This window comes from Lolium rigidum, chromosome 4 (assembly GCF_022539505.1).
Source record: "Lolium rigidum isolate FL_2022 chromosome 4, APGP_CSIRO_Lrig_0.1, whole genome shotgun sequence".
Lineage (NCBI taxonomy): Eukaryota > Viridiplantae > Streptophyta > Magnoliopsida > Poales > Poaceae > Lolium > Lolium rigidum.
In genome coordinates this window covers 44,636,647-44,708,735 of record NC_061511.1, presented here as the reverse complement: position 1 = coordinate 44,708,735, position 72,089 = coordinate 44,636,647, and the positions used below count along the sequence as shown (strand labels likewise).

The 72,089-nt window shown below is 45.0% G+C and overlaps 2 protein-coding genes across 4 annotated transcripts; both read left to right on the top strand.

Annotated features, from left to right (window-relative positions):
• The first annotated feature begins 14,549 nt into the window (after positions 1-14,549).
• LOC124708013 (zinc finger CCCH domain-containing protein 43-like) lies at positions 14,550-28,133 on the top strand. Of its 2 annotated transcripts, none has more exons than XM_047239704.1 (10): positions 14,550-14,860; positions 15,916-16,011; positions 16,196-16,471; positions 24,294-24,368; positions 24,719-24,910; positions 25,672-25,742; positions 25,858-25,945; positions 26,125-26,388; positions 27,002-27,322; positions 27,401-28,133. In XM_047239704.1, the coding sequence occupies exons 1-10, from the start codon at positions 14,552-14,554 to the stop codon at positions 27,935-27,937; spliced, it is 2,229 nt and encodes a 742-aa protein (XP_047095660.1). In that variant the 5' UTR covers positions 14,550-14,551; the 3' UTR covers positions 27,938-28,133. The 2 variants fall into 2 exon arrangements, with proteins under 2 accessions (XP_047095660.1, XP_047095659.1); XM_047239703.1 differs by having other exon boundaries at positions 26,035-26,388.
• Positions 28,134-35,188: 7,055 nt separating this feature from the next.
• Positions 35,189-61,470, top strand: LOC124708369 (zinc finger CCCH domain-containing protein 43-like). Of its 2 annotated transcripts, none has more exons than XM_047240043.1 (11): positions 35,189-35,580; positions 35,725-35,793; positions 44,834-44,929; positions 45,112-45,387; positions 46,013-46,084; positions 57,902-58,105; positions 58,875-58,945; positions 59,046-59,133; positions 59,219-59,572; positions 60,441-60,761; positions 60,827-61,470. In XM_047240043.1, the coding sequence occupies exons 1-11, from the start codon at positions 35,227-35,229 to the stop codon at positions 61,352-61,354; spliced, it is 2,433 nt and encodes an 810-aa protein (XP_047095999.1). In that variant the 5' UTR covers positions 35,189-35,226; the 3' UTR covers positions 61,355-61,470. The 2 variants fall into 2 exon arrangements, with proteins under 2 accessions (XP_047095999.1, XP_047096000.1); XM_047240044.1 differs by having other exon boundaries at positions 35,473-35,580; positions 44,824-44,929.
• Positions 61,471-72,089: the final 10,619 nt, after the last annotated feature.

The following is a 72,089-nucleotide window of genomic DNA, read 5'->3' as shown; positions in this document are numbered from 1 at the left end:
CTAATCCTCCCATGCTTCTGGTGTATCTTTTGTCTTCCCATACATGCCCCGGAAGCTTAGCAGGTTCACGCAAAGATTTTTCGTCAAGTGCATCACGTCGATTGAAGAGCGGACCTCTAGGTCTTTCCAATAGGGTAGCTCCCAAAATATAGATTTCTTCTTCCACATGGGTGCGTGTCCGGTAGCGACGTCATTCAGAACAGATTGACCGCCAGGACCCTTTCCAATGATTACTTTTATGTCCTTGACCATATCAAGTAAAGCATCACCAGTACGGAGGTCAAGCATCTCCCGGTGATTTGTCTCGCCTCTGAAATGCTTGCCTTTCTTTCTCACGACGTGCCTCTTTGGAAGAAATCGACGATGCCCCAGGTACACCTTCTTATATTTATCCAAATATGCACCTTCGGTCTCATCTAAACAGTGCGTGCATGCATTGTATCCCTTGTTTGTCTGTCCTAAAAGGTTACTAAGAGCAGGCCAATCAATGATGGTCATGAAAAGCAACGCTCGTAGGTCAAATGGCTCCTGTTTGTGCTCATCCCATGCATGTACACCTGGTTTAGCCCACAACTGTAAGAGTTCTTCAAATAATGTCCTTAGGTACACATCAATGTCATTGCTGGGTTGCTTTGGGCCTTGGATGAGCACTGGCATCATAATGAACTTCCGCTTCATGCAAAAACAAGGCGAAACGTTATAGATACAAAGAGTTACATGCTAGGTGTTATGACTGCAGCTCTGCTCCCCAAAAGGATTAATGTCATTTGTACTTAGACCAAACCTTAAGTTCCTTGCGTTATCTGCAAAATCTGGGAACTCTCTCTCGATTTTTCTCCACTGCGACCCATCAGCGGGGTGACTCAACATCATGTCTTTCTTACGGTCTTCTTTGTGCCATCGCAACAACCTGGCATGCTCTTTGTTTCTGAACAGACGTTTCAACTATGGTATTATAGGAGCATACCACATAACCTTGGAAGGAACACCTCTTCCTAGGGGGCTCGCCCTCAACATCACCAGGGTCATCTCGTCTGATCTTATACCGCAGTGCAGTGCATACCAGGTATTTTTCCAAATTTTCGTACTCCTCACGGCGGTAGAGGATGCAGTCATTAATGCATGTATGTATCTTCTGCACCTCTAATCCTGGAGGGCAGAGAACCTTCTTTGCTTCGTACGTACTGTCAGGCAATTCGTTATCCTTTGGAAGCTTCTTCTTCATTATTTTCAGTAACTTCTCTAATGCCTTGTCACATATACCAGCCTCTGCCTTCCATTTCAGCAACTCCACTGTGGTACCAAGCTTTGTGTTGCCATCTGCGCAATTTGGGTACAACTTTTTTTGTGATCCTCTAACATGCACTTTAACTTCCGCTTCTCGTTTGCACTTTCTGCTTCTCTGTGTGCATCAGCGATGGCCCGACGAAGATCATCATCAGCGGGCTCATCTGATGCCTCTTCATCTTCAGCTTCCCGTGCCTCTTCATCTTCATCATGCCCCGTTGCAATATCATCGTATTTAGGGTACATATCATCATTCTCTTCTTCTTCTTCATTCTCTTCCATCATAACCCCTCATTCTCCATGCTTGGTCCAACAATTATAGATGGCAATGAAACCTTTCCAAAGCAGGTGGGAGTGAAGGAATTGCCATTTACAGTATTTCTTTAAGTTTCGACAATCAACACATGGACAACACATAAAACCATCCGCCTGTGGGTTTTCCTCAGCCACACGGAGAAAATCTTTCAAGCCCGGAGTGAACTCGGGTAGGCGTCGGTCAACGTACATCCATTGCCACCGGTTCATCTACAACATATAATTAAGTTTATCAAAAAAACCATTATAAAACATCATAAATAGTGAAATGACCACTGTACAAATGAAAGGGTGAAGTTGCTTACATTGATCGAGGGGAAAAGAAAGAGGAGAAAGCTTAAGTGTCGCTCTGGCACCTCATATTATTTTTGTTTTGTGTAAAACCAAGCGGCATCATTCTCTCAGACATTTCATCGAGCATCTCATGTGCATGGGAAAGAAAAACAAACAAGCACACAACCCTCACACCTTCCACCAAGAAAAAATAGAGAGAGAGCTGGCTGGGGTGAGCTGAATTTATACGCAAATGGGGGCTTTAGCACCGGTTCGTGTCACCGACCGGTGCTAAAGGTTTCGCGCCTAACACGTGACTGGCGACAAACCTTTAGCACCGGTTCGTGATACGAACCGGTGCTAAAGGTCCCGCACGAACCGGTGCTGAAGCTCGGCTGGTCCCCTGCGACGTCCTGGCCGCACGAACCGGTGCTAATGCAACCTTTAGTCTGGGTTCGTAGCTCGACCGGTGCTAATGCTCTTTGGAGCCAAAAACCAAAACCCTGTTTTCTACTAGTGCATAGCCAAGTTCTAGTCTCGCTGAGTACATGTGCCTCGGTACTCACGCTCCGCTTTCTTCCTCTTTTTTCGGCAACCGTTGGCCCGATGTTACACGTACGCCAGGATACGAGCAGTCGTCAGGAGGCTACTTCATTGAGTTCACAGACGCCGACTTCGTCGAGTAGCGAGTGTGTTCCTAGCAAGCAGCCTGTGGCTTGTTGGTCTTCGTACTGGTACAATCAGGGTTTTTTTTACCGGAAATCTCGACAATTTCTCTATTTCGATTTTGGTAGTCCTTGGCTTGTTCCACTTTAAATAGTACTGCATATTCTCTTTGTTCGGTGAACTAGTTCTAGATGTCTGCATATTCTCTTTGGTCGGGTACCGGAAAATTCGTCCGAGAAAAAAATAACGGGTACAATAAAATGAATAAAATGCACGCGTACGGTATCTTTGTGAAAAAAAAACAGAGACATTGTTCGTACGTTTTCCTTTTCTTTCCATTGTCTCGGTGGGCGGCCGGATGGATGGATCCGTCCACTTTTCAGTGTGGTAGCTTTTCTTCCTTTCCTTTCCGCCTACGCTGGGGCCGGATGGATGGGTTCTTCTGCGTTAAAGAAGTGGTAGCACAAAGTGAGAGCAACTATCATCAATAATAATGATGCAAAGTAGGAAGCAGACAAGTCCCTCTGCGTTAAGGAAGTGAGTCAAAAGGCATTCACTGGTAGAAAAACAGGCTTCCGGTGAGCCCCATAAGTCGCGAAGCTGTAGGAACCGCGACTAATGGGACCTTTAGTCGCGGTTCGGGAGGCGAACCGCGACCAAAGGCCTGGGCCCAGGGCGCTCGGTGGCCAGCCGGTGCACGTGGGGGGCTTTAGTCGCGGTTGGCCAGGCCAACCGCGACTAAAGGTGCCCGAAGGCCTTTAGTCGCGGTTGGCCAGGCCAACCGGGACTAAAGTCCCTCCCCTATATATACCCATCCAGCAGCCAACACTTAGCCATTTGGTGCCATTCTTTTCACAAACTTCACAAGTGGGTGTTAGGTTTGCTTTTGGTTCCTCTTATGCACATAAGGTGTTTGATGAAATGCCCCAAGAGCATGAAACAAACATGATATGAAGTGTTGGAGCCACACTTGAGCTTTCTCATTTATTTTTTCCTCCTCGATCGCGGTTAGCAACTTGAACCTTTGATGTGTCGTTGATAAAATGTGCATGTGTGTGTAGTTCATTGTTTAATTTATATTGTTTGTAGCTAGTTAGTTTAACAAATGCATGATGGTTAATTATATATTTTATATTATAATAATGCAGATGAATCGACAATGGATGTACGGTAACCGACTCTCCGGCGAGTTTAGTACGGGTTTGAAAGATTTCCTCGTAGTGGCTAATGCGAACAAGCAGGGGTTTTGTTATCTGTCCATGTGTTAAATGTAAGAATCAGAATGGTTACTCTTCCTCAAGAGATGTTCACATGCACCTGCTTCGGCACGGTTTCATGCCAAGCTATAATTGTTGGACCAAGCATGGAGAAAGAGGGGTTATAATGGAAGAAGATGAAGAAGGGGATGATTTCATCGATGAAAGCTATCTTGCTCATTTCGGTGATACTTTCATGGAGGATGCTGAAGGTGAAGGGGAAGGTGAAGGGGAAGGTGAAGAAGAGGCACGTGATGATCCCGTTGATGATCTTGGTCGGACCATTGCTGATGCACGGAGACGCTGCGAAACTGAAAAGAGAGGGAGAATTTGGATCGCATGTTAGAGGATCACAGGAAGGCGCTGTACCCCGGATGCGATGATGGTCTGAAAAAGCTGGGCTGCACACTGGATTTGCTGAAATGGAAGGCACAGGCAGGTGTAGCTGACTCGGCATTTGAAAACTTGCTGAAAATATTGAAGAATATGTTTCCAAAGAATAACGAGTTGCCCGCCACTACGTACGAAGCAAAGAAGGTTGTCTGCCCTCCAGGTTTAGAGGTTCTGAAGATACATGCATGCATCAACGACTGCATCCTCTACCGCGGTGAATACGAGAATTTGAATGAATGCCCGGTATGCACTGCATTGCGTTATAAGATCAGAGGCGATGACCCTGGTGACGACGATGTTGAGGGCCAGAAACCCAGGAAGAGGGTTCCCGCCAAGGTGATGTGGTATGCTCCTATAATACCACGGTTGAAACGTCTGTTCAGGAACAAAGAGCATGCCAAGTTGTTGCGATGGCACAAAGAGGACCGTAAGTCGGACGGGGAGTTGAGACACCCCGCGGATGGAACGCAATGGAGAAAGATCGACGAGAGAGTTCAAAGATTTTGCAGCTGACGCAAGGAACATAAGATTTGGTCTAAGTACGGATGGCATGAATCCTTTTGGCGAGCGAGCTCCAGCCATAGTACACGGCCCGTGACTCTATGCATCTACAACCTTCCTCCTTGGTTGTGCATGAAGCGAAGTTCATTATGATGCCTGTGCTCATCCAAGGTCCGAAGCAACCCGGCAACGACATCGATGTGTACCTAAGGCCATTAGTTGATGAACTTTTACAGCTGTGGGGCAGACCTGGTGTCCGTGTGTGGGATGAGCACAAAGAAGAGGAATTTGACCTACGAGCGTTGCTTTTCGTAACCATCAACGATTGGCCTGCTCTTAGTAACCTTTCGGGACTGTCAAATAAGGGATACAATGCATGCACGCACTGCTTACATGAGACTGAAAGTGTACATTTGCCAAATTGTAAGAAGAACGTGTACCTTGGGCATCGTCGATTTCTTCCGAAAGGTCATCCGAGTAAGAAAGAAAGGCAAGCATTACAACGGCAAGGCAGATCACCGGCCGAAGCACTGCGGAACACTACTGGTGCTGAGGTATTTGATATGGTCAAGGATTTGAAAGTCATCTTTGGAAAGGGTCCTGGCGGACAATCAGTTCCGAAGGGAGCTGACGGGCACGTAGCCATGTGAAAGAAGAAATCTATATTCTGGGAGCTAGAATATTGGAAAGTCCTAGAAGTTCGCTCTGCAATCGACGTGATGCACGTTACGAAGAATATTTGCGTGAACATCCTAAGCTTCTTGGGCGTGTATGGGAAGTCAAATGATACAAAGGAAGCACGGCAGGACCAGCAAAGTTTGAAAGACCACGACGACCGGCATCCGGAACGGTTTCAAGGTCGTGCCGGCTACGCTACGACCAAAGAAGAGAAGGTCATCTTTTTTGAATGCCTGAGCGGTATGAAGGTCCCGTCGGGATTCTCGTCCAATATAAAGGGAATAATAAACATGGCGGAGAAAAAGTTCCAAAACCTGAAGTCTCACGATCGCCACGTGATTATGACGCAATTGCTTCCGATTGCTTTGAGGGGCTCCTGCCGGAAAATGTTCGAGTAGCCATTGTGAAGCTATGTGCATTCATCAATGCAATCTCTCGAAGGTAATCAATCCAGAAGTTCTACCACGGTTACGGAACGATGTGATCCAATGTCTTGTCGGTTTCGAGTTGGTGTTCCCGCCATCCTTCTTCAATATTATGACGCACCTCCTGGTTCACCTAGTCGATGAGATTTCCATTCTCGGTCCTGTATTTCTACACAATATGTTCCCCTTCGAGAGGTTCATGGGAGTATTAAAGAAATATGTTCGTAACCGTGCTAGGCCAGAAGGAAGCATCGCCAAGGGCTATGGAAATGAGGAGGTAATTGAGTTTTGTGTTGACTTTGTTCCTGACCTTAAGCCGATTGGTCTTCCTCAATCGCGGCACGAGGGGAGACTAAGTGGAAAAGGCACGATCGGAAGGAAATCAATGATATGTATGGACGGCCATTCTCTGACTGAAGCACACCACACAGTTCTGACCAATTCCAGCTTGGTGGCTCCGTACTTTGAGAAACACAAGAATATTTTACGCTCGGACAACCCTGGGAAGCCTGAATCCTGGATTAGGAAGGCCCACATGGAGACTTTCGGCGAGTTGGTTGAGAAAACATTTAATGAGTGACAATAAGGTTGTAGATCAGCTGTACATGTTGGCCAAGACACCATCTTCGACTATAACGACTTTCCAAGGGTACGAGATAAATGGGAATACATTTTACACGATCGCCCAAGATAAAAAGAGCACCAACCAAAACAGGGGTGTCCGCTTTGATGCAGCAACCGAGAATGGGCAAAAGGTCACATATTATGGTTACATAGAGGAGATATGGGAACTTGACTATGGACCCTCCTTTAGGGTCCCTTTGTTCCGGTGCAAATGGTTCAAGCTAACGGGAGGTGGGGTAAAGGTGGACCAGCAATACGGAATGACAATGGTGGATTTCAACAATCTTGGTTACCTTGACGAACCATTCGTCCTAGCGAAAGATGTCGCTCAGGTTTTCTATGTGAAGGATATGAGTAGCAAACCGAGGAAACGGAAAGATAAGAAAACGATCGGTACATCATGCGATGATCCAAAGCGCCACATTGTTCTTTCGGGGAAAAGAAACATCGTGGGAGTGGAGGACAAGACGGACATGTCGAGAAGATTATAATATGTTTGGTGAAATTCCGCCCTTCAAAGTGAACACCGACCCAAGCATTAAGTTAAATGATGAGGATGCTCCATGGATACGGCACAATCGTAAGCAAGCATGGACACAAGGGAAGAAATGATGTGTAATAATTTATTGTACCAAACTTTGTTGAATGAATCATGTGAATTATATTACCCGTGATGTTTTTGGTGTCCATTTTCGAATGATTCAATTGACTCGAGATAGCACTGATGATACATGAAATTTGGAGTGACTCAGTCATACTCCTGCATACATGAAATTTGGAGTGACTAAGTCATACTCCTGCATACATGAAATTTGGAGTGACTAAGTCATACTCCTGCATACAGGAAATTTGGAGTGACTAAGTCATACTCCTGCATATATGAAATTTGGAGTGATTTAGTCATACTCCTGCCTAGGCGTATAATATGCATACTCGTAGTCTTCATAGCCGCCGCCGTTGTGCCGGTAGTCGTCGCCTTCTAAGTTGCCGGCGTCGTCGTCGCTCGCTGTCGTCGCCGTCGTCGGGCGGCGCTCGTGGCTCGAACCGAGGGTAGCGCAGGCGGGGGATATCGCCGGCCGTGATGTAGTCCATGACGCTCTGCAGAGTCCGGCCGTACCACCATAGCCGACGGCCGGCCTCGTGGAAGTTTCCGGGAGGCGGACCGTCCTCCTCATACTCGGCGAGCGCCCTCTCACGCCGATTGATGAAGAAGGCGTCCCAAGTATGCTGGTTATCGGGATGCCGGCGGGGATTCATCCGTTGCTCCGGCGTGAGGTCGAGGTAGTAGTGGTTCGTGATGGCCGCCCGCCGCGCGGTACCACGAGGGACGGGAGGGACCGGCACGCCGCCGGCGCTTAGGCTCCAGCCGGCGGGGACGCGGTAGCCCGGAGGGCAAGGGTAGTTCGAGGCGCAAAGCTCCTCCACCCTGCTGGTAGGTTAGAGTGGGTGCGGTGGAAGCCATGAGTGATGAGAGATTGTAGAGATGTGATAATGCTGGCCAAGCCGGGCTACCTATATGTAGTGACAAATAGCGGGAAAAATGGGAGCGGGAAGACAGGAGGCGGGAAGAAAGTGGCGGGAAGAAATTGGCGGGAAAAAATTGGCGGGAAGAAAGAGGCCGGAAGAAATTGGCGGCAAACAATTGGCGGGAAGAAAGAGGCGGGAAGACAGGGAAGAAATGGCGGGAAGACGAGGAGGGAAGAGGGGGCGGCGGAAAGAGGCGCGAAGAGGGGGCCAACGAACTTTTGAATTGAATTAGTTTTATTTTTATGAATTTTTGATAATTTGTATTTTTAAAATTTTGAATTGAATTAGTTTTATTTTTCTGAATTTTTTGATATATTATTTGTATTTTTAAGATTTTGAATTGAATTAGTTTTATTTTTATGAATTTTTTGATATATTATATGTATTTTAAACATTTTGAATTGAATTAGTTTTATTTTTCTTAATTTTTTGATATATTATTTGTATTTTTAACATATTGAAATGAATTAGTTTTATTTTTCTGATTTTTTTGATATATAATTTGTATTTTAAACATTTTGAATTGAATTAGTTTTATTTTTCTTAATTTTTTGATATATTATTTGTATTTTTAACATTTTGAATTGAATTAGTTTTATTTTTCTTAATTTTTTAATATATTATTTGTATTTTTAACATATTGAAATGAATTAGTTTTATTTTTCTGAATTTTTTTGATATATTATTTGTATTTTATGATTTTGAAAAAGAAAAGTAATTCGAAAAATACCCTTTAGTCGCGGTTGGCCTCGCCAACCGCGACTAAAGGGTATTTTTCCGCGGGAAACGAAAACCCGGCGAAAATACCCTTTAGTCGCGGTTGGTGTGGCCAACCGCGACTAAAGGTACCCCTTTAGTCGCGGTTGGGGTCACCAACCGCGACTAAAGGGGGGGTCCCTATTTAAACGCGCGCGCGAGGGGGCGGTTCACACTTCTTCGTTCTCGAATTCGTCTCCGCGCGCCAGTTCGTCTCCTGCCCCTCGCCGTCGACGTCGCCGCCTGCCCCCGCCTCGTCGTCGTCGCCCCGTCGTCGCCCAGTCGTCGCCGCCGCCCACCACCGTACGTCGCCGGCCCCGCGCGCGCCTCGTAAACGCGTCGCCGGCCCCGGCCCTCTCGCCCATATGGCGCCGCCGCCGCCCTCACCCATGGCGCCGCCGCCGCCCTCGCCAACCGCGCGCGCGCGCCGCCTCGTCGCCCGCCCAGCGCCGCCCCGGCCGGCGCCGGCCGGCCTCGGTTTTCCACGCGCGCGCGCCGGCCGCGGCTCGAACCGCCGCCGCCCACGGCCGCGGGAGAGAGAGGCGCGGGCGCGCCAGTACACACGCGTGGCGCCCCTGCATATCTCTCTTTTTTTTGTTTTTGTTAATTAAAATTGTAAACTAAAATTTGACTTAAACGAATTAACTTGTTGTTAATTAAAATTGTAAACTAAAATTTGGACTTAACAAAATTTAACAAATATGTAATATATAGTTAACAAAAATTTTGTACTCCCCTCGAAATTTTGACATAACAAAAATAATTTTGTACTCCCCTCGAAATTTAACAAATAATTTTGTACTCCCCTCGAAATTTTGACATAACAAAAATTTACTTAACAAAAATGTGTTAGGTTAACAAAAATTCACACATGTAATAGTAACTAAAATTTTACTTAACAAAATTTAGACTTAATGTAACTAAAATTTGACTTAACAAAATTTAGACCTAATGATCAAAATTTTACTTAACAAAATTTAGACTTAATGATCAAAATTTTAACTTAAGAAAAATTTTACACCGGTCTCTCGGTCACCGCCACCGGTCTCTCGGTCACCGCCACACCGGTCTCTCGGTCACCGCCACACCGGTCTCTCGGTCACCGCCGCCGCCGCCCTCGCCCATGGCACCGCCACCGCCCTCTCGGTCACCGCCACACCGGTCTCTCGGTCACCGCCACCGGTCTCTCGGTCACCGCCACACCGGTCTCTCGGTCACGCGGTCACTGCGTCCCCCTTTCGCCACCGCCACCGGTCTCTCGGTCACGCGGTCACTGCGTCCCCCCTTTCGCCACCACCACCGTTCTCTCGGTCACGCGATCACTGCGTCCCCCCTCTCTCCTCCCTCGTCGCCCTCTCTCTTTATATGTAGAAGAGATATGATAATGCTGGCATATACACAATTAATTTGTTTTTACTACATGTTTTCAGGACTGACATATGGCGGACGATAGAGCTGACCCGATTCTGGACAACTATGATCCGGACGCTGAAGACCATATGTTCGGCATCATAAAAGGCGATATTCTATATGTGCCGACCGGAGAAGAAGAAGATGATATCTCTTCTTATCCGAACCTTGAGGGTGAAGATGAAGGGCGCCGTCAGCAAGATGATGCCGAAGAAACGTCGATAAACGACGATCTTCAATTGGAAGTAGCAACCACCTCCGGCGCCGAGGTATATATATACATATTGAGCGTCTGGTGATACAAACTAACTGATTTGAATAAATGTGTGTGTACTAACGCGCGCGACTCTCTTTCTTATTTTAGCCCTCGGCCGGATCGTCGAAAAAATCGAGTACGTCGTCAAAGCGTGGCGCAACCAAGACGATGAAACCAAACGAAACATGCACCATCGAGGTTGTCGATGAAGAAACCGGCAGGCCGCTGGAGCCCAGCAAGAACGCCACCAAGTTTGTCAGCCAATGCGGAGCCGTTGTTAGAGACAACGTCTCGATCACCGTCCAGGAGTGGAATGAGCCAAAGAAGGCACGTCTTGGTTTCACTTTTGTCGATAAGAGAACAAAAAAAGATTGCTTCAAGAAGCTTATGGAACATTTCGTTCTACCTCCGGAATACCGCAGATACGATGAGGCGGGTAACAAGATTCAGGAAAACAAGGAGAGGTGCAAGCTAGTCAAACAGTTCGCTCTTTCTAAGATGGCCAACGCATTCCGGAAATACAAGCAAAATCTAGCCCATGACTTTGTCAAGCAGGGCAAGACTCCGGATTTCACAGGACAATATGAGAAACTGCAACATGATTGGCCAGAATTTGTGAAGCAAAAGAAATCGGAGCAGTTCCTTGAAATATCGAAAAAAAATAAGGAGAATGCGGCCAAGAAGGAGTACAATCATATTATGGGGCCAGGAGGGTATCGCTTTTGGCAGCCTAAGTGGGAGAAGATGGAGAACGAGCTGAGGGCACGAGGAATCCGTCCAGGTACGGAGGGATGGGACCCAAGGGCCAAAAGCTGGTGGTACGGGCATGGGGGATCGCTGAACCCGGAGACGGGGGAGTGTGTTTATCAGGGCAAAATAATTACACCCACCCAAAAGCTTATTGAGGCAATGAGGGATGCTCAAGAGGGGAGGATCAAGTTCAACAGAGAGAACGACGCCACGACAAAAGCCCTCGGGAATCCTGAACACGGAGGACGTGTACGAGGCATGGGGCCCATTCCGTGGAAAGTAGGGTTCCCCCGAACGATGACCCGTACGGTTACGAAGCCGTAAGAGAAAGATGGATCGGGATGCAGATGTTGTGGCGAAGTTGGTAACGGAAATGGATGTGATGAAAAAAACTGTGAGTGTACTAGTAGCCGAAAGAGATGCAGCTCGGGCGCAGCATGAAGATCATCCAATGGATCTCGGAAGCCAGCAGCGGAGAAGAAGCAGCGTGGCTTCCACGGAGGCCTCACCGGCTGGTGAACCGACGATAGAAATTACTGCACCGGAGCCTCTGGTGGTCGAAATTACTGCACCGGAGCCTCCTCGCTACCCCGTGGACGATATAAAGGAGATGAAAGAATGTCATCTGTATTATCCTATCGGGAACATGTCCATGAAGGTAGCCATCGGCAGTGCTTTGCCACCTGGAGGACTCCACCACAACAACCCCATTCAAGATGGCTATGCTCGTGTCACGGTGGAGGAGATAGTCCAAGGGTTTGAGGACCTGGACATTGACATTGCTACACCTGAAGGGGTGAAAAGACTTGGAGATGTCAAGCGCCAGTTCATTCTATGGCAGAAGAAGTTTATCAAGTTTCCAGGCGAGGCGCCAACAAGTCCACCCCCCTACGGTGGTGGTGGTGGCGGTGGCGGTGGCGGTGGCGGTGACGGTGGCGGTGACGGTGGCGGTGGCGGTGGTGGTGGTGGTGCTTCACCTAATACACCTCATTCACGTCAGCCGACGCCGCCCCCCAGTCCTCGTCCGGCGGGTGATCAGACACCGGTACCGCCCCCCAATCCACCTCCGGCGAAGAAGCAAAAGCAGTCCTGGGTTATTAACCCGGACCCTTACGTACCTAAGAAAACAAAGGTACCAGAGCCATCACTGAAGCCTCTCCCCACGAGGCCTTGGGAACGTAGTGCCGAGGAAGTCGACGCACACGCGGCTGCTGATTTAGAGAAATGGAAGGCGGCCTGCAAGAAGAAAAGAGAGCCCGAGCCCAAGCCAGTATTTTCTGATGAGCAAAAGAAGTGGGCTAAGTCATTTTTGAACGCACCGTCCCAAGCCGCGAAGAATCTGCCTGACGACTATGCACGTGAACTAAAGAATCAGGCACGCATATTCAAGGAGAAGAATGAGGAGGCCGATAAAGCGGAATTACAAAGTGCACAAAGCGGGAAACGAGTTGTTACCCAGCTCGGGGAACAAAGTAAACAATCGATTGCCCCGCTTATAGTGACAGCCGCCGGTCCGGATGCCCCCGAAATCATAGAAGTTGCGGCAGCACAGGGATTGACTGTAACGAGTGCCAGAGAACAAGCGGCCAACTTAGGTATTACTCTTCGTGAACTGTTAGGCCTTGATGAGGCGCCAGTGAAGGAGGTAGTACTTACATATGTGAAGAATGGGCCTCTCGTCTAGCCTGCGCAGGAAGAGGATCTACCTTCACAAATGAAAGGTCTGCTGAACTGGTACAAGGGTTACATAAAACATAAAAACGCCAAAGATTATATTTATGCGGAAGTTGGATATGAGCATCACTTCAAACAATACTGTGTACAAATTCATCTGAGTGAATTGTTCCAGCTTTTCAATCTGCGCGAGCTCGACAAATCTATCATCAGTTGCTACGTTCTGTAAGTGATTTATTTCTACCCCATCTCGTTCATATTGCCTGCACTATATATATATGTCCTAACTATATTGTTGTGTCCGCTATTATACATGCAGATTGAAGATTAAGGAATGCAGAGTAAGGAGCATCCATGATGTTGGGTTCATTGACCCACACATCGTTAATGGATATACGTTAAAGCATCACCCCGCCGACGTGGAGAAAGACTCGTGGCGGTTTCTTGATAAGCAGGAACTCAAAAGTGATATTCTATTTCCTTACCATTTTGGGTGAGTGTTTATGTCTTGAGCACATTCTCTTTTGTTTACTCCATGCATGGTATGTGGCCGGCTAATCGATGAGTTATGCATGACGTACTGTGCATGTATCGTGTCCGCAGGTTCCACTGGATTCTGCTAGTGATTAAAATTGACAAATCAGAATGTCTCATCCACGACTCTCTGGATATGGATAAGGCGGAGTGGGCCGACATGAGACAAATGCTTCAAAAGTAATTGTTTTCATTCATTTGCGCTCTATATCGATCGGCCTATTTCGTTCATTTCTTAATTAAGCTTCAAGTAATGAACTAATAACTCTCTTGTTCATTTAATTTTCTTTGCCTCGTAGGGTTTGGAGACGGTTCTCAGATACAAAGGTCGGTGAATTCAAGAAAGAGCTAAATTTCATGCGGTCAACGGCTAAGAATGGTAGCGATATGCAGCCACCGGGAACCAATCTGTGTGGATACTATGTCTGTGAGATGATCCGGAGATGCACCTCTGAGCGCGTTCCGAGTGATCTCAATGCTCAGAGGAATCACCTCCGGTCGATGCTTAGTCCAGAAGCTCGCTTCCGACCACTTCAAGAGGAACTAGCTGGATGGTTCAGGAGGGAAGTCCTCCATCCTAAAGGAGAACACCATTGCGACGACGTAGAACTATACATGCATTAAATTATGTATGGAAACTTGTTCAAACTTGTATATGGTCATCCGATGATATTGAATATATATTGTATATTTCTCTTGAATTCTTTTTGGTTATAATTTCAAATTTGTTTGAAATTGTACATTCATATGCATGTATATATGTAGTACCGTAGAATATGTGAAACTCCTTCAAAATTACAATAAAGCACAAAAGAAATAAAACAATATACAAATTAAACACAAAATATGTTTAGGGGGGGGGGGCAGGTTTAGGGGGGGCCGGAAACCCTAAACCTGCGGCGGCCTTTAGTCGCGGTTGGCCAGAAGAACCACGACTAAAGGTCCTCCGCCCGGACGGCCGCCTGGCGCCCACGTGGACGGGCCTTTAGTCGCGGTTCGTAAGGAACCGCGACTAAAGGGGGGGCCTTTAGTCGCGATACTTTGGTCGCGGTTGCGCAACCGCGACTAATGGCAGTTGCGAACCGCGACCAAAGGCCCTTTTTCCACCAGTGATTGTTGGTACCTCCCGTCGTCTCGGTGGGTCTTCTTTCATTTTCAGTGCATGCGCGGCACATAGCTTACATAGAGAGGATTCTCGACCGTGTGTCCTTCCCCCATCATCACCGATGGGCAACTCCGGAGCCAAGCCCCGTGCCTCCGACGACGGCGGTTATGCTCGCGCCGCACCGCCCTGCTTGATGCATCCGATCGGCAACTCTGATGGTTCTGCCAATGCCGCACCGCCCTGCTCGGCGAATCTCACCAGTTCGGAGACCGGCGAGATGAAGTCGGAGTACCCGCGGCGGCCCGGCGTGGCCGACTGCTCCTACTACGTCAAGTTCGGGACCTGCAGGTACGGGATGAAGTGCTGGTTCAACCACCCTCCCTACAGCAGCCAACAAGCATCGAATTCATCCCACCACAACAAACAGCAGGTGCGTACGTGATTTCTCAGTGGATCTCTCCAGTCCAGTCCAGTCCAGTCCTGTCCAGTCCAGCCTCACTTTATCCGAGTCCGCATCATCACCGACGACGGTGAATCTCATCGCTAATTTACTTGTTTATTATTATTACTGGTATCAACCCAATAAATAAATTAAGGTTGATCCGACCTATTATATATATATACTAGCAAAAGTCCGGGCGCCCGGAATCGATCCCAACGACGCCGTCTTCCCCGCAGCCGTCCTAGCTAGCTCCGCCGCGACCGTGACGTCGCAGTCGACCTCCCCCGAGCGCCTCTGGTTCTCCAACATCTCCCCCCCTCTGGTTGCCGCCACGCCATGCGCCTCTCTCCCCGCCCCGCCGATCGCCTCTGGCCGCACGCGCGCACGCCAACCACCTCGCCCCGCGCCTCAGCCGCAGTCCACCCGACGGTCAACGCCGCTGCCAGCCTAGGCTCCGACGAGGTGACAGCGGCGACGGGACTCGATTGTTTTTTTTCTTTTTCGGGTGTTTTGTTTTCCAAAAAACTTAGTTGTGGGGCACCCTAAACCATAGATGTGGCGCACCTCATAGTGTGCGCCACGGGTAGTAAAATTTGGTGCGCCACGGGTAGCTATTTTTCTAGTAGTGATTTAATCCCACACATCAACGTTTTAGCATCGAAATTCTTGAAGTTATACTCCCTATGTTTTCTTTTACATAGCGTATTTTTATAAAGCATTGGTAGCAAAGTGATTGCAAGACAAAGGGAAATAAGTTTGTCTGAATTTATGGAGAATTCTTAATATTTGCTACACACCATTCATTGTTCAAAGTTTCCAAAATGTTCTTTGAGGATGAAGATTTAATACAAATTATGTTGATTCGGCTGTCATTTTTTCAAGATATCAACAGTGATGGATGATACCCGCAATCTTTAAAAAATTGGTACTCTTTTCTAGAAGCATTATCTATTTTAAGACAAAGTATGCCCATTTCTTACCCGTGTAAAATGGTGTGTTATGTTGTTTAGAATTATCTTGTTTTTAATAGAAGTATTTTTCAGTATTTTTCAGAGAAAGCATGCAACTACAACCGCCACGAAGAAAAATTCAAAGTCGAGCAAGTGAAGACGAACTTCCTTGGGCTTCCACTTCGTCCGGTAAGTCTTTCTGGAATTCTAGTTCATGTTGTTTAGTTCCTTGTCCACCAAAGTTTTGTTAGGCTAATCATTTGATGGTTTTCTTTTATATTTTCCTTGCGCTGTAAACATATTAATGCTTTTAACACTATTATTTGATGAATTACATTTTTTAGTGAAAACGTGGTGCTTTTTAATCTTACAGGGTGCAGGACTATGTTCACACTATATGAAACAAGGAACATGTAAATTTGGCACCAACTGCAAGTTTCACCATCCAGATCCAAAATCAGAACATGCGAATTTGAATGCTTCACGACATGTTGTTGAAGAATCAACTCAACTGAACTTTTCATCAGAGCCTATCAAACGAGCACAGAATGAGCGATCTGTTTCCTTAGTTACATCATCAACTAGTGGAACATTAGAAACTATTCCAACTCGAGGAGACTCTACATGTACAGAACATAGTGCATATAAGGTAAGTAACCTGGGACTGTTTATTTCTATCTTGTCTAGATTTTTTTTAAAGATCATTCATATTTTTTAGCCTTGGACCATCCATCATCATTCCCATCCCATTCCATATGTAGAATTAATCTACATAAGACATAATTTGAGGATTTGATTAACACTGATAGAAAACTAAAAATACAAAAAGAAATCTTAGTTAGAAAGAATTATTGGAAACGTTCAATCCTTATTGTAAATTGAAAATACTAAAAAGTGCAGTAATGTCTTGCTAAAGTTGCATATTTCTTTTGAATCCAATTTAGGCTGCGTACTGTGCAATTTCAGATGACTAAGATTCACACAAAAATCAAGTGACCGAGAATTAGCAAAACCAAAACAATATTTGCCATTCAAAACATTTTCTTCTACTTCTTAGAAATTGGACATTACTATTAGTGTTTTAGGTGATAGAGATTTTGCTTACTTGATTAAAACCTGTTTTGACTAGCCAGCAATAGTCAATGTGTATTATTCACCATAAAAGCATCTGCATACAAGAGTAGAGCATTCTGAATCTAAACCATCGATCACTCTCTTGCATCGAACATGAAAACAAAGTATATCCAACAACGTCTTGCTCCAACTAAATATATAGGGGTTGCACATACATGTTGTTGAACCTTATCATTACCAAACCTTGACCAAAGTTGGACCACCATAACATCCCCCAACAAGGTAAGAATTTGGATAGCTTACGTACATATAAAAAATGTTAGTTGTAAACACAACCTAGCAGAGTTTTTCAGTAAACATATATAATGCTCTTAACCCTTTTTGTTACAAGTTCAAGGTCCCACTCGATACAATCAGTAGATCCCAATTTCTTGCAGTTCTTCCCCATGCAAATTTCCTTTATATAAGAAGAATTCCCTCAGTTGAGTTGCATGTTGCAATATGGATGAAAGGTATGTCCATACGTGATAAAAAAAAACAGCCTAACTTTATAGTTTATAACTTTGTAAACATGTATTACATGCATTATGGGACCATGTCATTTCTAGAAGCATTCATCATATGAATAAAATCTTATAAAGTGCATATCTTTTAAGCTCAAAATGCTCAAATCTGAACCTAAATTACAATTGTGAAGCAAACGTCCTTAAAAAGGCTCTTACAATAATTTTCATAGCTCTCATACAACTGCAGGAAAGCCTTTGAAAATCTTCACGGCCAGAAATCCATGCATGTATGATATTTCAATGAAGTGTTATTTGATCAAATTCATAGATTGGGAAAACAGTAATCGTTTGATGGTGATTCTTATTATAAAAGTTCTTGAAATTTAGTACTGGGGCTGATATATTAATATTCACCCATTTTTTATGATTTTATGGATCATTATTAATCTACTTATAATTCATCATTGTGTGGGGATGGAGGTTATGTCACCGTAATCTTACAGATTCATTGATTTGCCATCTATTGAGGTCAGGATTGATGTCCTGGGCTTGTAAAAGTAAGGCCATCACTAGTAGAAAAACCCCCCTTTAGTACCGGTTTCAGAGGACCTTTAGTACCGATTTTGGAACCGGTACTAAAGCCTCCCCTCCTTTGGTACCGGTTCCTTACGAACCGGTACTATAGGTGCCTCCACGTAGCCCCAGACGAGCCCGCGGGGCTGCAGACCTTTGGTACCGGTTCGTAACGCGAATCGGTACTAAAGGTTGGCCCTTTTTTTCTCTTTTCGATTTTTTTTTAAATTCAATTTTTTTCCCAATTTTTTTATTTGAATTGTTTAACCACTTAATCACACTATACACACATTTATCACTAAGCATTCTTAATTTCAATCTAAATTACTCGATTCTACTAACACTTCCCCACAGGTCACCCATCATCAGACTACTCCAGCCCTAGCACGCTTAACTTCTTAGTTCCTTCCCTATGAGCTACCTACAAATAACTAATGCTTACCTGACAATAGTATCCAATCAATCCTATTAACCCATGGACTATGATGTCACACACATTTATTTTATGAATCGAAATAATTATTTAAATAAAAAGAAATAAATCATTAATAATAATCTTGAATTAAAATATTCTTGAATGCAAATAATAATTAACTTATTTGCCTTTTTCCATTTAATATTGAATAATTCGTATCTGCAAATCCGTAAATCAAAATTTGACAAATAATATGTCCAAATCGATTAGAAAAATGAGAGAAATCCAAATATGACATCCATATCATCCACATCCTTGCACCTCTTTTGAAAATGATAAATTCTTGCCGATTCGGTTGGAAACGGGTAAAATTTGAACTGCAGGTGCATCGTAGTTTGCTCATGATTTTTGGGAAAAATCATTTTTCGGTACACAACTACCTATTTCATCAAAGATATACAAAGAGTTTCTCAATATTCAACCCCTAGCTACGAACGGTCGTGCCCGCCGTCTTGACTTTTTCCTGAAATCGGCATAGAAAATTCTACAAAATTCACAAAAATTCAAAATGGTGTAAGACCTTCACGTGGTGTCATTATATATGCCCTAGTATCCACCAAAAATACTAGACTTGGAATACCAAAATTCTGTTGAAAATGTTTTCAAAGAAACGAGCTATCTCCTACGAACATTCTAGGGTTTCGAGCCAAATGACGGGTGTTTTGGTCACATCCATGGTATAGTTTGCTAAAATGTGCCTATATTCCACACAAACATGCATCTTGGAAGCACGGACAATGTTCACGGAGGAAGTTTTCATATTGATTGGAAAAAAAAACCATTTTCCATTTTTCGAGCGCGAAAAATGGGTTTTTTTGTGAAGCAGCAACCACAAATATGTTGCAAAAATTGGGACATGCATTTTCTGAGTACACTAGACCATGTTAGATTCAAAAATAACAAAAGTGTTGGCTCTGAAAAGGTTTCCATGCACCTCTTTTGAAAATGACAAATTCTTGTCGATTCAGTTGAAAACGGGTAAGATTTGAACTGCAGGTGCATCGTAGTTTGCTCATGATTTTTAGGAAAAATCGTTTTTAGGTACAAAACTACCTATTTCATCAGAGATATACAAAGAGTTTCTCAATATTCAACCCCTAGCTACGATCGGTCGTGCCCGCCGTCTTGACTTTTTCCTGAAACCGACATAGAAAATTCTACAAAATTCACAAAAATTCAAAATGGTGTAAGACCTTCGCGTGGTGTCATTATATATGCCCTAGTATCCACCAAAAATAATAGACTTGGAATACCAAAGTTCTGTTGAAAATGTTTTCAAAAAAACGAGCTATCTCCTACGAACATTTTAGGGTTTCGGGCCAAATAACGGGTGTTTTGGCTACATTCATAGAATAATTTGCTAAAATGTGCCTATATTCCACACAAACATGCATCTTGGAAGCACGAACAATGTTCATGGAGGAAGTTTTCATATTTATTGGGAAAAAAACGATTTTCCATTTTTCCAGTGCGAAAAATGGGTTTTTTTTGTGAAGCAGCAACCACAAATATGTTGCAAAAATTGGGACATGCATTTTTTTGATTACATTAGACCATGTTAGATTCAAAAATAACTAAAGTTTTGGCTGTGAAAAGGTTTCCATGCACCTCTTTTGAAAATGACAAATTCCTGCCGATTTAGTTGGAAACGGGTAAAATTTGAACTGCAGGTGCATCGTAGTTTGCTCATGATTTTTGGGAAAAATCATTTTTAGGTACACAACTACCTATTTTATCAGATATATACAAAGAGTTTCTCAATATTCAAGCCCTAGCTACGATCGGTCGTGCCCGCCGTCTTGACTTTTTCCTGAAACCGACATAGAAAATTCTACAAAATTCACAAAAATTCAAAATGGTGTAATACCTTTGCGTGGTGTCATTATATATGCCCTAGTATCCACAAAAAATAATAGACTTGGAATACCAAAGTTCTGTTGAAAATGTTTTCAAAGAAACGAGCTATCTCCTACGAACATTCTAGGGTTTCGGACCAAATGACGAGAGTTTTGGCCACATCCATGGCATAGTTTGCTAAAATGTGCCCATATTCCACACAAACATGCATCTTGGAAGCACGGACAATGTTCACGGAGGAAGTTTTCATATTTATTAGAAAAAAACCATTTTCCATTTTTCGAGTGCGAAAAATGGGTTTTTTTGTGAAGCAGCAACCACAAATATGTTGCAAAAATTGGGACATGCATTTTTTGAGTACACTAGACCATGTTAGATTCACAAATAACCAAAGTGTTGGCTCTGAAAAGGTTTCCATGCACCTCTTTTGAAAATGACAAATTCTTACAGATTCAGTTGGAAACGGGTAAAATTTGATCTGCAGGTGCATCGTAGTTTGCTAATGATTTTTGGGAAAAATCATTTTTAGGTACACAACTACCTATTTCATCAAAGATATACAAAGAGTTTCTCAACATTCAATCTCTAGCTACGAACGGTCGTGCGCGCCGTCTTGACTTTTTCCTGAAACCGGCATGGAAAATTCTACAAAATTCACAAAAAATCAAAATGGTGTAAGGCCTTCGCGTGGTGTCATTATATATGCCCTATTATCCACAAAAAATAATATACTTGGAATACCAAAGTTCTGTTGAAAATGTTTTCAAAGAAACGAGCTTGAACATGGTACCACATAACTTTTGGTTGGATTCCGACGCTCCGGAGCCCCTCTTCGGTGAAACCGTAGTTTGAACATGAATTTTTTTGTCCTTGCTCATGGATTTTTTTTGAAGAATATAGTTTGAACAATGTGTATGATGATGTGGATCTACTTCTTCTCTTCGAGACGAGCTAAAGAACATCGAAATCCGAGTTCCATTGCAAAAGTTATGCTCAAAACGGTGAGTGAGTAAAAAAAACAGAGAAAAACCTTTAGTACCGGTTCGTATCACGAACTGGTACTAAAGGTGGACCCCGGTTCATGATACGAACCGACCGGTACTAAAGGTGAAGTTCGAACCGGTACTAAAGGTTGCCGGCGCCCTGGACAGTGGAACCGGTGCTAATGCTAAGGCTCAGACGGTTGCCCCTTTTTCTACTAGTGCATATCACCTTACTCTAGCCGATACATTAGTTTGTCGGTAGTTGATGTCAAGGTTGATGCCCTACGCTTTCTCTGTGGTGATCATATTTCATGTCTACGAATTAAATTCTAGGATCCTAATAGAAAAATACTTTAAATCTACGTGGAGTTATAGCATTTTTTCTCGAAAAGGAGGTTGCGACCCCCCGCCTCTACATCGAAGAGATGCATACAACCTTTATTTAGATTTTATTCAACAAAGATCTTCCAAGAGCATACATCACAAAACCCGAAGCCACCAGTCAACACCTACAAACCCGACAATGGGTGAAGAACATGCCATCAGGGCCTTATGCCCTAAAAAACATAAACAACGCCCCACCAGCTAATTACCGAGGGCATCACCGAGTCACCATATGGCGAAATAGGAGCACACATCCGGTCTAGCAGAATCTCGGCGAGCACCTCATGCACTCACTTCAGAAGCCATCACCGCCATCAACCGCTGGTCCATCTTCAAGGCAGAAATCCGCATAGCCCTTGCTAGGCCTGCCGTCAATGCTACCATGGCGCCAGACAGCACCTCCTCCCTACGAGAGTCCATCACACCGCGTCCGTCACCGAGGCCCCGCTGCGACATGCCGCCGAGACTTGCCGTCGTCGACGCGGTAGATGCACACCACTCATTCTCTTGCCTCCACCATCCGGCAGCTGCTCCAAAAACGATGCCCCAAGAGGTACATCGACGACGAAAGCGCCGCCATCGTCCGATCTGGGATACCCAGATCTGGGGTTTCCCCTGGAGCAGCACAAGAGCATTTGAATAACAATTTTATTCCATCAGCTCATTACTCTTGTTGTAACTTTTCATTGTTTCCATTAACTTCAGTTAGTTTAGGTTCCAGTTCTCCAAGCTTTATTTGTTACTTTATAGTTACGATGTTATAAAAATGAAATCCAACATTCATAATCTATACATATAAGGGACTAATCCATGGACTAACATACATCCAACTCATCAAATTCAAGAGGGTTTTTAATTAATTGCACCGAGATGTTGATATGCTACCTTTCGACATTTGTTCATTAAAACCCCAAACTCGTGAGCCATTTGATCCCACCTTTTGATCTGCACGAGTAAAGATACTCATGTGAGAACATTAGATAGTTGATGAATATGCATGTCGAGCAGATTGATTTAGGAAAATGTCACATTTATATCATTTGCTAAAAGTGACACTTTAATTCATAATTGGAAAAGGGCTAACCTTCTTTGAAAATGAGGAAAAATAACAAGGGGCTTGCTCCTTGATTTGGATTTCAGTCTGATGTGACAAGTTCATGAAAATATCACAAACGGAGGTCGCCGTTGGATCTTTGTTGTGACAAGTTGTGAAAGTATATAGAACTATGCATTCTGAAGTCTACTAAAATGCCGCCAGCTAGCCTGGCTGAAGATATCATGGGTAAGCATCACCAGTAGGTTGCATCCGGTATCCATAAATTCCCGTTGATCCGACAGGAGCAGGAAGGACCATAGCTTGATCCAATATGTGGCCAAATAGATAACCTACAAGAAATTGGATGCTCCATTCTTGTTAAAAACAATGTTATTAATGTAATTCCATCTCGGCCAACATAAAGCTGAAACTCCAATATGTGTTCTAGCATTAGTTTTTTTGTCGATTCCATTCAGCCAATTCCTAAACATATTTGTGCTATTGGTTGGTGGAGGAAGATTATGAGTAAACTGAACAATACGCCATACAAAATGAGCAAAAGGATATGAGAGAAACAAATAATCATTGGTCTCATTCGAGTCACAAAACCATCGTTTTTTACACCCATTCCAGTTTCTTTTAGCTAGGGTATCTTTAGTAAATAAAACTTTTATATTGCGGAACCACACAAAAATCTTTATCTTAAGTGGGATTTTTTTGTTTACAATAGATATTTGCGAAGAAACCTCGTATGACCATTCATGAGGTCGCCATACATAGATCTCACTGAAAAGACCCCCGAGGTCGTGAGCCTCCAAATAAACCTATGCTGGCTCATTCGATAAATGGATCATCATCAATCTTTGGTATAAGTGTAACCAAGCAATCCACTTATCACCAATTAAAGCCCTTCTGAAACCGATGTTCAGTGAAATCTGTGATAAAACATTAGAGATGGAAACATCTTTTCATTGCACTATGTTACATAATGATGGATACTACTGAGTGAGGGGCGTATCGCCTAACCAAAATCGTCCCAAATCCTGGTACTCCAACCATCTCCAATTTGGAAAAGCATCTGTTAAAGAAATCATCTTTAACCCGCATAAGGCCCTTCCAAAATGGAGAATCTGTAGGCTTTGCCTGAACTTGTGACAAAGTCTTATTCTGGAGATACTTGTTATGTAGCAACTTGTGCCATACACCCTCTCCATTAAGTAATTTAAACAGCCATTTGCAGAGTAAACACATGTTCTCGAGGTCAAGTATTTCTATACCCAGGCCTCCCTGATCTTTAGGTCTACATAGTATGTTCCATTTTGTTAACCAATATTTACGTTTATTCTCATCACTTTGCTAAAAAAACAGTGGTCTATAAAATTCATTTGTTATGCTAGCTCTAATTGATTGTTGAGCCAGTTTGCGGTTGCTGAAATTATTTTATAAGGTGAAAAAATAGCCACGGCGATAACTGTTATTCGCATAGCATGTGTTTTTTACTTCCGCGAGCTTGTGTTTTTTTAATTGTGATCCTGAATGTGTCACTTCTCATATTTACATGTCTATATGATAACGATTTGCAGATTGTTGGTGCATCTAAGGACATCTTGGAACTTAAGCGGGATATTGATGTAGAACTGGGTAACAATGACTCAAATGTGAGAACTCTTCCCTTCTATTAGTTTCAGATGACATCTGATTTCACTTCGTTTGTTCTGCTAGCTCTAGTTGGTGTTCCTTAGTGTTATCTAAGAAAGGGTTGATGTTATTGTTGATTCCAATCTCCATACCTTTCACTCTCCGAAGAGGGGACCCCCAGCCAGCATCAAGATTCATTGAAACATACCCTTATGCAAACCTATTCGCAACCATTGCCCCTATCCTTTCATACTTATCCACCTTCTGCCCTGGTTTTGCTATTCAATAGAGCGGTTCTAGAAATTCCAGCTCTAATAGCAGTTTTTTCCTTTCCTCATTAATTTTATTATCTTTTTCTATGGTTCATCAGCCATGTAATCGCTATGATGGAGCTGACAGGCGTGACTGGCTTTCACCGTCTGCACAAATTCGTGTTGTTGCTAGTGAAGAGAAATCTTGGGACAACATCTATGAATCGCAAGAATTATGTTCTCCAAGTGGCAAGCAAGAGAAATTTAACAAGCACGGCCAATTAATCTCTCAGCTTGACTCTAACGCTCAGGTATCTTGAAGATACAACTTTTTAGTATTTGTTGTATCAGTAGGCTTGCCGACCAAGCTCTCTCCTCATTTATGGATTTGTCACTGTGTACCTCTTAAATTACTTCCTCCAATTTCAAATATAAGTCGTTTTAAAATCTGTGTCAGGTTTGACCATCAATATAAAGTACTAGTACCAAGATTGACGACGTCAAAATGATATTACTAGGTATTTTATTTGGAGCAACCTGGTTTTTCAAAGAGATTGATAATCCAACTGTCACCTAGATTGTGCCATTGTCCAAAACGAGATATATTTGGAATCAGAGAGTAATAGTTAAGCTAAACTGATGGCACCTAAGCCTTCCGTTTGGGTTGTGTATGTATTGGTAGACAATGATGCCGTGTATACATTGTCACGTACCTGACAGAGAACAGTAGTTGATCTTTAGGTTATTCTTGCATTAATAAAAGCAAATACTCCGTATATAGTGATGCGATGCTTGTGTGGCCTTCATCTAATTCGGACCTCAGAAGCATTACCCATTTTTTTAATTGATCAATGTTTAGATGATTGGTTCAAATTTACACTATAATTTAGACACGTATGCTTGTATGTTATTTCAATACACGAATGCTTGCCTCATAGTAATTTATACAATAGAAATATTCAACAATATGTTCAGCTTTGGTCTTTGGATGATGCCTGCAATCTGTGATACCTGAATGATTGTTGACATTCCAATTTATTTTAAACATCTTCCCACCGTTGCTCTTGTTAAGGTTTGCATCCCTTGGTCGATCCAAAGAGGCAATCTTTCTGACAGAGATGGAGTTCTTATGGCGGTGAAAGGGTATATTTGATTTGGGATTTTTTTTGCATTATGTTAATTTCCTGAAACTTTTTAAATTTTTATAATCTGACAATAATCAGAAAACGAACATCTTTATTTGTTGTCTGCTGCACAGTATACTGGATAATTTGACGCCAGAGAAGTTCGATCTTGTTAAGGACCAGTTAATAGAAGCAGGAATCACTAGAGAAGATATTTTGGAGGTTTGGTTTATTCCTAGTTGTTTATTGAATTTAATTTTATTTGACATTTGTGATTCACCTCTTCTATGGTTACTTATTTATTTATTCAGGATGTTATTACTGTTATGTTTGAGAAGGCTGTTTCTGAGCCCACCTTCTGTCCGATGTATGCTCAACTTTGTTCTTATGTCAATATGAAGCTCCCATCATCCCCTCCTGAAGAACCTGATGGTAAAGAGATTGCGTTCGCAAGTGTACTGCTCAATAATTGTCATGAAGTATTTGAAGGTGCTGGCAATCTATGTGCCGAGATTGATACATTGACTGGTCAAGACCAAGAGATGGAGACACGGAATAAAGAAATAATGCTAATGAAGCATCGAACACTTGGAAACATTCGCCTTATTGGTGAGTTGCTCAAGCAAAAAATCGTCAAAGATAAGATTGTACATCACACGGTTCAGGTACACATGCAAATCTTATATTAAGGACTATGCTGCAATTATGCTATAATAATATTGTACACGTAGTGTAAACAAAACTTCACTTGACAGAAGAGCGGTATATGAGATATTAGCCAAAAAAGAAGAAGGGGAAAGTCCATATTATATGGCTATGGTAAAGTCTGAATTATTTTTGGGTGGGTGGGTATACACTCAATCTAACATGTATCAAATTTCCAAATTTAAATTTGATGTACATAAGGTGGACAGAGGGAGCATAATTCATTGACATTTGTCCTACTAACCTTGGAGCATTTATTGTTCATTTGTCGAAGTACAAGTGGACAGTACAAATAGAGTGTGTAGGTGAAACCGTTCTCATAAGTTACTTATTATAGATACTATCCTCCAATTCTTCATATCTTGACACAAATACATAGAAACAGAAAATAAAACTCATAGTACAGGTGGAAGGTTTAGATTTGCTCAATTATCTCCTTCATTGCTCTCTGGATTAACCATCCTCATTCTTATATTGGTGTTACATATTCCACTTGTATGATCCATTGGTTGCAAGTGATATATAAGAGTCTTGACGTTTAGTTTGTCCCTCAATGAAATTGTGTAATTGTAGATGGACGAAAACAAGCAAGGAAAACCAGATTGGGATACTTTTGCTACTAAAGTTTTTTGTGATATTTGTACCATTGAGGTTTTAGCTGGAAATCGACCAAACGACCATTTGAATGCTATTGGGTATAACAACTTATACACCAAGTTCAATGAAAAAACAAAAAAAGGTTACAATCAGAAGCAATTTAAAAGTAAGTGGGAGTCGTTGAAGAAAGACTACCAGACATGGAAGGCATTGTTGGAGAGTGAAGATGATCTAGGGCAGGATCCTAAAATGAATACAATATCTACAACCCCAGAATGGTGGGCAAAAAAGATGGAGGTATAATTTATTTTCATTGACAGCTTCATGTTTATCTGGTTTTTACTCAACCATATTATCCTTTCAAAAAAAAATTAGGCAATGCCGGATTGCAGCAAGTTCCGTTCAGCACCACTCAAGAATGTTGATCTTCTAAATATAATGTTAGAGGATATGCTGGATTCAAGCTCGACAACACCTGAAGCTAATATGGCAGTCAATACAACTATCAAAAGTGAGCATGGTGCTGGCGATGGAAATGATATAGGCCTCATTGATAAGGATGTTAATGAGCAGTCTAAAGAGGCAATATTACAAAAATCTTCTAACAAAGAACCTAACTCGACAAAGCCCAAGACAAATTCTGTGCATGCAGAACTGAATCATCTTGTTGACCGAGTTGAGAATGTGAACCCAAGAAATTCTGCAACGTCTACAAGGGTCGATCAAGTAGAAAGCAATATTTCCGAGATCATGGAGTTAGTTGTAGATGCTGGAGTCCAGGAAGGCAGTGATGAACATTTCATTGCTACCCAATTATTTATTAGTCCAGAATATCGTGAAATGTTTCGTACCCTGAAGACCCCTCAAGGAAGACTTGGGTGGCTTAAAAAGATGTGCCATGTCAAGGAATAACGGTAGGATTCTAGTTCAAGTGTACCTGATGTTTGTTCTCCAAAAACAATTTGTACCTGTTGTTATCATGAGACCATTTAAAAGTGATGTACTAATTTAATGCTACTTTATTTTATGTACTTGCTATTTTATGAGGTAGCTTCTAAACCCACCTTTGATTTTGTGTGAATGTATTGAGCTCTTACTGTGACTGATCCTATCACGTGGCCCTTTGATCTGTTTTCACTAAAGAGAACATGCGCTGATGTCATAATTTATCTACTGCCCATATTGTAAATAAGTTCCAGAGCCTCACGTGGCCCTTTGATCTGTTTTCGTTATTTATCTACTGCCCATATTGTACCTCTGACTGAAGCGCATCTTGAAGCGTATATATCCTCCTGCAAGACGCCACCTAAGCCTCCTGTACCATTTTTTTTTTTTGCAAAGAAGGAACTTTCCCCAGCTACTACCACTGCTAGAGAATAGCCTATCACAGACAGGTAAAAAATCTCACCTTTAACTATTTTGCCATCCGTCTGCAGGCTTCTGTCAGTGATAACTTAGGTCATCATAGATGGAGGGACAACCATCAGTCATGCGAGGGTGTTTTATAAATGCCCATCTGTTATAATGCACATCATAGACTGGGTTTCATAAGACCTATCACTCTCAAACTAATGCTTCTGACTGTGACGGGTGTGCACCTAATTTCACCATCTATGCATGATGTGGTTTCACATGCACAAATAATAATAGCTCGGAGCTCGTTAGCAATTACGTACATGAGATCGGAGCATTAGGTCATCAGTACCAATTATGAAAACCAATAAAACATAACTCAATATATTTGTAAAGTTAGAAGAAACAAATTCAACGGCTCAATTTTCGGTACAACCTATCATCACTAGCTCTCAACCGGACGGTAACACTACCTCAGAAAATAATTCTACTCACGGGCCCTTAAAGCCCCCCACTCACACTGACGGGTTCTGCGCTCTTTATTAATCACTTGTTAGTGGATGTCTAACTTTCACTGACAGACAAGCGCCCATTAGTAGCGATTAAGCTACACTTACGGGTATCCTTGGTCCATCTGTGGACACCCGTCCAGGGGGGAGGCCACCTGGCAACGGGCGCTGGTGTAGCGCCCGTGAGTAGAAGTACCTACACCACTCAGGGGCAGAACTGGGCCTCGGGCAGCACGGGCTATAGGGTGCACCTCTTACTTATTTTACCGAAATTCCAGACCCCAAGCAGCCCAGCCCGTTTCGTGGGCCAGAATGTACAGGGGATCCACTAGTGCCCATGCGGACGTAAGCCCGTAGTAGCTAGCTAGCTTGTACGTCCCGCTGAAAAAAAACAGCTAGCTTAACTGTTGGTGTGTTTTGCCCTGCTGAAAACCTGTTCATGTTCCGATCGGCGCCTCGACCAAATCGCGGCCAGCGCCCTGTCGACCTGATCGCGCCGCCGCCGAGACAGCCGACGGAGTCGCGTTCGTCTCGACCACGCCAAGATGGCGCTGCCGCGCCGTTCGAGTGACAAACCTTGCAGAACCTGAAGTCCTGGACCACGCCGAAGCGCTGCTGCTTTCTGCTGCCGGCCGAACCGGCACTCGACGCTTGCCTCTCTTCGCCGCCCGTTGCCTTCAACTGGCCGGTGGCCGGCCTCTTGCACGCCCTGTTCATAGGTAATTTATTTGTTTCTAATACATGTTGTTGAACTGCTATAATAAGGTTTAACACCATATAGTTCAACAAGGAAGTCCAGTGAAACCTCCTCCCATGAAACAACCGCCCGTGCGGCCGCGCTGGGCCGCACTGGAGTGTCCCTCGCCGGCCGCCCCTACCTCTCGTGCTCCTCCCTCCCTGCCGCCGCCGGGAACGTCGACGGGCTAGGCGGGCCAAGGCTCTCGTGCTTCTGCGCAGCGCATTGACGACGGCGACCTCGTGGAGCTCCTCCTGGGCATGCGAATGATCCTGTAGCACGAGGATGCCGGGCAATGTCGGCCCCCAGAGTAGAAAAATGTCCGCGGAACAAAAACCCCTCGCGTCACGCTTCCAGGCCGGAGTGCCTACACTGTCGACCCCAGGAGTAGAATACGCTCACGAACTAGGACCCCTCGTGTCAGGTATCCAGGCATGGATGTCTCACCTTCCTGTGCACTTTTCATCGTAACCACGCACTATGCACATGATACAATGGCTTAATAGGACAGCAGATATCACAACATAACTCTATGACACAAAAGAGTTAAAAAGATATAGCAACGTTCATAGAGTAAGGTACAAATATAACACACAAGAGGACACATGTTTCAACAGTACATCAATACAACATGCGGAAGCGAAGTAGCGTCTGAGTACAGACAAGATGCAAATTGGCCTAAGAGGCCTAGAACATAAACAAGCGGAAACCATATCCAGCAAGCCTCAGGCTGCTGCCTAGGAGCGTCCTCGCTACTCGACGTAGTCATCCTCAACGTGATCCACAAAGTAGCCTCCAGGTGGATACTCACATCCTGTCGTACCTGCAATATCGGGCCAACAGTTGCCGAAAAAAGAGGGAAAAACAGAGCGTGAGTACCAAGACGCGTACTCACGAGACTAGAATTCGGCTGCGCTCGCCTAGCAAGGTATGGTGGACTGAAAGCGGCAACAAAGCTTGCACTAAACAACCTATAGAGACACTCTCAACTTTCCATTGCAAGATATAGATAAGAGAGCGCATAAAAGAACCAGCTGGTATATACTACTACAAACATAACCCAGCTGATGCGTTCCCCCTTCGCACACAACGAGGAAGAAGCAGCAAAGGCACTCACACGGTTGACAGTTCTACAAGTTATTGATTGTAGTAGAGCTAATTACTATGCAAGTTGATTAGAAGATAAAGGTGATGGTTGTCTATGATCGAGTTAAACAGCTCCAAGTCGTCCATAACCGCGGACAAGGCTTTTCGAAAAGATTTAATCCTGCAGGGATGCACTACTGTACCCATACATGCATGATCGACTCCACAAGCACGGGTTTTGGGAAAACTTGCAAGCAGAACCTCACAACACAACCCCTCCCTTCACCATAGACCAAGTCCAAGAAGCCACCTAAATAAGTTTAACCCGTATCGAGAGTCCGGCCGAATCTCTGACACAGACCTAGCTGTTGCGAGGATGGCTAAGAAGGATCAGAGCCCACTTAGCGGATGACCTCTTAACAATGTGTGCCGCGCATATACGTGCGTACAAGAACAAGGGGTTACAAGGCACACATGGGCTTCCCCAAAAGTAACAGAAGAAACAAGCTTGCACGCACGCAAGAGAAAAAAAGTAAACGCACCAAAACTAATTATGGCACTTAGACAATAGAAGCAGTTCCGATAAAATAGGTCGAAGGGGGCCCAACAAAACCTCCTACGTGTGGTTAGTGTACTCAGTCTTGGATCAGATAACAAGAACTCGGGATCCTAGGGGACACAAGTGAGCCGTGTTTAAAACATAAATACAACTGACCAACCGATGCCTCTGCTTAAGCAATTTTATTATTAGCATGATAAAGTAAGCCGTGATCATCTCCAACAGATATAACCATAAGCATTTATCTTGGAACCCCCAATAGATAACCCGATAAGATAACGATGACGAAAATGATAACGGTAACAAGATATAACAGCGGCACTAAGCATGCACTATGACTCGCAAGGTTGACCCGATAAACCAAGCAACAGTTATAGGAGGGAGGTGGTGGCTGTAAGGCTTGCAAGGGTAACATGCGATAGGACACATGACAAGAAGGACACACAAGGATAGCAGTAAGGAAAGAGACAAAGCAACAAATAGGTAGCAGGGGGAGAAATGCTCGCCTGTCAGATCAGCAGAAATACGAGGGTCACGATCCTCCGAAGGGTAGCAGTCGTACTTCGGCTCGCTCTCCTCGAAACTGGTGTCTATCGGGAAGAAGCAAACAAGCATACAAGAAAGGAAAGTACGCAATCACTACGAGAAGTGCAATGCAATAATATGATGCATGAAAATATGTGCAACTAGGTCCATGCATAGCAAAATTAAGTGGGGCAATTTAAATTGGCAAGATATAAGGAATGGCCCGCACATAACATTTAGTTATTTGTTGGATTAACCATTTGGCAGAGACAAAGGGGTCTATGATGCTTGACAATGACAAGTTAATATTTGGATTCGTGTCGCTTTTCCGATAATTTTTGATATAGAAATTATCACAATCAGAGTTACGAGTTTAGCCAAATTTTAATAATTAATAAAACACTTTCATTAATTAGCACATTTTTAAACTCCAAATTTTTAAACTGAGATATGAATTGAAATAATTCAATCCCTACTGTTTGAAATATACTACAAAAAAATTTAAAACAGATTTGAAAAGACTTAAGAAAATAAAAAGGGGTGAAAGGGATTCGGTCCCTGGTCGCACGGGTTGTCGATCAAGGGAACCACCATTGGAGCTGGCGATGGTTTTTGAAAAGTTACAGAGACTAGAGAGGAAAAAGCCGCAGATGGGCTAACTGGATTTTAACTAGTGTTGTCTGAAGACTGAAGAACAACCACAGATCGCGCCGGTGACAGGAACTCGTCGGTGAGGACCGAGACATGGCGGCACTGCACATCGTGGCGCGGATGGACGTGTGAAAATCCCGGAAGCAGCGGAGATGGAGAGCAAGGCACAAGCTTGTGCTCGCTTCCATGGCTGCCATGGCGGAGACGAGCTCGGGCTCGAGTGGACCGGCGGTTACAGCTGGGGATTAGGATGGAGGGCTGCCATGGCGGAGACGAGCTCGGGCTCAATGTCCGAGAGATCCGCCTCGGTAAGGTTGTAGGGCCACCACTTACCCTTCTCAGGTTTTTTCCATTTCTTCTGGGCATGAAGATCTTCTTCTTCCACCTCAACTTCCTCCTCGACGTCCTCTTCCGCCTCATCATCATCCTCGGGCTCTTCTGCCTTGTCCTCAACCTCATACTCAACTTGACCGCCCGATCCACTCGAAGCATTGATAGTTCTTCAAAATTCCGCCTCACTTGGTGGATTTTGGGTGGTGAGCGGAGTGACAGAGATTGGTTCTGCCATAGGTGAAGGAGGAGACGACATGCTGCACCGATTTCCGATGGTGCTTGGCGGTGATGAGATGTTGGCACGGTTGAGTTGCTGATGTAGAACACCGGCGTGGTGATTCGTCGCCGATGAAGATCTTCTCGTGGCGGTGGCCGAATGAACTGGAGCTCTCGGGCGACGCTGGAGGTAGAAGATGAAGTGGACGGGCGCGTTGACGAATCAGGTTTTCACCGCGCCCCTCCCACTATTTATAGAGGAGACTATGATATGCGTGTGTGGAATCCTGTGGTGGGAACGCAACACGCCAACCGTCGGATTTCCGCCACGTGTCCCAGTGCATGCGCGGTAACTTTGCCGCGCAACGTTTTACCGTTTGAGTTGCCTAATATGAAAGTGTATAAGGCGGAGCAATGGTTATGCTCCAGATTTTGGATAAGTTCACACTGGTACCTTTCGTTGGAAGATATGTAAATTCTGCAATAGATCCGTTGGACCGCCACCTCGTGGCACCGAAACGGACACCGGAGGCGAAAGGGTGCGGCGAATCCGCCGGCGAGACCAAGAACCTTCGAGTCGCCTTCTTTTCGCCTCTCACTATACTGTAGCAGGGGGAGGGGGAAAAGAAGCCGGCCTATTAGTGACGGAGTTCTCTGTATATTTCACTCAGTATCATTATACTTGTTTTACATTTTTAAAAAATAACTCTGATTACTACTTGCAATGTTTATATGACACATTTTAGGACAAAGTTAGCTGTCATTTTAGTCGACTTGGAATGAATGATGATAGTGTGAGAAACCGAGACATGCAAGATGAAGGCAAGGATTGTATGATTTTGGATAGCCCCCTTAAGAAAGCCAAAACGTCTAACTCATCATCAGAATTGAGCTCGTATCGCAATCATTGGTCACTGTCTGTCGATCCAACAAACGCCGATACATTTTTCAATACCCACGGAGAGTATTTTCCACTATGCTTATTTGTAATTTCTTCCCACTTTGCAAGTAAACACTTTGCACATGTAGGATGCTATCAATCTGCTGAAGCAATTTTTGGTACATATTTTGAAGTTCGCTGACAATGAAGCTATACACGATACCCTGCAATCGAATGAGACATTATTGATCCCATGAAGAGGTGGACCTTTACGAAAGAATAAATACTGGATAATGTTGTTTAATAGTTGATCTTTCAGTGTTGCTTCAAAGTGGGATTGAATTGTGATATTTTTGCAACTAATTGTAGTATATTTTTGTGTTTCGTGGATTTGAGCTGATGTCGTGTGTGAATCGTACGTTGCACGCTTAATCAGTGGCGGATCTGGACGAAGCAATAGGCATTGGGCCATAGCCGCTGTGGCCCAACTAGCTGGCTGTCTCGATACTAGTGTAAGAAAACATCTATAGCTTTCAATCAAAAAAATCTAGCTGGTGATCTCATGCCGCACTAATAAATTTGCTTGACCTGTTGAGACATACATTGTCCAATATACTTACTAGAAATAAGTTTTGAACGATACTGATTTTTTGAAGTAACCTATACCGTGGTAGATCGGTGGTTGTTCAGAAGTCACAACTTCAAACTTTCACTGCCAATATTAGAAGTGAGGAACTTCATGGATGTACGATTTAAAATTTTAATTCAACAACCCAAAAAAATTATATATATATATATTTTCTCAATTCAGACTAGTGTATAAGTTTTCAGCCCACCCTCCATTTTCTTCCTAGATTCGCCGCTGCTGACGGCATCCTTTCCAGCCGCCTCTGCACACATGTTACACAAGCTATAGCAATGTAAAGAACTCATCTGAAAAAAGCAATGCAAAGATCGAGGAAACCCAAAAAAAGAAAAAAAGAAAAAATCTAAACAAGTTCCTCTGCGTTAAGGAAGTACCACAACGTGAGATGCAAAGTAGGAAGCAAAGAATTCCCTCTGCGTTAAGGAAGTGAGTCAAAAGCTAGGCATTGTTCGTACGTTTTCTTTTCCTTCCATTGTCTCGGGACCGGGGGGCGGATGGGTCATCGATATCTTTCCCGCCAGCCATGTGTGCTAGCTAGCTTTTCAATAGTCCAGCTCAAAAACAAAAGAAAAAGCTTTTGAGTGCTCCTCGACTGCACCTCTCTCTCTCTCTTTCTTAAGCGGATACAGGCCGGTAGTGAGAGTAGTACGTGCGCTAGCTCGTGTAGCCGGCCGTGTCGTCTGTGCTCCCTCTCTAGCTAGTCTCCGATGGGCGACTCCGAAGCCTCACCGATCGCTCCCTACCCCTCCGATGGTCGGCCCTCCTTGACGCAACTGGCCAGTTCGGAGACACTTGCAGCCGGCGCGCCGCCGGAATACCCGCGGCGGCCCGTCGAGCCCGACTGCTCCTACTACGTCAAGTTTGGGAGCTGCGGGTACGGGACGAGCTGCTGGTTCAATCACCCTCCCAAGCCCGCCGGCTCCAGCAGGTGCGGCGAGATCAAGCCGGAGTACCCGCGGCGGCCCGGGGAGCCCGACTGCTCCTACTACGTCAAGTTCGGGAGCTGCGGGTACGGGATGAGCTGCATGTTCAATCACCCTCCCGAGACCTACAGGCTGGCCGTACGTATAGTACTTCATACAACTCCATCCCATAATCAATCCTTCTCTCAAAAAAAAAATACTACTACACTAGTACTAGTACTACTAGTAGCGCCATGTACTGGTAGTACTATCCATCATTTATATGTGCGCGGGTTTCCGCAGGCCAATGCGGCTGGAGGTAGCAGCAGCAGAAGCGGCTGCGAAGCATCTTCGTCGGAGCAGTACAAACAGGTAATTTGTGTTTCTTAATGGCATTTTTTATTGAAGGATCAAGGATGCATGAGGACATGGTTATGTCCAGCCCTACAGCTGACGCCCCTCTATCCCGTCCAAGATGACTCCTTGAGTTACATCTACACTACCAATGCAGTTAATTAATGCAATTAGCTCCACGTAATCACTCCCAGCTTCATCCTCCAATACTCATTTCTCTCCTCCACCTCAACCACCAATCATCATTCCACTCCTTCAATTAATAGAGTGGAGACTCATAAAAGATGAGGGAGAACTAAGTTGTCTCCTATTTTCCTACAAGTACACTTATTCGTGGACGGTGGGAGTACAAGTCTCTTCCAACCGCGCCCTTTGCTCCAAAATTCGTGCTCCACTTTTGGAGCCAGGCAATAATTTGAGATAGATTCAGACTCTATCTCCACCTTCAATACGATGGGTTGTGGTTGTTTTGAGCTCCCTGATGACCCGGACATCCTCGTTGAGTTGTGAGCACGAAAAATAAGTCGATCCATGTTGTTATTCCAATTGCAGCTGCATGACTATTATCCGGTGTGACTATTATCCGGTGCAAATGCACCACAGAGCCATGCACGCACGTTGCCGTGCCCTAGATAGACAACATTGATGGCTTCACAATCCTCCTCAAATCATTGCTGTCCTGCACCTGGTCTCCGTTGGTCCGATCTACCTGTTGAATTGGCCGACCAGACCACCCGAGCCAATCGGTGAGATTCCCGTTAGTATGAGCTTCCCCCGACATGCATGCCTTGCCGATCTGACCGATGGTGCTTGCTAATCGGATCTTCCTTGTCCGATCACCTCACATGATCGATCTCCCCCCCCCCCCCCCGCCGCGATGTCCTCCGACTTTCGTTCCTCTTCAACAGAATCCCGCCTTTCTAGAACATCACCACGCTCGGCCTCTCGTAGAGCTTCTCCCTCCATTGAATCCTTGTGCATAGCCTCACTTCAGTCTAACTTTAATACACTCCCATTGATCCACCATGTACAATATCTTATTTTGCCTCATAGGATAGAAGATGATGTGAAAAGAGAATTAAAGAAGAGATAAGAAAGCCGTATGTAATATGAGATACGGGTCTTCACCCGAATTCCAACACAAAACTTCTCCTGGCCTATCCGACTAACCATTGTACCCATATGGTTGTCGTTGGTCCACCCCATCGCCGCCGTGCCGTTATCCGATGCAGCAATATAGTTGCTGTCATCGGTACTCCTCATCGGCCATGCAGTAACAACAATCAGGGAGATGAACTACCGGGGGAGTGCAAGCCTGATGTGGACGACGTTAGTGACCGGTTTCTCCACCTCTATCTGAATCGAGAAGACATCCACCAGAGAGATGAGCTACCACGGGAGGTTGCTTCATCGATGTTGAGTTCACCAGTGATGCTCCATCCCGCCAGACTGTCAAGGCCCTCGGGAAGCATGGGAGCATGCACACCAGGCAACACCTGGCTTCAGCGCTGACCCTCAAGGGAGACCGGAGGGCACTGGTTTGAGATGTGTGCGTGAGAGAAAAGAAACAGATCAAGGAGATTAGGAAAGAAGGAAAAAAAAACATGATTGGCAGGCCCACATTTAGATACAAAGCACTATGAAGGTGATACTAAGAGGAGTCCCCATGCACCATGGTGTCAAGTGAGATCCTCTGACTTCTGACTTAAGTAATAATTTGCGTGCCATATCAAGCCTGCCACCATAAAAAAGCTAACGTTGACAACGTGTTGGGCAACTTTTAGGAGTGGGAATGAGAGTTGAGAGGAGGGAGTTGTTGTGAGATTAGAGAAGGGATGTGTCATTTTAGTCCCAATCCTCTCCTTGGTACCAAAATGTTTTTCCAAACAAACTTCCAACTGATGTCACGAATTAACAGGTCACCCCATCCAGGAAAGAGATTGTGGGAATTAGAGGCCCCAACACCACTTCCCCGTCCCATTCAAATTCCTAAAAAACCCTCAAACAAACAAGAGATTTAATAGGCTCAACCCTTCGAACCCCCCTTCCTTCTTCCCAACTCCGTCAAACCTGCTAGCTAGAGTGTAAACTCTCACTCCTTATCCCTCCTAAATTCCCACCCCCTCTGACAAAAAATGTGACTTTATATCTTAGAACCCCTAAATTTCCATTCCCTCACTCTAATTACCTCCAACCGGACAGCGCTGTCAAGGTTAATCATGGTGTAGAGAGAGAGAATTACTTGTTTGAGGTACGGCTGGCTCTTGGCCGAGGAACCGATGCAAATTAATGCCTCTGCTGATCCCGCGCTTCCTCCTCGCGCCTTGGATCAAATCCGCCGCCGTCCAATTCTACGAAGAGCACGGTCGCGGTCGTGGAAGCTGGAGCTTTTGCCACCAGCGGCCGGCGCGGATGTGGCGAGGAAGCGCAGCTCGACGTCGCCACCGCCGGCACAACTACCTGCCTCCGCCCCGCCTCACTCTCACGCCGCTGCCTCCATTGCTTCCTCACCCAACTCTCACACCGTCGAGTCGACCAGCGTGAGCGAGAGCGGAGGGGCATGACAAAGGAGCAGTGGAATAGAAGGTCGGAGAAGGAGAGGCCTAGGTCCAAAATCCATGTCGCTGGGAGAGCTGTTATACTTGCACTTTCTACTCACATCTGTACTTTGCTATCTTCTGTGCTCGTACCGGTAACAAAACTCTGTCGGTTGCTATCAGGATCCGGATAATGATGATTTATCTGGTAGTCCTAGGAGAGAAGAAACATGCAAACCAAAATCTGATTTGATGATGATAGTTTCTACGCACTGCTAGCCTATCATCCTGAATTAGCTATCTAGTAGTACATGCCACAACTGAGCAGTAATTCAAAGTTGCACCTGCGTGCATATGCTCCTTGTGTGAGAATATGGTGTTATAAGTGTCAAAAAAATCTGAAACAAATTACACATGTTCTTATCTATGTTCCACATGCACCTGTAAATTTTCGTCCAAAAAAGGCATGTTTGGTGGCCTTTTTTTTTTGAAAAGGGATAAACCCGGCTTCTGCATCGTGATGATGCACATAGCCCTTTATTAAAACCTAGCATATTTTGTTCAGAAGTACTTATTACATCTCAAGGTTCGCTTAAAGTTGATACAAAAATCAACCAGCGAAAAAGGAAAACAGCACAAAGTGACTAAGCATCCTCTAGTCCACTAATATGCTGCCAGCCAGCCCGGCACAAGATATCCTGAGCTACCATCTGGAGCCGTGTGCATCCAGAAGCCATGACATCCCGTTGTTCTTGCGGCGAGAGGAGAGCCCAGAGTTGGATCCAATGCACCATGCAGAAGATCACCTGTAAAAAATTGAAATTTTTCTTGTTGTTAAAAATTATATCATTGCGGCATCTCCATATTGACCAACATAAGGATGATATGCCAATGCGAATTAAAACCTTGGATTGTTTGTCAACACCTTTTAACCAATTTTCAAACATATTTGTAATATTGGTTGGCGGAGGGAGATTATTAGTGAAATTAACAGTTCGCCATATTAGTTTAGCAAAGGGACACAATTAGAATAAGTGTTCCACCATCTCTTGTTCTCCGCAAAAAACACATTTAGTACACCCATTTCATTGTCTCTTTGCTAAATTATCTTTTGTTAATAGCACCTTATTACTTAGGAACCACATAAAAATTTTAATTTTTAGGGGGATTTTCATCTTCCAAAGATATTTCCGCAAGTACGTTGTATGATCATTCATAAGATCCTCATACATAGATTTGACTGTAAACAACCCATTAGTTGTTAGCTTCCACATAAAACAGTCCGGTTCATTATTTAAATTAACCATCATTAATCTTTGGCATAAGTGTAACCACGTTGTCCACTTATTACAAGATAGTACACGTCTGAAACCAATATTCAGCGGTACGTGTGCTAATACGTGAGCCACCAATACATTCTTATGGTTCACAATATTATATAAAGATGGGTACTGACTAGCTAACGAGGATTCCCCTAACCAAATATCTTCCCAGAATCTTGTCGATGTACCAGTACCAATTTTAAAATATCCTTTAGTAAAAAAATCATTTTTTATCCGCATGAGCCCCTTCCAAAAGGGGGAATCAGTCGGTTTTGCCTGTACTTCTGCAAGTGTTTTTTGGCTTAGGTATTTGTTATGTAGTAATTCTTGCCACACCCCTTCATCATTAAGTAGTTTAAAGAGCCATTTACTTAGTAAACATTTATTTTTGAGTTCAAGGACTTCAATACCTAAACCTCCTTGATCCTTTGGTCGAAAAATTATATTCCATCTTGTGAGCCTATATTTTCTCTTATCTTCATCCGACTGCCAGAAGAATCTAGATCTATAGAAATCAAGACGCTTCCTTACCCCGACGGGTATTTCCAGAAAAGATAACATGAACATTGGAAGACTTGTTAAGACATAATTGATAAGTACTAATCTATCGCCATACGATAGCAATTTTCCTTTCCAGCATCCCAATTTTCCTTCAAACCGGGTCTCTACTGGGTACCAATCTGAATTTTTAAGCTTCCTATAATGAATAGGGATTCCCAAGTATCTGAATGGGAAAGCCCCAATATCACATCCAAAAATTTGTTTATACTGTTGCTCTTCCTCTTTAGCCTTCCCGAAACAGAATAGCTCACTTTTGTGAAAATTAATCTTGAGGCCCCATAATTCTTCAAATAAACATAGAATTAATTTCATATTTACCGCCTTTTGCAAATCATGTTCTAAGAAGAGAATTGTATCATCAGCATACTAGAATAGCTCAGTAAGCATGTTTGGTGGCCTGTGTTAAAAAAAAACTGGTGCTTTCAAAATTGCTTTTTAGAGATTTGGATTACTGTTCATCCATGTGCAAATACACGCGGGAGCCAAAACGCCATCCTCTCAACTGAGCCACAAAGTTTAAATGCTACTAAAAAAGATGTCATAATAAAAACAATTAGATTATGCAACCCACTGGGAAGACTGTATCTACACACTATCCTGTGAAATGCAATAAGGCACAACTTAAGATATGATCCATTGGGAGGGAAGTGAGGCGGCGTTTTGGCTCGTACGCCCAGATGATCATACTATCTGGGCCGTCCATGTTTGAGTCGCGATTCGTGTGGTGAGGTAATCTGCCTGGTTGGGCGTCTGCAGAAAAGGAGGAATACATGGGTTCGGTTCGCACTGTTCTGGCGTACGTAGATCATTTATTGCGTTGAGGGACAGCTTCCGTTGGTGAGATGACGGGTATGTTCTTGAGCCGGCCGAACTGTAAACCACTCGAAATCTTGTACTGTCGGTCCAAGATTTCTTGACTACTACTGCTTGACTAATACTGGCATAGTTGCCTGTAGACAATCTAGTTAACCACCCGGTACAGATTGTGGCAGCCCCAAGTCTACTCGAAATACACTTTGACCATGACTGCGAGCAATACTGCTAGCACTAAAACTGAGATCATCAGGTTAATCACACTAAGCATGATGTTGGCGAGGGGGAGTTGAGCTGCGTAAGCGCGTGCCGGTCCTCTTGCTAACTGATTGCGCCGAGCGGAAGCTTGGCTGCAATTTGGATGCAGCTTCTCATCCTCAACGGCAGGGGGCGCGACCTGAACATTTGCTGCTGAGGGGGCAGCTGAGTTTTGGGCGGATGCGGGGCCTAGGACTGGAGCGGCGGGAGCGGCGATGGCTGCGGCGACTTCAGGCCTGGCGGCATACACTGGCTGCCACTCGTAGAAATCGCAGTCGCCATTATGCGAGCTCGGATACAAAACTACATCTCTCCACAGAATGGGCAGGGGATGAGTGGGAGGAGCAAAGCGGGGGGGGGGGGGGCGTGGTAGACGACGATGCGGAGGACGCCATGGAAGGGGAGATGGGATGTGTTTTGGCGGGCTGTTTGAGGATTTGCTGGTGAATTTGGGCTAGGGTTACTGACTGGGAGAAGGAGTGTGGATTCTAAGAGCATCTCCACCGGCGGCCCCGATAGCGGCTCAGATAGTGTTTTAGACGTCGGTAGCGAAAATGCGCTCACACCCGGCGTGCCCCAAACTGCGCCGGCTAGTTTTCGAGCCCAATAGAAGCGCCGCAACCCCGTGCCGGCCCCTTGGCGAAGGGCGCGAATCAGGCACGCCGGCGCCTCGCGGCACGACGGTTTTCGCGGGTGGGGCGCCTTGTCAGCGAGAGAAAGCGACGGTTCGCATCGGAAACGACACAGGGAGGTTGGTCGTCGGCGTTAATGGCCTCCCGCGCGAAAATCCAAGCTGCGACGAGGGGCGGCGACTGGCCATGCGGCGTCCACCTACCTTACCCACGCGCCTTCAATAAGGCGCGTCCGCCGCCTTCCTTAAAACCCCATCGGCGCGCAATTCTCGCTTTTCCCCGCCTTCCAACCCTAGCCACCGCCATCCAACCGCCGCGCAAACCTCCCACGCACCCACCGACGATGGCGCACAACGACGAGGCCGGCGGCAGTGTGCTCTGCTCGTTGCAGCTCAGCCTCGACGAGCCTGATGTACCGCGTCCCCGTGCCAATACAGTGCAAACTGCCGCACGGCTGGCACGTCTCCAACGCTGGCTTCGTCGTGCCGCCGTCGCCACCAGCAGGACCGCAGACGCGAGCCCTCGCGAGGGAACGGCGGAGCCTGATGACGCCGATAGAGAGGAACTTGCCGGACAAAGCGGTCGACAGCCCGGCCTGGCAGCGGCGTTTCGAAGATGAGCATGTCGTTGAGCTCGCACGGGCGGTCGACCGCTCGCGCGGCCGATTCAACACCATCGGCCGCCGTGCCTGGTGGGACGACCGTGACGTCGATACCATGCTGCGCACCGGGTCGTCGGCGGGCATCGCCCGCATGCGCTCGGCCGCGCCCGCGCCTCCTTCTGGAGGCGTCGTCATCCGCGACGGGGCGAGGCGCGCGGCCTCTGCTCCTGCCCGTCGGACGACTAGATCGGGCCACCGCCGCCGCGTCAAGGAGGAGGACGCCGCGACCTCGCCACCGCTTCCGCCGAAGAAGAAGCAATGGCGGGAGATGGAGGCGGAGGCGTAGGCGGCCCTCCGTGGCGGCGGCGGCCAGAACTTCATCGTCGACCGCTCTGTCGACGAGGACTACCGGCAGATCGCGATGGACCCGCGGCTGGCGGCGGTGTGGTCTGCCAGGGATCACGGTGCCAACTTCGTCGACCTCGCTAGACCATCGGAGGTGCCGGCGCCAAAAGAGGAGAAGGCCGATGAGGACGACAGCTGGTCCTTCGGGGCATCCAGCGACGACGGCGACTTCAACTAGATGTTTTTTTTTTGTTTTTTTGTTCAAATTCGCGTTAAATTTGTATAAATTTCGTTCGAATTTCGAATGAATATCGTTTTAAAAATGTGATTTTAACTTTTAAAATCTATCGGGGCCACCGGTTTTGGGGCGCCGGTGTGGGAGCAGCATCCTCAAATAGAGGATGCTCTGCTCTGCCGGCATCCTCCATACGGCAGTGCCGACGCCGCTGCCAGCGCCTATTCAGGGCTCGCCGGTAGAGATGCTCTAATTTAGTGGACGCGGAGGAGGAAGAAGGGATTGGATCCTTTAAAAATGGGAAGGAAAAGTTTAGTGTGTGTCGGACTATCGGTCCAAGATTTGCAGCCACGGTACAAGAAATGGTCTCAAATCTTGTACTGTTTTGTCGGTGCCGTGAGATTAGTCCAAGACCGTGTCTGCGGATTGGGACCAAACACTGTTCAATACATTAATTAACAAGGGAATACGGACCTCCTATACCAAAGCCGTGCATTCATCCCGAGGTGGTTGCATGGTCCAGATAGTGCGATCATCTGGACGCACGACCCGAAACTGATTTCCGGGGAGGGATGCCCCTACTTTGGTTTGCACTATCTAGATGACATGGCAAAAGATATGATACGGGTCTGCCGTTTCACATCGGGACAGGGCAGCCCATTTACTCGTCGTGCTACCCAGCACCCCTCTGCCTGCTATCAACGCAATAAACAAGGTGGACTCCACCTATTAATTAGGCCATTATAATTAACAAAGACGAAGAGTAGAAACGAGGTTTTGTGTTACCATATGCCTCCATGTCTATGGGTTTTTGGAACAAAAATAATAATTAAAAGCTATTGTTAATTAATGTTGCTTGCATGTGCCCCTACCTAGGGTTCTATATATTTACTAATCATTTGTATACCGTTCCAAGGGTTTGCTCTTACAAACATACTCCCAATGTATCCTAATGAAGCCCATACATTAAGGTTTATTATCGATTTATCTCTAATCAGGCAAATATAAATTATATTCCCCCTTTTTTTCTTGCATGAGACAAAGGGAAATGAGAATGATATTCCTGGTTTTTATATCTTGGTAATAAGAGAAATAACAATTATTGTGGCTAATTAATTGTTAAATTTACTTGCACAATTTTAAGTTTTTAAACAGAGATGGAAAAACAATGTCTTATATTTTGAAATAGATGGAATTCAAGCCAAAGTGTCGACATCTTCTATGCATCCTAATGTATATGTATATGCAATTTTCACTACTATATATATGGTTAAGATGGATGTCTTTAAATCGCCACCCTCCCCCCACCCGGCCCCCAAAAAAAAAGATGGTTGTCTTTAAATGTTCTTTTCACTTGGTGATTGAAGTTTGCGGGTTCTGATTTTATCCAATAAATGGACAGACATTCCTGAAGTACAACTATATGTATGTGCATGTAGTGTTGCTGACCTTATGGCCAAAATCCGTAATATTTGCTAGATACCATTCTTTGTTCAAAATTTCCAAAATATTCATTGAGGATGAATATTTTAATACAAAATATGTTGATTCAGCTTCTGTTTGTTATTTTATTTTAAAAATACCAATAGAGTGATGGATGGTAATGTGCAAGCATAAATAATTTCTGTCCTCTTTTTTTCCCTTTTTGCTAGAAGAATTAGGTATTTTAAGACAAAGTATGCCCATTCCTTACCCTTATAAAGGAGTGTGTTATGTTGTTTAAAAAACATTTTTTTAATGCTAGTATTTTTCAGTATTCTTCGAGGAAAGCTTGCAAATACAACCCCCATGGAGGACAAACCGAAGTTGAACAAGTGAAGCTAAACCTCCTTGGACTTCCACTTCGTCCAGTAAGTCTTTTTGGAATTCTAGTTCATGTCATTTAGTTATTTGTCCTCGAAAGTTTTGTCAGGCTAATCATTTCATGGTTTTCTTTTATCCTTTCCTTGCACGATTAACATATTCGTGCTTTTAACACTTATAATTCATAAATTAACTTTTTTGGTGAAATCTGGCGCTTTTTAATTTACAGGGTATAGGACTATGTTCATACTATATGCATCGAGGAATATGCAAATTTGGCATCAATTGCAAGTTTCACCACCCAGATCGAGAATCAGAACATGCGAGTTGGAATGCTTCGTGGCAGGTTATTCAAGGATCATCTCAACTGAACTTTTCATCAGAGCTTGTCCAACGAGCACTAAATGGGCAATCTGTTCCCATAGCTACATCACCAACTAATGGAACATTAGAAATTATTCCAACTCAAGGAGACTATCTGTGTGCAAAATGGAGTGGATACCAGGTAAACAATATGGGACCGTCTATTTCTATGTTGCTTTATTTTTCTTAAATCTCAGTCATATTTCTTGGCCTTTGGATCAATATCCAACCATCATCATTGCCACCCCATTCCATACATAGAATTAATATATATTGGATAGAATTTGAGGAACTGATTAACCCTGATAGAAAACTTTAAAGACAAAATGAAATCTTAGTTAGAAAGTATGAACCCTGATTGTATAGTGAAAATACTAAAAATTACAGTAATATTTTGCTTAAAATTCATATTTTTTGGACTGCAATTTTGAGGTAACTAAGGTTCACAAAAGTTTCAGGTGACCGAGAATTAGCAAAACCGAAACAATATTTGCCATTCAAAACATTTTCTTCTACTTCATGGAAATTGAACATTCTTGTTATTGTTTTAGGTGGCCGAGATTTTCCTAACTTGATTAAATGCGTTAGATACCATGAAAAGACAAAAATATCCACATTTCTTATGGGGGTAGCACAATGGTTCCAGGTTTGCATTGCACTTTTTAATGCCTTTAGGCAGTTCAATTAATTATGTGGGGAACGAGATATATATTATTTATTCGATTCCTTGCCTTTCCTAGGCTGACTTTTGTAGTAATCTGCTGCAGCATCGAGATTCATGTTTCGAGACTGCTAAGCGAGTCCAGTACACACGGGATCAACTTCTTGAACTGCGTGAGGTATTTGTTTGTTGTGTAACTTATATATTACTCATTCTATTTATGAGTATCTATCTCCTTGCTTAATCATATGAAATAATTCCTATATGGAACATTTGGTAAGCCTAGCGAGACACCTAACAATGTGCCTACACTGAATTCAAACACTACTAGAAAAAGCCTTAGCAGTGGCACACCGGTTTTTCTATCAGCGGCGCACCTGGGTGCGCCACTGCTATACTGCTAACTGTTAGCAGTGGCGCACCAGTGGTGCGCCATTGGTAAACCAAATAGCAGTGGCGCACCACCTAGTGCGCCACTGCTAACGTACAGGTGCGCCACTGCTATATGGTCGAGGTGAGCCACTACGGGAAAAAGAGGTGCGCCACTGGTAAAAATTTGAAATTTGGATCCAGACTAGAACAAGTATATTGTGGTGTGGATGACCAAGTATATTATTCGTTAAACAAAATTCATATGAGTTCAGGGACTAGAAAAAATAATTTTCAAAAGAAGATGTACTATGTAACATAAGTGATACAGGGCGCCCGATCTTCTCAGTAGAATTGTGGATAACTAGTGCTTGTCTAACGAATAACACTCAGCCATACTCCACGCGTCAAAGCACGGACTTGCGGCTCTATGGATATTCACCCTTCACGCATCGGGTTGATCGCTGCCGACTACGAAGCGGTGATCACCAAGCCCTCAATTCCCAGCACAAAAGGAAACTTGACCTTGATCTGAAGAAATGGAAACACGGTATTGCCCAATCCCCCTCACTAGCCCTCGTATGAGCTGTGGAGTGGATGAACAAGTATATTTTGCAATGCTTCAAACTCTGAATTATAACATAGTCTGCTTTCTAAAACTCTCGGTACAAAGTATATAAAGACCCTAATGTAGCCGACTAGGAATTGTATACGTTTGACGATCACCAAGAATCCTAGCAGGACACAACTCCTACTTTCCTAAAGTAAATGTCCTAATTGATTATGTTGCTTCAAGTGTCATCTTGCTTTCTCTCTCTCTCTTGATTTGTCATATCACATTGTTGTCATGTATGCACTTTCTCATAAATTGAAGAATCACCACAAAAGTTCACTAGGCTTTCACCCATTGGTCATCCAATGGCTTTTGACACACAAGTGCACGTGTCACCTTTTGCTCAAGGGTAAACCCACTTGCATCACTCCATCTTCAGAAGCCTTCACACCATGGCCATCATCTCAATGTCATTACCTGGTGGCATATCTTTCTACGCTCGTGGCCCAACTCGATGACGACAGACTTGTCCCAACATGAGGCTCTAATACCAATTGTTAAAGCTGAATGGCTCAACTCCTCTCTTCTCTCTATAATCTCTCTATCTTCATCTCTCAAGAACACATGCTTCACACACATACACCCAAGAAGAAAGGCAATTAGCTTTGGTGAGGTACAACTCAATGGGAATATTTATGCACATTGTTAGGCGCTCCTACCATGCAACTCACACCACTACTTTTGTTCACTAACTGCATGCATTAACCAATAATAACCGATCCATGAACGCCTCCTGGAGCCTCTCCATGATCCACATGACTCGTACCTCTAACAACCTTTTGACTTAAGCAAACTACATGCAGCTGCAAGATAACTCACCCATAGTCCACCGGGTATCGGCCAATGTCTAGATTAATGCTAACATCAGAGTCCATCGTGTTTCGCAGCACCAATGACTCATGGAACCTAGCTAGGGGTGTAAACGGATCGGATCAGATCGGATTTTGCTCATACCATATCCTTTACTATATATTTTTCTCGGATTCAGATCGGAGCGGATATTGATCGGTTTCGGATTCGAATGCGGATATTTCGGACAACGGATTCGAATTGGAAATGGGGCGGACTCGGACTGGAAAAAAAAAGAGTCGGATTTATGCTCTCATCGGTAGATAGTTATAGTTCTTGCAAATCTTTGAGAGAGATTTAACTTTCAGGCTTGTGTAGTTAAGAAAAAAGAGACATAATGCGCTAAAACTCAAGCATTGATAGAAACTTAGAGCTAAACATGACCGTTTGGTAAATCAATAACTACTAACCTTTCAAGGTTGGCCTTGAATTTTGACTCAAAAATCGGATTATCCGGAATAAAACCTTCGGATTATCCTAATTAAATTTCGGATAATCCATATCCGCATGCTATTTGCTATACCATATCCTACACCGTATCCGGAGCACCACTTCGAAATCGGATATCCTTATCCGCCGGATTCTTTAAAATCGGATATGGATACCTTAAAACCGATTCGGCACCGGTTTCGGTGAGGAAATTATCCTATCTGTTTACACCCCTAAACCTAGCCACCTCGCACAGCATCAAAGTTGAGCAGCAGTGTGACGATCTGTGTGGACAAGGTTTTCTTCATTATTGGAATCAGTGCCCTCGGGGTCTGCGACGAGCCGGTCGTGGAGCCAGAGGAGGGCGGCAGTGGCGTCCTCGTGGACGCTTCGGTGCGAGGCAGTAGTCAAAGGAGAATACGACGGCGGGCAGCTCGTCGGGGAAGCTGAGTTGCGGCAGTAGAAGGAGGGTCGCCACTCCGTCCATTTCTCACATGCGCGGCATGTACATGCACACGACGAGGAGGGCTGCAGCCTACACGACGCCCCTCCACTCAACACACCAACCGTCACGGTTATCCCCTATTTACGGCAAGGGCGTGGACCAGACGACGGTGCCGTCAGCGTCGTGGAGCGGCTGAAACATGTCGTGGCACTGCTCGACGATATGTGGCCGATGTGTTAGAATAGGCTTGTGAGTGCGCATCGAGTCGTTGTTAGCTGGCTCCCGGAGTCGGTACTGTGGGTCCGGGTGTGAGCGGTGAGCTCAACCTGAGTAGTGCGCTACACCTGTACAGCCAAGTACAGAGTAGGTAGAGGGGGACATGCTAGACATCATCTACAGTGGTAGGACGTGCTAGACGTCATCTACAGTGGTCAGGACGTGATAGACGTCTATCGACCCGTCCCAGTCGGTGACCGACGGGACGTTGCTTTTTGACTTTATGGTAACTTAGCCCTATATCTAGGGCGATAGAGTACTGAGAAATCTGTGGCCAGCATCAAATCATTCGCTTGGTTCTATGTCGCCCCTTCCTCTCCACCGACGCTCTCAGTTCATTCCGAGTTGGTATTCCGAGTCGGAAGTTAGTTTAGGGCCAACACGCTGTACCCCCGCCTTCATCCAGTCGGCGGCGAGCATGGTGAGTCTGAGAAAGAGAAGAGCTCGCGGGCGAGTAACCGGTGGTGTGCTTATACACGACGTGCTCTACGACGAGAAGCTCCGGCCACCCAGGCAGTGTGGGGTCATGCTGCATGAATCACTAGCCCCTCGTCATCGTCATCATTCTTGGACACGAGCAACGCTTGGCGCGCGCTGAGCTGCAGCGTACAAGCTGCACCAGGTTGCTGAGCTGTGTAGGTAGACGTGGTTATGTTGCCCTAACTGCGGCTGGAGATGGGCTAGGTAGCACGCGACAGCTCCGCGGTGCAGGTCGGATTGCTGCTGCCATTTGTGAATCTCTCTTTTTTCCCCTCTACCCTCTCCCCTCTCCCGCGACCCGCGCCGCTCCCCAGCGGCGGCCGGGCCGCGACCTCTCCCCGGCCACCCCTCGGCCTCCTCTCTCGCTCTCCCCTGCCGCCGCCGTCGGCGTGAGCCGCCGGGCCTTGCCTAGGCGATGCCGGCGGTGGCGGGGATGTCTCTACCCGTGGCTCTGTAGGGGGCGTGGGGACCTCGGCGGGCGGCGGTGATCTTCGGCGGACAGCGGTCCGGCGCGGTGGCGTGGAACCCGTGCGTCGGGTGGGCGGAGGCGGGGCGGCCATGGCAGGGCCTGCTCGGCCCAGATCTGGGCCCAGGTCGGGGCCTGGAGGGGCTGGGCGGGCGGCCTGCGTTTGTTGCGCCGGCGGTGCTCCCAGGAGGTGGATAAGCAGCGCCGGCGGTGGATGGGCGGCGGCGGTGCTCCGGCCGGCCTGCTGCAGCTTGACAGTGGGGTCTTTGCGGGCCTGTTTGGGCCCGGCCGGGCCAGTGTGGGCCTGGTTTGACCTCGCTGCCATGTCCGGTCGGCTACCGCGAAGGCGGTGGAGGTAGTTTCCTCCCGCACGGCTGAGGTGCTGCTACCCCCGACCCGGCTGTCTCTCGTCTCTACGTCTAGGCCCTGCTCCGGTGACCACAACGAGATGGCGAGGATGGCTTCAAGACCGCGGTGGCGTGTGCTGGTGGACGGCGGGTTTGGTGGAGCACGTCGAATCGTCCGGGTTTGTGGGTTTGGTGGGCGGGAGAAATCCTTGTCGGCATGCCCGACACTAACGCAGTGACGCCTGCGGGTGTCACCTTGCCTTCCTGAAGGGCGTCGGTTGTCCCTCCTCCCTAATCCCTTTCGCGTATCGGGGGAAACCCTAGGACTAGTCCGGGCAGCAGTGGCGTCATCGTCACTTTCCTTGTTGAAGGTGTTGCTTGATATGCGGCGCTTCGGCGTGCTAGGAGTGTGGTGGAATTCTCCGGAGGGCGCAACGGTTGCGAGTCGTCTTCGTTCCTGTCGAGCTGCCGGTGTCGGCATTGCTTTCTTTCTTTCCTTTCTCTTATGTTTCTTTTGGGCTTGGTTGTGCTGCGGCCCCAGCGTGCTTGTTGTATCGGTTGGTTGCTATATTAATATAGCGGGGCAAAAGCCTATTTCGAGGTAGCTCCTAAAATAAGCTCCCGGGATCCACTCCCAAATTATGAAGGAATCACCGCATGGAAGGATAACGTGAGAATCTGGCATGGTGTGACCGTGTGAGAAATTTGATTGGTGGGCATAGTTGCAACCCTTTATTAGCGCTAACAAGAAAAGGAGAATAACGAAGGATTTTGGGGTAGGGATGCTCTGATATTTTTTCCTTGTAATATCAGTCAAAATTTCTAAAATCTGTTCTTTTATTTTATTTTTCTTGCCTTCCTTTTCGGTGGGATATGGGACGAGGAGGGGTGGGATGAGGTGAGATGGGATGAACCACCAACTCCCATTTAATAGTAAAGATAAAGAATTTAGGTAGTATTAAAATCATATTATATAATTTATCGGGCGTGTTAAGGATTAAATTCACCTAATAAATATCCATGAAGCTCTATACTTCTTTCCAGCATAATGTTGAATGACAAATGCTAATATTCATGGATGTTCCCGCATCAATAAGTTACTTCGTACGTGTTTATAAGGTACGACTGGACTTGGCATAGTCTTCAAAACTACAATTTGCTGGATTACGATCACTGGTCCCTTTGTTGTTTTCTTGAGAAAAAGCAAAAGCTCTGTGTCTCGATGCATAGATAGAAAGAGAGTTATATATAAGACCAAAGAAGGACCACACTCAGAATTACAACACAACGCCTCCTAGAGCTGAGCTCCCGCTAGAATCACTACCGCAAGGCCCCTCGCCCTGCCGTCACCCACTACCGGGCCTCTGCCCGTGTTGTGTCTAGGAACCGAGTGCCACTGGGTTGCGCATTATCAAAAATGACCGCTTTGAGGTGCTTCCAGATCCTCTAGGCAATGAGCATGATGATCGATGATGTGTCCTTGTGCACATAGGTGGGGATGGTGTGGATGGTCCGTTGCCACCAGTCCACGAAGCTGTCTCCGGAGACGGGAGAGATGGCAGTGGATCCGATCTAGGAGAGCACCTCGTGCCCGAGAGTATGCGAGAATGGGCAGCCAGTGAGGACATGAGACATCGTCTCCTCCTCTTGGTCACAAAGCACACACCTGGGTGCGTGTTGCAAGACGTGTCTCGCGAGCCTCTCCCTGGTCCAACACAGGTCCTAGCAAGCAAGCCAGATGAAGAACTTCACCCTAGGAGGTGCCCACGATTTCCAGTTCACTTCCCCAAGCTTCCACTTTAACAAGACTCCTAGAATTGGGACAGGGTTTCTATCATCTCTGCCCCTCCGTCAACTATTCATCATGCACAATTGCAACCCTAACCAATATGCATCAAGATCGAGAGCAACAATATGGGTCTATAGATATCTCATGAGAACAAAGAATTGCATAGGATAAATAAACTCATAAATAAGGATCTACCATCAAAGTTACATAAAATTGACCGTAATCATGTAGGGCAGCTCATACAATCAATAAACATCGAGGCACATAGAGAGATATGATCAAGGTACTACCACAAACCAATGGTCCAGGGGATGGATTAGCCCCTAATCATCATGGAGATCAAAGCAGGAGTCAATGGCGGTGGTAGAGATGCCTTCGGTTGTGGTTCCGGCGGCGCTCCCCACTCCAATTCACCTCCGGCGAGGGCCTGGTGGTGCTTCTTCTTCTATTTTGTCTCTCTAGCGCACCTTTCACATCACAAAAAATCCTGACGGGGTATATATAGTAAATTTTAGGGTAAGATCGTCCTCGGGGTGAAACGGCGAAGGCGTCGGCCATAGGTGGGGCCCACGTGCCAGGGGAGTGCGGCCCTACCTATCTGGTGAGTGCCACCCCTAGTTGCCCTCAGGTGTGCTCTATTGCAGGTCTCCGAGTCTTTTAAAAATTGAACTCCCTATTTTTTGCGGAATTAAATAGCAATTTAGAACAAGTATCCAATAAAAATTGGTAAATCTCAATAGAAACATTATATTAAAATTTAAAAGAATTAGATACGTTTATGACGTATCATTCGCATTTGCCACAACCAGCAAACCCTAAGGCTTGCCGCCACCCGACCAAGGTCCAGGACGCCTAGACCGCCATATCTGATTCGGCGGGAAACCCTGACCTAGTTGATGTGACAATGGCTACCTTGGCTGCTGCTCTGCCTGTGCATTGGAATCCCCGCACAATTTTGTCAACCTTCTTATGGACTTTCTTGAAAAGCCCTAGAACAATGATCTAGTGTAGAGGCATGGCAGCCAGGACCGACTTAACCAAGGTCAGGCGCCCCACCTTAGGCGTCACGAAGGATTTCCAAGTGGGGAGATGGTCCATGATCTTTCCGACGAGAGGATCGAAGGCCCCGCTTGACTGTTTCTGGATCGCTAGGGTGGATCCCCTTGTTTTTTTATTGGGAACATAGCCAACTGGCACTCCATCTTTTCTATCGCTCCGAGGGCAACCTAGTCCGAGCAGGCTAGAGGCAATACAAAGCACTTGGTGAAGTTGGTGTGCAGACCAGACGCATACTCAAAGAGTACGAGCAAGTCATGGATCACAAGGAGTTCCGCTCACTCTAGGTCGCAGAATATAACGACATCATCCGCGTAGAGCAAGAAACTGGCCGCCAAGTCCTGAGGTGCAAAGCACCGGAGAAACCAGACCTCCTGGGCCTTTGCCAACAGCTGGTTGAGTGTGTAAATAACCAATGCAAACAACATGGGTGAGAGTGGGTCGCCATGGCGAAGGCCCTTGTGGATACGGGGGGACCTGGATCGCCATTGAGTGATACCCACGTACTACTCGTGGACAGGAGGATGGCCAACCTTTCCTGAAACCAGGATCCAAACCCCACCAGGCGTGACACCTCAAAGAGGAGCGCCCATGACACTGAGTCAACCACGTGGGCGATATCAAGCTTGAGCATCACCCGAGCCTCCTTCACCCTGTGCAAATACTGTGTGGTCTGCTGAACCAACATGAAGATATCATGAATGCAGCATATCTGAATGAGCACACACTAGTTCTCCTCGACCAAGATCACCAACCTCGGGAAAACCATGTGGTCAGGGTCTTCGCCACTGGATTGGCAAATATGTGTATGAGGCTTATGGGACGGTAGTCCTTCAGGACCACGACATTTAGCCTCTTGGGCAGCAGGATCAACAGGGCCTAGGTAAGGCGATGGAACCACTGCCCACAGAGGAATGCAACTTGGAAAAAGTAGCCATGACATCCACCTTCACATTGTTTGAAGATGCTTGGAGGAAATCATCCATGAAATAATCCCGCCCAGGGGGCTTGCCCCTAGGCAACCCACCACGTCCCAAATCTCCTCCTCGGAAAAAGGGGAATCAAGGTCCAACAAGTCCTATGATATAGAACCAAGAAAATCTATGTTCAGAGAGAACTCGTGCTACTCCGTAGTGCCCAACAATGAGTTGAAGTGATCGAACGACGTCTCGGACATTGCAGCATGGTCTAAAACCATCACTCCATCCACCCAGAGGTTGTGGATCACGTTCTTCTACTTGCGGTAGGAGGCATGCTAGTGCACAAAAGCCGTGTTTGCATCCCCCTCAGCCAGCCATGCAATGTTGGACCATTGGTGGGCCATAAAGTGCTCAACCGAGGAAATTCCAAGATAGGCATGCTTGAGGCGGGCGCACAGCTTCTGCTCCAGCTCTAATATGTGACGCAACTTCGTGGTCACATCAAATCGGAAAATGAGCTCACGGACCATCATGAGTTGGAATCTAATGCACCCAATCTGCTTGTCACTCCAAGTCATAAGCTGGCAGACCATAATCTTAAGCTTGAGGACTAGGCGATGGAATGGGTCTGCCTCCTCAACTACCACCGCCCAACTGCTCACTATTGTCTCCTCAGAACTCTCCATCTTGATCCAGAACCTCTCGAATTGGAATCACTGCTGACCCGTAGGTCACGGTGAGCAATCCAGTAGGAGAGGGCAATGGTCCAGGATGACGGTCGAGAGATAGCGAAGCGAACAACTAGGTGCGACTCTTCCCAATCCACCGTAAAAAACACCCGATCGAGCTTGACTAATGTGGTTGTGATCCGCTCGTTAGACCACGTGTATCGATGGCCGGGCAGGTAGATCTCCTTGAGCTCCCCATCATTGAGGAAGCATCGGAATTGACCCATCATGCGGCGGTGGAGGTTGTCGTTGCTATTGTCTTTGTCATGGTAGATCATATCGAAGTTACCGCAAATGATCGAGGGGCCTGGCCAATCGAGTTGCTCACACATCTCGCATCTTAGCAAGGAAAGCAATCTTCTTCATGTCCTTCTGTGGCCTGTAGATGCACAACAACCACCAAAGATCTCCCCTGGAAGGGTTGCCCTGGGCTGTCACACAATTGGTCGACACATGGACATTGCACAGCTTAACCGTGCTACCCCTCCAAGCGACCAGGATGCCCCCACCTCGAATATCTTCCACTGGCAAGCAGATATAGCCATTAAAATTCATGCCCAAGGAGTCTATTAATAAGGAAGGGGATACAATGTTAAGCTTATTCTCCTAGAGACACATGATAGACGCACCTGTCGAGCCGACAAGGCTCCGGACACCCATGTGGTGGGCCCAACAGTATAATCCCCGCACGTTCCACGCTAGTACTTTAGAGTCATATTACATCGAGAAGATTTTTACACCTAGAAGGACCGAGAGGGTAAGACCTCAATGAGGCCACCCCCAACCTGATCTACATCCAAGGACAGGCCTCCACGAAGTGCTCCGACTGACCAGCCATAGAGCTTGGCCATTGCCTCTATCATGTTATCAAGTAATTGTCAAGGGTGACCTCAAAAAACATATGGTACGCTGAAATGGTTTCGTCCGAAATCTTCTCTTCACCCTCGACGAGACCGAGCTTACGCAACAAGTTGCAATGAGCCCGCTACTCATAGTTAAGTTCTCCACCGTGGCCGGCAATGCGATAGCTACGCTGTGGTTAGAAATTGAGATCGAGAAGGCGGTGCCACACTGGAGGGGTGTACAGAAGATCCTCCGCAGGGACTTGGCCGCCGCAAGGAACTACCCAGGGTGCGGTGGCTCACGCCTCCCGCGTGGTTCGTCAAAGCCATGACTAGCCTCATCGGTGGTTCTATCTCCGAAATTGGATCGGTGGCAACACAAACCATGGCAGGAGGGAGAGAGATCCCATGCTCCCATGCTAGATAAGGGTAGCAATAGCTGACGCGGTCATGACATTGGTGGGGCCGGACCCAGGAGCATCGGCAAACACAGCCCGTCACCGCGTCCGGTGACCAAAGGCACATCCACCATGTTGATCGGCCTCTCTGAGTACCCTCCCGACCGGGCGTCGGATGCGTTTGACTGCAGTGACACCGACGCACCACTGCGCACCTCACAGAAGTCCGATGGAGTGGCGCGCTGTACTGGCCTCCTTGACGGTCACACCGCCTATAGACATGCTCCCCCTAGCCGATGGCAAAGGAGTAGAGCTTGGAGACGGATCGGGTGCCACGCACGAAAGGGTGCCGAGCGAGCCGTAGACAAGGCCATCCGAGCTCGACTAGTGGCACGGGCCCACCAGACTTCCAAATTGGGCTAGGCCAAGGCCAGGCACGCCTACATGGATTGAAGGGAGCTCGATGCCTGTTCGACGGGCCACGTCCACCAAATCCACGAAGGACAACCGAACGTGGTCCAAAGAACTGTTCAGCGCCAAGCTAGCCACAGGCCCTGCCATGTCCCCCCACTGCCACGTAGATAGTGGGACACGCCACCAAAGCGCCATCGTCCTCAACCTCCTGCACCGTGCCTTCTAGGATCGGCGCATCGGATTCAAACAGAGGTGACAAAGGCGGCGGTGCATTGGCCCCTTTTTTACCCCTAGACCTCGGGCTTAGATATATAATTCTTATGGTTCAAGAATGTTTATTATCTTTATAGTTTAAATACGTTAGGTAAACTCTATTACATGTAATCAAAGACTTTCATTAATTAATCATCAGGAAAACTCTATTACATGTAATGGTTAATGATAAATCTGTATCCAACAAATTAGATCTATGCTTTCCTTTTCTGTGAGAATTTCTAGGATATTTTCTTTTTCTAATATCTTCCTTTGGCTATAATTTACTAACCAGAATTAGGCCCTACGAATTAATAGTTGGATGTTTTCCTTATCCTCTGTAAGGGTCAATTTGCGGTTGATGAACTGTGCTATGCTTAACCTATATTGTAAGCCACTGTGAAAAATAGCCATTACGATAACTTTTATTCACATAGCATCTGTTTTTGTTTCCACGAGCTTGTATTTTTTTTCTCACCCTGAATGAGGCATCTTCTCTTATTTACCTCGCTAAATAATAAGGCTTTGCAGATTGTTGGTGTACCCAAGGACATCTTTGAACTTAAGCAGGATATTGATGTGGAACTGGCTCGCAATAACTCAAATGACATAACTATTCCCTTCTATTAATTCCAGATAACATCTTATTTCACTTCGTTTATTCAGCTAGCTCTAATTGATGTTCATTAGTGTTGCCTAAGAAAGGGTTGATGCTATTGTTGATTCCAATCACCGTGCCTTTCCCTTTCCGAAGAGGGGACTCCCGGCCAGCATCAAGATTCATTGAAACATACCTTTATGCAAACCTATTCACGACCATTGCCCCTTTGTTACTTACCCACCTTCTGCCGCGGGTTTCCTATTCGATCGAGCGGTTCCAGAGATCTGCCCTGGATCAAGTTAGATTTGGGGCGGCTGAACCAACTTAAGCTGGAGTTTTATTTGATGTCGACGGAAAGGGAGAAGAGCTGATCGAATTTACCAAGAAACGGTTGTGTGGTGTACATACAGGCTGGTTTCACCATTAACGATGAATTGAATTTATTATTAAGGGAATGAATGAAGCGAACCGAAAAGAAGATGGATATTTTAATAGAAAGAATGCCTCTTCTAGGTTTCTTCTTCAAGTGCTGCTGTAGTTAATGTTCCTCAGTGTTGCCAAGTCTTATCTGTCCCACTATGACAATTGTGTGCTGGGTGTATTTTTTGGATCGTCTTGATGCATTAATATATTGCCCTTAACGAAAAACAGTAGACAATTGCAGTTTTTTTCCTTTCATCATTGCTTTATCCTTTTTGTGATGGTTTATCATATCTGTTAGGTACAAACTCAGTCATGTAATCGCTATGATAGGACTGACAGCTGTGTCTGGCGTTCACGGTCTTCACAAATTCCTGTGGTTGCTAGTGAAGAGAAATCTTGGGACAACATCTATGAAGCGCAAGAATCCTATGCTCCAAGTGGCAAGCAAGAGCAATTAAATAAGCATGACCAATTAAACTTTCAGCTTGATTCTAACGCTCAGGTATCTTGAAGATAAAAATTGTTAGCATTGTTGTATCAGTAGGCTTGTCGACTGAGCTCGCTCGTCCTGTATGCATTTATCACTCTGTACCTCTTAAATTAATTAATTACTCCGATTTCAAGTATAAGTCTTTTTAAAATCTGTGTCAGGTTTCACCATCAATATAAGCTACTACCAAAGATTGACAACGTCAAACTGATATTACTAGGTAGTATTTTATTTGAAGCAACATGTTTTTTCTAGGAGATTGATAATCCAAGTGTCACCTAGATTGTGCCATTGTCCAAAACGACATATGTTTGGAATCAGAGAGTAATAGTTAATTTAAACTGCTGCACCTAAGCTTGGCGTTTGGGTTGTGTATGTTTTGGTAGAAAATGATGCCGTAGAGGGGCACAGTGTGCTTAATGACGTGTACACATTGTCACATGCCTGACTGAGAACAGTAGGTGATCTTTAGGCTACTCTGTAGATAGTGATGTGATGCTTGTGTGGCCTTTATCTAATTCGTACCTTAGAAGCATTATCCAATTTTTTAATTCGTCAATGTTTAGAAGATTGATTCAAATTTACACTATAATTTAGACACGTATGCTTGTATGTTATTTCAATACACGAATGCTTGCCTCATAGTAAGTTATACAATAGAGATAGTCAACAATATATTCAGCTGTGGTTTTTGGATGATGCCTGCAATCTGTGATACCTGAATGATTGCTGTGACATTTCAATTTATTTTAAACATCTTCCCACCCTTGCTCTTATTAAGGTTTACATCCCTTGGTCAATCCAAAGAGGCAATCTCTCTGACAGAGATGGAGTTCTTATGGCGGTGAAAGGGTATATTTGATTTGGGATTTTTTGCAGTCTGCTAATTTCCAGATTTTTTATAATTTCACAATCAGAAAATGAACATCTTTATTTGTTGTATATTGCACAGTACACTGGACAAATTGACACCAGAGAAGTTTGATCTTGTAAAGGACAGGTTAATAGAAGCAGGAATCACTAGAGATGATATTTTGGAGGTTTGGTTTATTCCTCGTTGTTTATTGAATTTAATTTAATTTGACATTTGTGATTCACCTCAGCTATGGTTATTTATTTATTTAGGATGTTATTACTGTTATGTTTGAGAAGGCTGTTTCTGAGCCCACCTTCTGTCCGACGTATGCTCAACTTTGTTCTTATCTCAATAAGAAGCTCCCATCATCCCCTCCAGAAGAACCTGATGGTAAAGAGATTGCGTTCGCAAGTGTACTGCTCAGTAATTGTCATGAAGTATTTAAAGGTGCTGGCAATCTATGTGCCGAGATTGATAGAATGACTGGTCCAGACCAAGAGATGGAGACACAGAATAAACAAATAATGCTAATGAAGCTGCGAACACTTGGAAACATTCGCCTTATTGGTGAGCTCCTCAAGCAAAAAATTGTCATAGAGAGGATTGTACAGCACACGGTTCAGGTACACATGCAAATCTTACCTTAAGTACTATGCTGCAATTATGCTATAATATATTGTACACATAGTGTAAACGAAACTACACTTGACAGAAGAGTGGCATATGTGATCTTAGCCAAAAAAAAATAGGGAAAAGTCCATATTATATGGCTATGGTAAAGTCTGAATTAATTTTGGGTAGGTAGGTATACACGCAATCTAACATGTATCAAATTTTCAAATTTAAATTTGATGTACATAAGGTGGAACAAAAATGACAATTCGTAGTACTCCCTCTATTTCAAAATACTTCACATATTGGATCCTCGTTGGGACAAGCGTTTGAACAACAATTACACTATTAATATATAAACTTTTTTGATACAAAACCATAAACACAAATAAGTATTCTCAAGTATGAATTCAATGACATCAATTTTATGCCACATAAAACATATATTAATATAGTAATTGTCAATCAAAGGCTTGTCCTAACGAGCTAATATGCGATGTATTTCGAAATGGAAGGAGTGTAACTCATTGCCATTTGTCATATACTAGCTCTGCAGCATTTATTGTTCCTCTGTGGTAGGACAAGTGGACGGTACAAATAGAGTGTGTAGGTGACACCGCTCTCATAAGTTACTTATTATAGATAGTAACCCTTCAATCCTTCATATCTTTACACAAATACATAGAGAACACCAAATAAATCTCATAGTACAGGTGGACAGTTCAGATTTGCTCAATTATCACCTTCATTGCTCTCTGGATTAACCATTTTTATTTTTACATTGGTGTTACATATTCCACTTTTATGCTCTATTAGTTTGGAAGAGATATATAAGTCTTGATGTTTAGTTTGTCCCTCAATGAAATTGTGTAATTGTAGATGGATGAAAACATGCAAGGAAAACCAGATTGGGATACTTTTGCTACTAAAGTTTTTTGTGATATTTGTACCGATGAGGTTTTAGCTGGAAATCGACCAACCGAGCATTTGAATGCTATTGGGTATGACAACTTATACACCAAGTTCAATGAAAAAACAAAAAAAGGTTACAATCATGAGCAATTTAAAAGTAAGTGGGAGTCATTGAAGAAAGACTACCAGACATGGAAGGCATTGATGGATAGTGAAGATGATCTTGGGCAGGATCCTAAAATGAATACAATATCTGCAAGCCCAGAATGGTGGGCGAAAAAGATGGAGGTATAATTTTGTTTTCATTTACAGCTTCTTGTTTATCTGTTTTTACTCAACCATAATTTTTTTAGGCAATGCCGGATTGTGGCAAGTTCCGTTCTGCACCACTCGAGAATGTTGATCTTCTAAATATAATGTTCGAGGATATGCTGGATTCAAGTTCAACAACACCTGAAGTTAATTTGGCAGTCAATACAACTATCGAAAGTGAGCATGGTGCTAGAGATGGAAATGATATGCGCATCATTGATAAGGATGTTAATGAGCAATCTAAAGAGGCAATGTTACAAAAATCTTGTAACAAAGAATCTAACTCAACGAAGCCCAATACCATTTGCGTGCATGATCATCTTGTTAACTTAGATGAGAATGTGAACCCTGGAAAATCTGCAACATCTATGAGGATCGATCGAGTAGGAAGCAATATTTCTGAGATCATGGAGTTAGTTGTAGATGCTGGAGTCGAGGAGGGCACTGATGAACATTTCATTGCTACCGAATTATTTATTAGACCAGAATATCGTGAAATGTTTCTTACCCTAAAGACCCCTCGAGGAAGAATTGGGTGGCTTAAAAAGATGTGCCAAGTGAAGAAATAGCATTAGGATCCTAGATCAAGTGTAGCTGATGTTAAATCTCTAAAAAACAATTTGTGCCTGTTGTTATCATGAGACCATTTAAAAGTTATGTACTAATTTAATGCTACTTTATTTTATGTGCTTGCTATTTTATGAGGTAGCTTCTAAACACACCTTTGATTTTGTGTGAATGCATTGAGCTCTTACTGTGACTGATCATATCACGTGGCCCTTTGATCTTTTTTTTTCTAAAGAGAAAATTCGCTGATTTCATAATTTATCTACTGCCCATATTGTAAATAAGTTCCAGAAGACGTACCTCTGACTGAAGCGCATCTTGAAGTGTATATATCCACCTGCAAGATGCCACCTCAGCCTCTTGAGGACGTACCATTTTCTGCAACGAAGGAATTGTCCCGTGCTACTAACACTGCTAGAGAATAGCCATCCGTTTTGCCATCCGTCTACAGGCTTCTGTCAGTGATAACTCAGGTCATCATAGATGGAGGGACAACCATCAGTTATGCCACTCATCACTGATGCTCAATATGGTTTTAGTCCAGATCCTTTCAATGGAATTTTTTTTCAGTAAAACTTTTAATTATGTCAAGTAAAGATATATCATTTCCAATCAACGATATGTCATCCACATAAAGTATTAGAAATATGTCTCAACGCTCCCGCTCAATTCCTTGTAAATGCAAGTATCTTCTCTGTTCCCGATGAAAACAAAACTATTTGATTATTTCATCCAGTGAAGATTCCAACTCCATAATGCTTACTTCTCCATTGAAGTCTGCATACCTGTCTAGCATTCTATGGATTAGCAAAACCTTCGGTTGTATCATGTATACACACTTAATACACACTTCTGTTAAGGAATGCATTTTTGGTATCCAACTGACATATCTCATAACTAAAATATGCAGTGATTACTAGAATAATCCATATAGACTTTAATTATCTCTACGGAAGATCTAATCTTATCGTAGTCAACTCCTTGAACTTTATCAAAAAACAATCTTTCGACAAATCAAGCCTTTTAAAGGATATGACATCCACGTCTATTTATTTTATAGATCCATTTACTTTCTAAAAGCTTCATACCTTCGAAAGGTTTAGCAAGCTCCAAGCTTGATTATAGATACTATCTTGGATTTCATGGCACTTAGCCAGTTAACGGGGTCAGGGCCCATCATAGCTTGTTTGCATGTGGTTGGTTTGTCATTTGTTCAACAACAAATTTTTGTCCTCAAATCATTTATTTGATCACAAAGTCAACCAGACCTACGAGGTTCAATAAGTATTTCGATCTCCAGGAATACAACACGGGAGCCATGAGCATCATGGCCGCCTCGTAACTATTTCCGTCGCTGCGCTACTTTTCTCATCTTTCTCAGATTCAATAATCATATCGAGTTCTATTGTCCTCCCACTAAACCATTTACGAGAAACTCCTTCTCGAAAAATACGTCACTAAGGGCAACAAACACATTTGCCTATGGTTCTTTTGGTGGAAGGATTACCCAGTTTTAACCCTAGGATAACCTACAAAGACATTTATCCGATTTCACCTGGAATGTAAACTTTTCACCGAGGATTATTAGTTTGTGCAGATGTCTCCAAGGATAAGGATTTTCTCTTGCTTTCCTTCTTTCCCTCCTTCTCAACGGTGCCACCCAATTTGTTGAATTTTCTTTTCCTCTTCCTCTGCGGCTCGGTAGACATGGCCCTCTTGCCTTCTGCCAAAGCTGTGCCCATTGCAGCGGTGAGATAAAACTTCTTGCCATGCACCAGGAGGTCATGTTGATCATTGGAGAGCCAAATCCTTCTATGGTTTCTCCTCCTCCTAGGATTGAAGGACCGGCATGTCGGCAAGATCGTCGAACGATAAATGTGTATTGTATTGCATAGGCCGAGAGGAGATGGTCCGGCTCCGCCTATCGAAGGACAGGGGTTGTTGGATGTACAAGGATAGGATACCCCGGATATAACAACTAGATTCTTCGGCTAGTGTAACATCCCAACTTTTCAATAAAGAAGAAAGAGAGAGTTCCAAAAACCCAAATTTGAGAACCAACAAAAACTTTTTCTCATCATATAGTGCTATGCATATAGATCACTTTGTTTTTTACTTAAGGGTGAAATTGGCCATGATATGTGCTTGTGTGATTACACTTACTCTAAAACCCTAACCATGATCTCATGATCATCCAAATCCAAAGGAAAAGAAATGAGAAAAGAAATTATAAAAATCAACTCAACACACACATATGGCCTATGCCATTTTTACAAATCTTAACCTAGCCCACTTTGGCTTGCACCATTGGTTGTAAATGGATACTAAACACTTATTAGGACTTTTGAAAACAAAGAAACTCAAATCAAATCAAATTTGAATCAAATTTGAGCTCACATGTGATTATGGTCACTTCTGCCAATTTCAGCATGATACCCACTTTGAGCCCCTGGTTTTTGAGATTTCACTTCTACACTTGGCCAACTCTTTGCACCTCATCCAAGACACCATCAAGGAGAACAACTTTGCCCAAAACCATCACCCCAAACTCTGTCTCAAATTCAAATGAGAAGCAAGCCAAGTGGAGACTTTGAAACAAATTCATGATCATATGCAATATGTGATTTTGCATTTCAACTTCATTTTGACCACCACCACCACCAATATACTTCAAATAATATATGATTACAACCCACCAAAAAGATTTGCAAAATTCAAAAATAAATTTCTTTCGGGCATTATGACAAACACCTGGTGGGCAGAGAGGAACTAGAGGCCCATGCTGAGTTTTGAGGAGACCAAGTCCAAGCCCGGCTCTCCTCTCGCCTCCCTGCAGCACCCTCTCACCTCACCACCACTTGCTAAGCACTGGAGATGGCTCACCTTGACCCATTGCATCCATGCCGTGGCATGGCATGGCCAGCCCATGCCATCTCTCTCACCTCTCACCTCTCACCTCAGCCAAGCCCTGCCATGTCTAGCAGACCCCTCTCACTCTCCTGAGCACGACCATACCCAGCCACGACGAAAAATCCCATCGCAACGACTAGAACCCAACGTGGCCAGTGGCGCCCAGGCATGCCCATGCACGCTCCAGAGCATGCACGGACCAGCCCCGGAGCGCGCCAGAGCATCGCTTGCCCCCGTCAGCACTGACCTCTGCTCGCCCTGCCCTCTCTCACCCCCAACCACCACGGTCCCAGCTACCTCCAGGACATGGCCGTTTGGCCCCGAGCACACTGTATCCGTCGTCACGATCGACGACCATCCGCCACAGTGACGACGGACGCGGACAGCCCGCCACTATGCTTGACCACCTTTTTCTGTTCCGCGGCCTCAGTGACGATCGCCGTGACGCAGTGAGCACGCCCCTGCCCTCGCCCACGCCTCTGAGCCTCTGTAGCTCCATCCCGACCATCACCCGGCCATGACCTCCGCCCTGCACGATGAAACTATAAAAGGAGGAAACTCCGGCCGCAATTGAGCACGCACCTCACTTCCCCTCCTCACCCTGAGCCTCCTAGCCACCTCGCCTTGCTCGATTAGCCACCAGAGAGCCTCAATCGCAAGCTCGCCGCCCCTCACAGTAGCCGAAGCTCGCCGGAGAAGGAGGCCGCCCCAGACGACGCAGCTGCTTCCAGGCGCTTCCTCATCGACGACAACGTCGCGGCGCACCCCTCCGACGATCGCCGGAGCTCCGATGACCTCTCCGACCCCCTGCCTCTGCCTCCCGTAAGTCTCCCTCTCGCCGGAGAAGACGACCACTCCCAGCCGTCGATCTCATCTCTAATCGCACGGCCCTCCTCTCACCGTACCGCTTCGCTCGTTTAAAACCCCTGACAGGTGGTTCCCACCTTGTCAGCTGGCCCGCGGCGAAGCTGGGCCGGCCCAATCCCTTCTCTCTCTGCGCAGCCCGTTAGCAGTTCCCGCCAGCCCAACTCGTTTGAATTCAAATTTCAGAATAGATAAATTTTGCAATCTGATGTCAACTTCAAAAATCAATAGGGACAAATCTACTTGGCCAAATTTTACAAATTTTATATATTTGGAAAGCTTAGAATTTTATCTACACAATGCCACTGGATTGAACCATAGATATATTGTAGAATTAAAGTGGCAAAATAAACAAGGCAGGGACTTTTGTGACTTAAAATAATTATTAAAAATCAACCAAAAATGCTTTTGAGTTGATTCCAACTCCTATAAATCACATTTCACTTGCACTAATTGTTTCTCCAAAGATATGCCATGCTTACTTTGAATGATCATGGCCTAGTTGAACTATATGGCTATTTCTAGTCAAAGATATTGTCCAAAACTATTTAAAAATCACATGGGAGTTTCTCTCTCATTTAAATCTTGTCATGAACATTTCAAAATGAGATAGAGACTTTGGTCATGTAGGTCTCATATGAATTGTTTGATGATCTTAAATCTTTACCATGATAGGATTAAATTGTATGAGGTGCTTCACCTCAATTAAATCATTTTCTTAATTGATAAGTATGAATAGGTGGACTTTGGTCAACCTAGGTCATATATTATTCATGGAGGAAATTAAATGGTAATAAGATAATGAGAGGAAATTATTGCTCTACGGAATTAAAAATAACACCTTAATTAGTATGAGAGGAAATTATTTTTCTTAAATGAGAAAACAAATCCACCAACTTATTAGTAATGTATGAGGATAGCCTAGCTTGTGTGACTTATGTGTGCTTAGTATAGTACTTAAGATTGGTGTGGTGATTGTACCTCGTATTCGTATTTTAGACGCTAGTACGGAAGAGTATCAAGAGGAGGAGGAGGAGGCCTACTTCCAAGGAGAAGAAGACCAATTTAATCAGTACAACAACCAAGGCAATCTAATATTCTTGCAAGTGCCAGGCTCTCATGACCAAGGCACCCCTCCACGTTACCTTATGTTTAAGATTTCCATCCCAAGTTTTACATTGCAAGTTTTTACTTGGTTTTTTTAAAGCCTACTTTTATAGTTAACTTTGGTCTAAGTATAGAGTAGAACAAGAGTATCAAACTTAGCCTAAGAAGCTTATGAGTTAAGTAGCACTCATCAAGACTAGTTGCTAGTGCTAACAAATAAAAGTGGCTACTCTAGATGGGAACATGTGACTTGCTTTGAAATTGAAACCTTGGAATGATGAGTCATTCCATTGAATGATTTTTGAAGGGGAATATGACCAAGAGAAGATGGTGATTTTTAATGAAACTGATATTGGTTTGGATGCGATACCTTTCCAATTTTTGAGTACCCCCACAATACCTGATTACGGGTAGGGCTTAACTAGAAGTTTATACATCTTAGTATGGGTTCCCTCTGAACAAGCATCATAGGGGTTATGCCGAGGCTGCCTCCGTTGTTGAGAAATGATGTGAAGTGAGGTGAATTGTACGGCCAAGCCTCATGCAGCTTCCCGAAGTTGACGAGTTGGTCTTCACCGGGAGGCCAAGCTCATGGGGAGAGGTGTCTATACTAGGATATGTAAGTGAAAGGTTATGGTTGATGATCCGCGTCATCGGGTTACGATGATTCAGGGTTCTCCCTGACGGATGAAATCAAATGTTGTGGCACAAGTGTGCAACCTCTGCAGAGTGTAAACCTATTCGAATAGCCGTGTCCACGGTTACGGACGATTGGAAAGGCCATACTGTTCCATTGTCAGAGGTTTTCTTAAAAAGGGTTGATGATTTGAATGGTGACTTGATTTGAATCACAACTAAGTTGGGGGAATGACACTAATGTTCCCACGTGAGTTAGTTAGCATATGGAGAGTCCTTTAATAAATGCTTATGAAATAAAATTGGCTTTATGCAAAGAAACCTAGAGCTTAGCACCCCCTTACAAAAATTGGTAGTACTTACACTAGTATTAGTTTGCGAGTACTTTAAAGTACTCACGGCTGTGTCCCTGGCTATTCAAATGGCCAGAGTATGAAGAGGAGCAGCAATATGAAGACGACGGCCAGCAGGATGTCTACAACAACTAGGAGTTCTTCTGACGTCAAGCGTTGGCCTGTGGAATTATATAGTCCACTACTACTACGCTTCCGCTATGTAATGTGTTCGTTGATCATTAGATCAACTATTTGTGTAATATTGGATCATGTGATCTCCTTTTGTAAGACGATTATGGTTTGTAATGAATGATGACTTATGATATCAACTGTTATGTTTCGCAACAACAAACTTCCTGGGATTGCGATGTATGGCATAATAGGCATCTGGACTTAAAAATCCGGGTGTTGACAAGTTGGTATCAGAGCCATTGATTGACCTTAGGAGACCCTAGTTAGAATGGACGTCGAAAAACTTATTTTCAAAAACAAATGAAGGGAATATTTACGAAAAACTTATTCACTCTCTTACCCTGAAGACTTTTATCAAAAGAGGAAATTCATGCTTCACCTCGCAATTCTACATAAAATTTTGATACACTTACACATCTCTAACTTACTCATCCATTTCGCTTTCAGATGGAGCCAACCAACACCAAGTTTTACCAGCTGGGCAATGACGGTGACCTGATCTTCGAGAATGACCTGAATGCCCTGTCTGACTTTCTTGGACGCCCGCACCCAGAGTTCCACGGAGTCGAGGTCAACGACTAGCCCGGAGGGGAGCTTCAGTGGGTTATCACCGCTGATCTGAGGGGCAAGATGGAGCCTCCTACCTCTGAGAGGATCCTCTTTTCTTTCAGGGAAAGCAACTGGCTGGACGGACTCGCTCGTGCTCTTTAGGAAGCACTTGCCCGTTTGTGCGGACAGAACGTGATAGCCCTCCAAGAAGAACGCTTTGCGCATCTCGCAAGGCGTAACTCCGCCGGAGAACCCGTGGACCTGCCGTTACACCCCGAGCTGAGGCACCATGTGGATCATCTGGACTTCATGCTGTACCATACTCAGCGGGATCTGGACAACGCCCGCGCCTACGCCAACCAGACTCACGTTGCACTGGCAAATCATGCCGATGCAATCAAGATGCTTTCCAAGGACCGCAAGACCCTCCGCCTGCAGCGTGCCAAGAAGAACGCTACCATCACGCGCCTTCGCGCCAGGATAGCATCCTTGGAGGCCACTGTCAAGGCCCAAGAGGACCAGCTGAATGAGATGGAAGAAGACGGTGGAGACCTTCAGGGAGGAGAAGCCTTCCCGAGTGACGACGACGACTTCGAGGAGGATGAGAACACCGAGGAGGAAGACTACGAATTCCTGGAGGCCGGAGAAGATGACTTTATCCCGATCGATGTGGATGATGAGTAGTTGCACTTGATCACTTGAGTAGGTGTGAGTTTGTATCCCGTCCTTGGCATCGTAGCGCGTGTAAATGGTTCTTAAAACCATGGAGGTGTTAGCTTGTAATATATGATGTTTGAATGAATGAATGCATGTTTATGTTACCATCCAAAGAATTCAAGATTTAAATTTTTGAACCGACTCAAAATAAGCCATAGAAATTTCCCTCTCATCTCATGATCTATTTCCATGTTCAGATGGCCCCTCCAACTTGCAGCGCAAGTCAAGATGCCATGATGCAACTGCTGCAGACTTTGATAGCTGATAGAGAAGCTGAAAGAGCCGAAAGACAGGCCAATCTTGCTGCACTACAGCAGCTAGCTCAGAACAACCAAGGCCATGGAAACCATGATCACCCAGGATCAAAACTCAAGAACTTTCAAAACACTAATCCCCCTGTTTTCAGCAAAACCGAAGAACCCCTGGATGCCGACGATTGGCTCCAGACTATGGAAAACAATCTAGAAGTAGCGGGAGTTGAGGACAATGAGAAAGTGTTGTTTGCCACGCACTACTTAGCCGGACCAGCAAGAGCTTGGTGGACAAGCACCCGTGCCATGAACGCGGGACAATTCATGACTTGGGCAGATTTCAAGCTCAAGTTCAGCAAGTACCATGTGCCCCCGGGTCTAATAAAGAAGATGAGGGATGAATTCCGTGAATTGAAGCAAGGCCGGATGTCGGTGGTAGAATACCGCGACAGGTTCCTCACCCTGTCAAGGTACGCCCCCGATGAAACCGACACCACAGAAAAGAGAAAGGAGAGATTCTCGAATGGTCCGCATGATGAGATGCGATAGCCTTGGTCAATATCCCCTTCGCCGACCTTGAAGCCCTGGTGGATTCCGCCATCCAGATGGAAGGCAAACTTCACCAAGCCAACGAGAACTGCAAACGCCGCATGATGCACCAAAGTGGGCCCAGCAACCCTCAGAAGTATCGCCCCAGCTCAAGCGGAGGTTTCACCCCCAGGAACAACAAGCCCAATGCACCGATGTCACATCCGGGTTTTCAGAACCGGAGTGGAGGCAACCCCAGGCCAGGAGGCTACCACCACAACAACAGCAACTACCACAACAACAACAACTTCAACCGCGCTCCGCCAAGAGCCCCCAACAACAACAGCAACACCAACACCGCTCCGAGGACTGGGAGCAACGCCATCCCCGTCACCCCCAAGGAGAAGTCCACCATCACTTGTTACGAATGTGGAGTCGTGGGACACTACTCCAATGAGTGCCCCAAAAGGTTAGCCAAGAATGCCGCCAACGCCGCTGCACCTGCTTAGCAGCAACGCCGTGTCTCCACCGGCAAGAAGTTCACCCCCAACAACCCCAACAACCGCAACGGTCGCCTCTACCACATGAACGCCGAGGAAGCCCAGGAAGCACCAGACGTGGTGCTGGGTATGTTCTCTGTTAATTCAGTACCTGCACGAGTGTTGTTTTATTCCGGGGCATCACATTCATTTGTCACTGAAGACTTTGCATGCACAAGTAAAATTCAACCAATCAGTTTGAAGCATGTCATGATAGTCCTAATACCTGGTTCGACTACAAAAGCTAGAAAAACTTGCAAAGATGTGCCTATCAGAATGCATGAAGTAGATTTTTATGCAAATTTGATTGTTCTGGGAACAAAAGGTTTGGAAGTAGTACTGGGTATGGATTGGATGTCGAAACATCATGGATTAATTGATTGTGCCAGGAAGGCCATCACCATGACTAGTAGCACCGGAATATTAGTAGAGCATGTATCTGAAAGACTGCCCAGAAAGTTTACCTGCAACCAGAGTTTAGCCTAGCCAACCTTGGATCAGATCAGGGTCGTCTGTCGATACCCTGATGTGTTTCCGATGATTTACCCGGTATGCCCCCGGATCGGGATATCGAGTTTATCATTGAGTTAATCCCTGGAACCGGACCTATAGCCCAGAGAGCCTATAGCATGAACCCCACCGAGTTAGTCGAACTGAAGAAGCAACTGGATGATATGCTAGCCAAAAGTTTGATCCAACCAAGTGCCTCGCCCTGGAGATCCCCAGTTTTGTTTGTGGATAAGAAGGACGGTGCCACTCGTTTATGTACGGATTACCGTAAGCTTAACGATGTCACCATCAAGAACAAGTACCCCCTGCCAAAGATAGAAGACCTGTTTGACCAGCTGGCCGGTGCCAAAGTGTTCTCTAAGATTGATCTCGAGGACTGGTTACCACCAACCGAAGATCCGTGCCACGTATATTCCTAAGACTGCCTTTACCACCCGATATGCATTGTACGAGTACAATGTCATGTCATTTGGATTGACCAATGCCCCTGCTTACTTCATGAATCTCATGAATAAGATCTTTATGGACTTTTTGGATAAATTTGTCGTTGTTTTCATCGACGACATCCTTATCTACTCCAAATCCGAAGAAGAACATGAGCAACATTTGGAGATTATCCTAGAAACCCTTAGACAACATCAGTTGTATGCCAAGTTCAGCAAATGTGAGTTTTGGCTGAAGGAAGTAGGATTCCTGGGACATATCTTGTCTGCCGGAGGTATTGCCGTAGATCCCGCTAAGATCAAGACCGTTACCGAATGGCAAGCCCCAACCACCTGCACCGAGGTCCGCGCTTTTCTTGGATTAGCGGGATATTACCGCAGATTTGTGGAAGGCTTTTCAAGCATAGCTAGACCAATGACCCAACCGTTGAAGAAGGATAAGAAGTTTGAATGGATCGACAAATGTGAAGAGAGTTTTCCAGCAGCTCAAGAGAAGATTGACCACAGCCCCAATTCTGATCATGCCCGATATCACTAAGCCATTCGACGTCTATTGTGATGAATCCAAGATTGGTCTTGGATGTGTGTTGATGCAAGAAGGCAAGGTGATATCATATCTGTCAAGGCAAGCTGAAGCAACATGAGCAGAACTACCCAACTCATGACTTGGAGTTAGCAGCCGTAGTCTTAGCCCTGAAAGTTTGGCGTCATTACCTCATGGGTAATCGATGAGAGATATATTCAGATCACAAGAGCTTGAAGTATATTTTCACTCAGAAGGAGCTGAATATGAGACATCGCAGATGGATAGAATTAATCAAGGATTACGACATGGAGATTCACTACCACCCCGGCAAGGCCAATGTGGTAGCGGATGCTTTGAGCAGACTACCGTGTCAGTTGAACTCCATGATCGCAATAGAACAACCCAGCCTGTATCAAGAGTTTGAACAGTTCAGACTAGAGCTAGTGAGCGAAGGATTCTTAGCCGACATTGAGCTCCAACCCACCTTGATGAGTCAGATAAAGGAAGCCCAGAAGGGAAATGCCAGCATTGACGGAATCAAGAGTCAGATAGCTGCAGGAAAAGCACCGGGATTCACCATAGATGAAGAAGGAGTTCTTTGGTATAACGGACGCCTTTGTGTACCCTCAG

What these genes read in the sequence shown, in the direction of transcription:
- LOC124708369 (XM_047240043.1), top strand. Translation starts at nt 35,227, where the DNA reads ATGGGCGACTCCGAAGCCTCACCGATCGCTCCCTACCCCTCCGATGGT. An exon ending in CCGAGACCTACAGGCTGGCC is followed by an intron (nt 35,581 to 35,724) that starts GTACGTATAGTA and finishes GGGTTTCCGCAG; the next exon opens with GCCAATGCGGCTGGAGGTAG. An exon ending in AGCTTGATTCTAACGCTCAG is followed by an intron (nt 58,106 to 58,874) that starts GTATCTTGAAGA and finishes GCTCTTATTAAG; the next exon opens with GTTTACATCCCTTGGTCAAT.
- LOC124708013 (XM_047239703.1), top strand. Translation starts at nt 14,552, where the DNA reads ATGGGCAACTCCGGAGCCAAGCCCCGTGCCTCCGACGACGGCGGTTAT. An exon ending in TTGGGCTTCCACTTCGTCCG is followed by an intron (nt 16,012 to 16,195) that starts GTAAGTCTTTCT and finishes TTAATCTTACAG; the next exon opens with GGTGCAGGACTATGTTCACA. An exon ending in CAGAACATAGTGCATATAAG is followed by an intron (nt 16,472 to 24,293) that starts GTAAGTAACCTG and finishes AACGATTTGCAG; the next exon opens with ATTGTTGGTGCATCTAAGGA.